Below are 70,851 nucleotides of genomic sequence, written 5' to 3'. Positions count from 1 at the left end.
GCTAAGTTGAGCTAAAAATGTTTCAAACTCGTCCTTAATTTCATGCTTTCTATTTTAATTATTTAAAGTTTTCTTATGACAAAAAATATAAACATCCTTACCAATCCGTCATGTCTTATTAGTACTTTATAATCTTCTTTCCAAGTTATACTAGTTCCTTGGAGGGGGAAATGTGACATGAAAAGCAATTTACGAATATACAGATTAGGTTAGTCTAATTTATTTTTTAGATTTGATTTATTGTTTTAATTTTTTTATTTAATTTAGGTTTTTAATTTTAAAAATAGATTTAATTTGATATTATCATTTAAATTGAATTAACAATTTTAAAAATTTATATTTTATAGCGGTTTAAACTTGTCTCTAAATTAATTTAAATTGTCACAAAATATACATTTTTTTAATATTATCAACTTAATTTGGATGATAATATCAAATTAAATCTAAAAAAAAAATTACAGAAAAAAATAATAATTTAACTTAAACATTAAGCCATTTGAGCTTCAAAACTAAATGACACATGTCATTATTTCGTCTCTAAAAAAAAGTGAAAGATTATTTGGATTGCCAGCACATTGCTGGTACTGCATGATGGGCTAAATCCAAATTATCACAGATTCTTTGTTATTTAAAAAATGTTAATAACACAGTTTATATTAATTAATTGTATAAAAAAGTCACGTATTTAGTACATAAATCACGTTTTAAATACAAAAAAAATGGTAAAAAGTATCTTCAAAAGAGTGTTATTAATATTATTATTTTTTTGCAAAATCCAAGTGTAATATAAAATGTTTTAAATACTAATATCTAATCAAAATTAAAATTTCATTTGTAAACTCATGTTAAATTTTTAATGATATTGATAAAAAAAATTTGATTGTAATATGCTCTTGTAAATATACATTTAACATAATATTCTATCAACTAGCCAAAAAAATTCGTCTTAATTATTTCAAATTATTTATTTTTTATCTTAATATATATAATTAATCTTCTTATTAATGCCTATCACTTTCAATGCTTTCTTTTATTTTTATCTCTAAATTAAACTTCAATACTAAATTCTTTCAAATACATGACGCACTGTATATAATTTTTATTCTCAGCTTATAGATAATAGATAAATAAGAAAATAGACCAATCAAAACAAATATCTTTCTTCTTTGTCCTACGCGTGTTCTTTGGGCCTAAGACTTTCCAACAGGCATTCTTTGGGCCACGCAACAAATTACACCTCGAACCATCGTCAATCCGTGCTGTCAATTGCCGCGTTATGTATAATTTTGAATTTATAAATTATTTTAACTATTACAAATTTTAATAAATATTTTAGATTTGTGATAAAGAATTTTTTTTATATAAAAGGTTTTTTTTAGTTATTTATAATTTCTTTAAAATAATATTAAAACTCAATTTAAAATAAAGATAAAAATAGATGGAAATGGTTAAAAAGTTGCTAGTTGATATATATATATACTAATAAGTAAAAACAAGTTTCGAGTTCTAAAGCAGGGCTTTAGGTTCCTTATTCTAAGAACAACCTTGAAGTTTAATCTAGTGTTTAAGTTTGTGTGTGCAGTTAAAAGTGTTGGTATCACGGGCAACTTTCTTTTAGTGTTATTAAATTTAAGTAAAATTTAGAAATGAAAATATAACAAGTATAGTTATTACTAGCAATTTAATTTTTACGAACGCACATAATTAATAATTTTGTACATATAGTTATTTATTCTTATATTATAAATTTAAATAGTCATATTAAAGAGTAATAAATAATAGAAATGATTGTTAAACAAGTGGTCTAAGAGGAGGGGTGAATTAAGTTTCATCAACTAATTTTTAATATTTTTCTCAATGTAGAAGAAGAAACAACAATCAATCTAATAATATTCTTTAAATAAGACAAAATGAGACAAGGGAAGAAAGAAATACAAACTCAACTGGTTCGACAACTTTCCATACAAGTTCAGTCCTCAAGTAACTCACTCCATCCACTCTGTGTAAAGTTCTGGGTTTAGGGGTTAGGTTTTGGGTAAGGGTTTAGGGTTGAGGTTTATTATGTAAGTCTAGTGTTTAGGGGTTAGGGTAAGGGTTTAGGGGTTAGGGTTAGGGTGATGGTTTAGGGTTGAGGTTTAAGTTTAGTGTTTAGGGGTTAGGTTTAGGGTTAGGGTGAGGGTTAGGGACTTGTGACAATTTTCATTACTAATTTTATGTATTTTATTAATTTAAATTTTTCTATTTTTCTATTTTTTATTATCAATTTTTATTACCAATGTATAGTTTATGTGGCGCATGAAACTATAATAATAAAAAGAAATTATGAAGAACAAATAAAACAAATAATAAAAATATTATCTGATGCAATTAGAACTGATTTCAAAGAAAAAACAATAGTAAATGGAAATAGAACAAAGTGTATTACAATAAACGAAATGCGTAAAAAAGTTCCTCGATGGTCATACAAATTTATTGACGAGTTGGAACAACTGGAGCGAAAAATGAAGCAGAGAATTATCAAATTCGTTCTACAAAAGCCAAACGTGTAGTCAACAATTATGAAATTCATTCTAGAAAAGCCAAACGTCTAGAAAAATAAAGTACACTAACGAAAATTAAGTACTTTTACTAACTAAAGTCAAACGTCCAGATACTCCACATTGACAAAGTTCATAGTTCATCATTGTAGATAGTTCTCCTTTAGTATCAATTTGAATACCCTTAACTAAAGCATTGGACTCCCCACTTTCACTCTACCTATGTTTAGGGTTGGCGTGTTATGGTTTAGGGTTTAGGTGTATTGTGTAGGGTTAGGGTTTCGTGTTTTGGGGTTTAGGGTTCACCATGAAGGCTAAGGGGTAAGGTTTATTGCTTAGTGGTTGGGGTTTAGTCTTTAGGGTATATGGTTAGGGTTTGTGGTTTAGGTTCTAGTTATTTGGGTTTACTGCTTAGGGTTTTGGGTTAGTGATAACAGTTAGCGCTTAGGGAAATGAATTCATTGAACCCTACAAATAAGTAATGTATACAAACCAAAATAAGTAATGTACACAAATCAAAATAAGTAATGTTATAAACTAACAAATTCATTCAACCCGACAAATTCAATACATTTAAGAGAACTTAAAAAAATACAAGTCAATTCAGTAACATACATAAATCAATGATTTGAACAACTCCCATGCTCAGATTGCATTGGACAGCGACGTCTGTTATGCCCTTCGGCTCCACATCTACTACATTTTTGTCGGTGCTCAGATGGTTCGACCCAATCCATCTCATTCCTTATCCTTGTTGATTTTGGCCGACCTTTCGCACGAATTGTAGTTGGGTCAGGGATAAGTGTCCATGCGTCATTAGAAGGAGGAATAGCCGCTTCATTCCCAAGAGGCCACCATTGTGCGGAGTAAGCTTTTAAGATGTGTTCATTTGTGTAAACAACATCTATATATTGGTAGTAGTTCATGCTCACGTAACCACAAGCTGCAATAATGTGTGAACATGGATAGTGAAGCGCAGAATACCTTCCGCATTGACAATAATGACCATTCAAGTTAACAGCCCACTTTTGTCCACCACGTTGCGTAATAGGATTGAAGGTCTCCTCAACTTCAAACCTTGTGGAGTGGATATCATACACACGAACGATGTGCGAACAAGCTTGTTCTTGATTTTTTCTAAGTTCTTTAACAAGCTTTGAACAATATATTTGTCCTTCATTTAACTGTCTTTGGGCTTGGCGACCACGCTCAACAAAGTATTTTCGACACCTACTGTACGTTGATTTGACCAACGCTGTTATGGGAATGTTGCGACAATCCTTCAAAACCTTATTGATACATTCTGAGAGGTTGGTTGTCATGTGGCCATACCGACGTCCTTCTCTATCATAAGCCATCGTCCATTTTTCTTTTGAAATGCGATCAATCCATGTTGCTATGGCTGGACTCAGTTCACGAAATTTTTCTAGATTTTGATCAAAAATGTGCTTGCAAGGAGTATAGGCTGCATCAAATTAGTTATGAATAAGAATTTTAAGTATATATCAAAGTTAAATAAACTTGACCATGAAATATGAAATCTTACCCAATTTCTTTAACATTTCTTTTTGTTTGGCATTATTGAATTTCCGATTGAAGTTGCTTGCTATGTGTCGCACGCAGTAGACATGATAACCGTGGGGAGGTTGCCAACCAAGTGCTTCGTTAGCGACAGCGAACTTTATACTCGCGTGTCGATCAGATATTAGACAAATACCATTTTTATCTGTGACGTGTTCACGCAAGTGTGCCAAAAACCATGACCACGCTGTCAATGTCTCACCTTCCACCACCGCGAATGCTAGAGGAAGGACACCACCATTTCCATCTTGTGATGTGGCCATCAAGAGGGTCCCACGGTATTTGCCGTACAAATGTGTGCCGTCAACTTGTATGATTGGCTTACAGTACTTGAAAGCCTCTTTACATTGCCCAAAAGTCCAAAAAACTCTATGAAATTGACGATGTTCGCGACTAACCGTATTCCCAACGATAAAATCGTCATGTAGTATTTGAAAATGTGATCCAGGGGAATGATTTTGCATGTGTGTTAGCCACGACCCAAGTTTCGCATATGACTCATCCCAATCGTCATATTCAATTGCAATGGCTTTTTGTTTGGCCAACCAAGCTTTTTTGTATGACACCTTGTAGGCAAATTCACTGTTAATCCTCTCTTGAATCAAAGAAATTTTTATTGATGGATCTTCTCTGATCATGCCTGTCAATAACATAACAAAATTTAAATGACAATTAACAAAAAATTTACATAATATGAACATAAAATACGTACCTACTACACAAGTGGCGATTAAATCAGAATCAAGTTTCTCGTGATCTTGTGTGATGGTCATATTCAAACATGTGTGTGGTCCACCCCATTGTGTGACTTTCCACGTATCTGTTTTTTTAGATAAAATTGCCCTCATGTAGAAAGGGCAAGGACACTCTGCACTTTTATTCAAGCAACAAACCACATACTTGTTCGATTTGCTTTCAACAACTTTGAAACTTTGATGCACCTTCATAACATATTGTTTGACTGCATTTTTGACCGCATCTTTACTATCAAATTCCATGCCAACATATAATTCTTGGCCAATATTAAAGGTCGAAGGCAACTCCAAACCGCAAATCTCCTCCTCATCAGGATAACTCCAGTTGATATTGTTATAATGCATAGCATCATTCCAAAATGGATTTTCAATTCGTTGTGCACCTAACAGTTCAAAATAAAAATTCAAATCATACTTATTTAGCATTAAATGGAATTTCCATCAAATAATAAATGTAGTCTAATTTTTTTGTACAGCAAATTATACCTTCTGCTGGGTGAACAATCCTTACTGGTTGAGGAATGTTGGTGACTTCATCGTCGGTATCAGATACACCGTCAACACTGTCATCTTCGTCTAAAGATTCTTCAACGTATGAGTTAGACACAAGATAATCATCATCGTCGTCATCATCGTCTTCGTCAATATGTAAATTGCTCATATTTGTTGTCGGTTGTGTCTCGTCATTAGATAAATAATTTCCACATGATGTAAGCGAATTTGCAGAATGAAACATTGAACCACCAGCCACATCCTTTTCTATGTACAATTCAAGAACTGACATTTGTTCTTGTTGTTTAAAACTTTTCAACATCGTTTCAACGTCTTTGTCATCACAAATTTGCAAGGCAATATATTTTCCTGACACTAAAAATCTACAACTAATACCAGAAATAATTTCATTATTTTGTAACTTTACCTTGTCTCCAATTTTTTTCTTCAAAGCATTGAAACTAATTTCACGTTTAATCTGAATGGCTTTTTTACTGCCTTCAAATATTACACCATCATTATCTTCATATACCCTTCCATTGAAATACAACACTGTTATAACTGAATTCATCGTCTACCTACAAAAATAATATTTTAACACGTCAAATAATTTATAAAATGGGTATGACAAAAAAAATTTGCTTGAACTTCAAAATAAAACTTTATTTTACAAAAATAAATTCACTTCAAATCAATTTCACATTAAGACACTTTAAATAATTAAGATGTAGTAATTTTAATGTAGTAATTTTAAACTAATCAAGATGTAATCAAAATTATTATCTTTAAATAAATTAAACGTCGACACACTTAAATAAGACAAACAATTTTATAAAAGTTTAAATCCTAACTAATAAAATGTAATCACACAAAAGATTCCTTTATTGGAACTTCACATTCAATTTTTGTTTTAAAAAAAATTAATTAACAATTTCAAGATAGTCATTTTAAAGACAAAATAAAATACATCATACTTCATATTAGTGAAAATGGCTTTTGCATGATTCAAATTACACGAGCCTCTAATTTCTTGCAGAAATGATGATTTCACACTTTCAACGAATGTGTTCACTTTAATTATGAGGAAAAAAAGAGAGGAACGAAGCAGATAAATTAAAGTAAAAAATAAATATGATAATTAATGTTAAAAATAAAAAAATATGGACAAAAAAGGATGTTCGACGGTTATAATAATTGAGCTGTGAAAAATTAAGATTAAAATTTTAAGTATGTTTGAAAATTGGGAAAAACGGGGAAGAGAAGAAACAAAATAGCGGACATACAAGGTTTATATTTATTTAAATGTTTCCAATTTATAAGGAGGAAAAATAGAGAGGTAATTAATTTAAAACAATCAATAATAACGTGAACTTATAATTTCATATTTTTTTACAACCATCTTTAATTATTAAAATCTAATATAATTAACTTAATATATTTTTCTCCTTTAAAATTTTCAACTTGGACGAACATAAATATATATAAGAAAAGGATTTAATAAAAGTCTGAATTTACTGATCTCCCATATTTTTCTAAAAGTCCTTGCCAAAGATTATACTAATTAGGACTTACAGGGTGCTAAGAAATAAATTATAATATTAAACAATTTTTATTAAGAAATAAATTATTACAACTTCATATTAAGAAATAAATTACACTCAAAATACTTACTTTAAATAAATATGATGCTATAAATATTTTTAATTTTAAACACAGTTAAAAGTATAATATTAAACAATTTTTATTTTACATACACAAATTTTTAATATTGATAAAAAAAATTTCATTTTCCATACACAATTTTTAACATACATAATATTTATCAATTTACTTAAGCTCATAAACAAAGTTTCAACACACACGAATAGGCATATAACATATAAAACTAATTTATACAAAAATTAATTCAACAAAATACTGAGCAAATTTAAATGAGGCTAACAGTGCTTGGACTTTCAACAAAATGCTTGCTAACAGTGCTTGGTTGGGACTTTCAAACCTTGAAGATTGATAATTTAAATGGTGGTAAGTTTTGAAAACTTGTGAAGAAGGCACTGAAACTCGAAGCTATGGTGGTAAGTTTTATAAACACTGAGCAGATTTTATAAACACTGAGCAGGTGCAAATCGCCATTGGAATGGGCGATTTCCTTGTGTGCAAATCGCCATACCAAATGGCAACTCTCCCCTAAGCCCAAAAAGTCAAAAAACCCAGTCCTGCACGTCCTGCAAACTCCTGCAACCCTAGGCTCGTACCCTGTCTGAAATCGCCAGTCAAAGCTGCGATTTCAGCACAGGCTCGAAATCGCCAGCTTCACCGGCGGGACGCTCCTCAACCTGAAATCGCCAACAGCAGCAGCGGCTTGCCATCCACGTGTCCTGTGCCCACGATGTCGCCAATGAAGGTTGCGTTTTGCATGCAAAACCCATGCAAATCACGTACAAAACAGCACCATGGCGGAAATTCTTTCAAAACGGCCCCATTTGGGGAATAAGTTTGCAAAAGGACACTAAATGGGGAAATTTGCCACCTTATTTGGTCTCGATTAGTTGTTGCAAAAGCAAAAGCAGTAGAACAGGAGTAAACTTCTATTAATGTTGATAATAGGACATTATGAGGTATATTTTCTCAGTTATAGGTCGTTGTTTCTACATATTAATGAGTTGAAGTTATTGTCTAAAACTGCAGGCCCATGATAGCAGTATGGAAGACGTAGAAAGTAAGAAGGTGACAAGGGGAGGAATATGATTAATATTGTTGATGGCAGAAAGAGTTAACGACTTAATGGCTGGAGGCTCTGGACAGTGGTGGATCTAAAAGATTTTTTTAATTGGGGAAAATAGTTGAATTATTTTCATAGTCGAAAAATATTATAAAATTTTATAAAATGCACAATTTTGTCATAAAAAGAACCAAAATGTGTAAGCTTAACGCGGGTAAAATAAGTATTAATTTAATTTATTTTTCTTTTATCTTATATAACTTTTTTTTTAAATATTTAAAAGGCAATATTTATTTTTGGCAAAATTGTATTTTTGGTCCCTCAGTTTATCTCCAGTTTTGGATTTGGTCCCCTAGTAATTTAATTCACGAATTAGGTCCTTCTATTTTGTAAAATCGTGCAATGTTGGTCCCCCGTGCCACAATTCGACGTTGACCGTTAACAAGTGATGTTGACTGTCACGTGCCATGTTCTGATTGGTCAATGAAAACAACAATGCATTTCATCTTTCATGGAGTTGACATTCAATCAGAACATGACACATGACAGCCATCATCCAATAAGAACGTGACACGTGACAGTCAACATCACTTGCTAACGGTCAACGTCCAATTGTGGCCTAGGGGTCAATTTTGCACGATTTTTTAAAATAGGAGGACCTGATTCGTAAATTAAATTCTTAGGGGATCAAATCTAAAACTAGAGATAAACTAGGAGACCAAAAATGTAATTATACCTTTATTTTTTTATGGGAGTAAAAATACTAATTATTTAATACACTCAAGTAAATAAAAAAAATACTTTGTGAGCACAATTGTTCATAGATGCCAATGTAGAGCTAGGGCTGTTAAAAAAACCAATTATATAAAATCAAGCATAATCCACCTTGCCCAAACTACCTTAAATTCATTTTAATGGATTGATTTTATATCTAAATCCAAATTTTTGGATTGTAAATCCAATCCCTTTAATTGAATATGGATTGAATATTTGATTGGACTTTTAAATCTAAAACTCATATCCACCACATGTGTTCTTCTAATGATATAACATTCCTCCAAAAACAGTTTCAATTGCACAGTCAAAAATAACCATGACTTAGTTGGCCTAAATTAGTCTAAACCAAGGTCAACTGAAAATAATCCTAATCAAGGTTAGTAAAAAACAATTACAATCAATGTTGGTAAAAAAACAACCCTAATGAAGGTTGACCAAAAATGATCAAGTTGAGGTCAATCTAAAATAGCTCCAAACAAGATTGACCAAAAATGATCAAGTTGAGGTCAATCTACAAATATTTTTTCATCTAGTGATAATGAGAATGGTAAATTTATAATCATTTTGCTTATTCAAAAACAAAATATAATAAATTTATATTTAATATAACATATTAGTACGAGTGAAACTGGATTTGAATTTTTTAAAACCAATAACTGGTATGATACTTATATTTAATGATAGGTTAAAATATATTTTCAATCCCTAATAAATATCTAAATTTTATATTTACTCCTTCATAAATTATTTTTTTTATTAAGTTTCTAATAAAATAATATTTTTTTTTAGTTTTTGATACTTTTTTAAGGCTTAAATATGTTGAAATTTTTTTTATATATATTCAAATTTTATCATTGCTTCTTAATAAATTTTTTGTTTGTTTTTGTTTCCTGATGTATGAAAACTTTTTGTTTACATCATTGTTATTAGCGGGTCCATTAATTGTTGATTTGTCCGTTAGTTTGATACATCAGCCGACTAATTATGATGTTGGATTAAATGAGCGACCTTGATGATGTGCGTGTTGAAATGGCTCCCATGATTAATAAATTAAAAATTATATATAACTTTTTTTTTTGCTGCAGTGTGCTCCCACAATAGTATCTCGGTGTTCAATATGTTCTCCTTCAATTGCAACAGAATCAGATATGAAAATAACTTACGCCGAATCTGAAATTGAAAAATAATACAACCCCCTTCATCTTCCTCCTCCCAAACTTGTCAACAAAAACCAACATCTCAAAATGCAACAAAAAAGCAAAATCGAAACGCCTGCCTCCAGATCTCTTCGATTCTGATGGAGAAGAACAAGACCCACTTTAGTCCCAACACTAATTCGAGCTAAAGCCACATTCACTTTTTTCGGCAGTGCCCATTGAAATTTCAGTCATCGGCTTCCCTTATTACAGCCTTCAAACATATCGACGTCGCCGCAAAAGCCAAACGGTGTATTGGCCAATTTCTATTTGCAGATCTGTTTCGAGCATCTGCGTAGGAGACAAGCGGAATAGAAGAAAGGAAAATAATGAATGGTGATTCGGAAAGAGAACAAAAAAATATATAAAAATACTTTTTAATTTGTTAATTAATGACGGTCATGTCATTAGACATAGCAATGTTTATGTGTCCCATCTAATTCAATATGACACAACATATTAATAGTTCACGGATCCTACCAGATACATAAATAAAAAAATTTCAAATACCAAAGTAAAAATAAGAAAAAATTTATTAGAAAATAATACTAAAATTTGAATATATATATATATATATATAAAAGGGAGTATGGTATATTTAAGTTTTTTTTATATTTATAATAAATTAATGAATTTATGTTTATTTTCTGATAATTATTTTTCATTTATTATTAGTTTTTTAAAAGAATTAATAACAATGAAAAATTGTATCTAAGAAAAAAATACAAATTTGTTAATTTATTAGGAATAAAAAAAGTACTAGGAACCAAACTCAAATTTTATGTTTTATCAAAGAGAAAAACAAAAAAAATCTTATAAAAAAACAAACCTAAAATTCAAATATTTATTAAAAATTATAAACATATTTTAGCCTTAATGTATACTATCATGTTGTTGGTACTATTGAAATTAGATTAAATAAAATTTTATATTTGAATTTTAAAAATAAATAAAAAATATAATTAAAAAAGAGGTTACATAATATCGGATTTTGAATAAAAATTAATCATTAATAAAATTTATAAAATATTTTACATCAGATAAAAAATATTATTTAACGATATATGATTATCATTATATATTGTTAAATCTTAAAGCCTCATGTTCATTGAACAGTGTTAGTCGAGCTTGGGACTTAGGGGTTCAGGTATCATGTCCGCAAGATTGTACAAGTCTTGACTCTTGTCGAAAATCTGGTATGGTCCTTGATCGCTTCTTCTCATAAATTATTGGTGAATGGTGATGCTTACTTCCAATTAGCATTGGACATGCAATATTCTCCGTGCTCTTTATGTTTGGAACTTTATTATCTGCACCACTGTAGGCGAGTTGAAAGGTGGTTATCGTGGTTTATAGGGTGGCACGCGGCAAACTCTCTCTCTGGTATTAGTAGTAGATATTTCGAGACAAGGCCCTTGTGTGATCAGGTGATACCCTTTTGTATATACTTATTCAGAATATGATATATCTCAAAATATTATTAATTGTGATACAAATTAAATGGATTTGGAAGCTTAGAATGCCCTAGAATATCATGTTTTTTTGGTGTGGTTTTTTTTTTTTTTTTTTATCGCTCCCCGATGCTTTACCAACTCAACGAACTTTATGTGGTTCTCAAGGCACATTTCATACCATGCATCGTGGTTAATTTTGCTGCACATATAATATAGATGAATCTAATTGGCTGCATTACCTCCGGAGACGATATTATATATATTATACAAATATGATAGATGATAGTATATAATATTAATATAATAAGTGTTGGATTATAAGTGTGAGGTGAAGTCACACATCAAATAAAAGTGTAAAGATTGAACACCATATAAGTGAGGAGAAGACCCATAAATTTGAGTCTTAAGATTTTGGGTTAGAGTTGGATTATATATTCTCTTCTAGACTGAGTTTTGTTGTTGTTGATCCGTTCTTCTTCTTTTTTGTTGATTTTTTTATATAAAAAAACATATAAATATTTAGGATTCTTCTACAAGAACTAAATCTCTAATATGAAAATCTTGAAAGTGTCTCTAGTAACTAGATCTTGGAAGAACAAATCTTCAATTTAAAATTTCTCTCCAAGATCACCCATTAAAAATGACCTCAAAAGTCTCAATTATTATGGTAAAGTTTTTTTCCCTCTGAATTATCATTATGGTAATATGGTCCTCCTAGCATGAACATAATAATCTTAATATCTATTAATTATGTTTTTTGGATAATGAAAACTTGTAATGAGATTTGAAAACAATAGTAGATTTTTTTTTTTTACAAACCATAGAATTTTTTGTTACAATAATTGCACTGAAATTTGACCTTAGAATTTCATACATATTATCCCAAACTCTCCATCACTAGGTCAACTCTAATGATTCATTTATTGAGAAATAGAACTACTATGAACAATAATTTTTTCTCTCTAAATATTTAACTTAATTTTATAATCAAGACTTGAATTTAAAATTACTGGTTAAGTTTAAATAATCATGCACAATTTGATTTATGTACTCATGAAAGTTAACAATTCTAATATATATATCAACTGTGATTATGTCTGACAAAACTAGCTAGTCTGAAAATTTGAAAGTTGAAAAACTAATTTATTAAATTATAATTGTTTGATAAAACTAACTATTTTTTAAAGGATAAAACTAGTTTTTGAAGTAGTAAAAAAATATAAAACGACATAAAAATAATAAAATCATGATTTATTTTAAACAGTAATATAGGAAATTTGATGAATATATTAAGAAAATTGTTAACATCAACATTTCTTGATTATCAAAAAATGATATTCGATGAAGTATTGAGAAATAATTTTTTACTAGACTATTTTGACTAAGTGTGAAAATATAATCTTTTGAATAATTGTACAATGGTAGAAGAAATGAATATTTAGAAAACATCAAGACGAAAGCCATCGATGGTGAAGATGGAGACTTAAAGTTATTTGGAAAGTTATGAGTAGTTTGGAATTATTGTCTATAAATACTACTTTGTACCATTGTAGTATGAGTTGAAACATGTAACACTATCATATTCTCTAAAATTCACATGACACTCATAATTATATACAACATTTATAGATTGACAAGTTAGGACAATGTTTTCAATTAACATTTTAATTTTAGTTCTTATTTTCCTCTAAACCCTTTACTTTTTTTAACCTTAATTTATTCTTGAAATTTTACTTTTTCCAAACCCTACTTATTATTATTATTGAAATTACTATCAAAATTATTATTGAAATTTCTATTAGAACTATTATCAAAATACTATTAGAATTATCATTGGAATTAATATTATCGAAACTCATCACTCTTTTATTTGTAATTTGTTCCAATGATTAATCTTTAATATTGATAGAAGTTTAACATATAAGATCCATTTTGAAGGACCTACTAAGAGGATAAAAGGCCTCCAAAAGAAGAATTCTCTTCTTTCTTGAATATACCTATGAGATTATGTTTGTTAACGAAAATAAACATAAATTTCACAATTAACAAAAATAAAATATAAAAAATTCTAAACTAACTTTTAAAAAATATTATTTTAAGTATTGTTTAAAAAATACTAAAAATTATTAAAAAAACTTATTTATGAAATAATCAAACAAGTTTCTTAGTTAACTAAAATGTCTTACGTTAATAGCATCATACAACTTTTAGGTTATATCTAAATTAATTGATTAAGTATGATACATGAATTATTATAAAAATTATTTATTTATTTTAAATTTCGAAAAATAAAAAAAATACAAGTTTTACGTCACCACTCAATTTTTTCTACAAGCACGTCTCCACACAAGTTGAAATCAATTGTTCGTATGAATTATTGACTGAGACTTAATTGTCCAAATTTTGAGTACGAATAAGTGACAAATCAACGTGTATAGTACTTGTCTCATTGGTTAAATAATTATTTAAGGGACCAAATAAAGGAAGGGGATGGACGAAAATCGGCCTACTCGTTGTTTAACGATTTGATCGAATTCGTTTCGTACGGTCTGGCATTTCAGATATTGATTATTCCGAGACATTAATTGTTATTAACATAAAAAAGGAGGTTCTCATTTAAAAAGAAAAAAATATATCAAATCAAACTTTTCAAAGTTTGGAGGGATTTGACTTTTTTACGTTATTTTTTAAATTATTCTTGTGTTGTTCATTGTATTAATATTTAATTGTAATTTAATTTTAAAAATCACGAAATAGATATTAATTTTAATGAATAACACAAAAATAACTTGAAAAGAGACAATAAAAAAATCAAGTTGGTTTGGAGAGAAAAAAAAAGTTTTTGAGAAATACTTAATGTTACTAGTTTTAAACTACTGATACTTTGGTAATGTGAAGTAATAAAAATGGTTAAGAATTTATAGTTAACTTTAATCTTTTTCATGAATGTGGATTAAATTCGTAAGTCTATTAAAATTTTACTTGGTAGGCAATAAAGATATCTCTTGTTTTTTTTATCGGTAAAAATTAAATTCGATATAAAAAATTTATCACATTCATATATCTTATAACTAATTAAGCTGAATTTCCTTAACTATTTCTTGTTATTTAGAAACTAGTTAAATAGTTACTATGAGATAAAATTGTTTATACTTTAGGTATTTATAGTAGTCTCTTACATTAGTCTTTATTAGCCGCCTTAGTATGTCATTGTTGTTATATCCAGACTCCAGTAGTAATATGATATTGAGATTTTAGAGTGTCTCTCCATTCTAATATTATTTCTCGTAATATAAAAAGACTACTGATAAATTAAATGTATATGTTACAGTTTGGTATATATAACAAGTTTTATGTTTACTATAACATTTTTATTTACCAAAACAACGAATGTTGTAAAAAATCAAAATAAACTCATTAAATGGGCAACGAATAAGTGTATGTTTTTATTAAAGTCTGTATTTTTTTTAAGAAAAATAGTTACAAAGAAATAATATGATATTAATGTTCATCAGTGATTTTATCTCTCATTTATACATTCTATGAATTTCAAGATGAAACTCTTGCATTGTCGTGATTAAATTTTTAAATATTATGGTTTAGATTGTCTCTTGATCAAGTGTGAGTCCCACACACTCATTGTGTTTTTCTCCTTTTTACTAAAAAAATTTAAAAGAGAAGTTTTATCCCAGATATTATTGAGAATTGAGAAAAAAAATCCCATGTTTTGTGGGAATTTCAAGTCAGAAGATGTATTTCAATTCAACAAAAAAAAGACTAATTCTGTTAGCAAATGTTTTTCAAGGTAATATAGCACTGCTAGGAAAATGTTAGGTATTAATTGTCTTTATTTTAAATAGTATTGTTTGGTTATTTAATTTAATTAAAATTAAATGATTAATATAAATGTTATGAATTTATACTTATATATAATTATTATATTACTATTTTTTTTTACAATGGACACAACAACAAGATTATAATCTATGATTTTGTACAAATTATACCTAAACATCAACACTAGATCGACCGTAAATGTTCATTATATTACCATATGTATAAAGGTAACAAATTAATATATATCATATAAATGACTAGGAATTTAGTTACTTCAAATGTAAATCTTAATAACATTGTTTTGTTCAATAATTATACATATACACACACACACACATATATATATATATATATATAAAGTTGTAAGCATATAAATTTGTATAAAATTTTAAAATTAATTGACACTTCACAGAATAAATTTAATTTAATATATAGCATACTTTTTAAAAATATAAGTAAATTTCAACTATAAATTATATAATTACAGTTTTTTTATTTATTTAAAATTTACTGTCCATGATTGTTAATATTTATAATTAATAATGATTAGATTAATATAACTTAATATATGAAAAAATATTTAATGAAATTATCAAGAATCATTTTCTAGAATAATTTTATCACCATCCATCATAAATATATTATATTATTAATTAGTACTTTATTTTTATTAATAATTTAGTTTATTGATGTCATCCCAAAAGTACTCTTTAATTGATTTATATTCTATTTTTAATATATTTTTTAATTTTACTATCAAGTTTTAATGAAAAACACGTTAGTATTTTTTATTTATTTTTAAATATAATTATTAGAATTAAATACTACATATAAATAAATATATTAAGTTTGCTAATGTTTGAGTATGGAGAGAAAATATATGTATAATTTTTTTTCATTATCAATCAATAAAAATTAATATATAATAAATTCATTAGTTTTTACTATAACTATTTTTAAAATTATTTGAATTAATTAATAGTAATACCAGAAATAAATATATGAATCCCATAAAATAAGTACAAAATTCATTATATATTTTTAGTATTTGTCTCGTTAAAAATAAACACGCCCTTAAATGTATCGAGTAAGTTCACAGGATTATGCTGAATCTGTGGTCAAAACCCAAAAAGGAATCGCCGACATAGGATTTATTCCTGATGTTTATTGTCGGGAACAAGAGAGAGGGAGAGAGACAGAGATTTCTTACGTACATCGATCATCAATGGCACGATCACGTGGTTTCAGCATGATTAATATAAACAGATGCTACTTTGTCACGTGATTTCAATGTGATTAATATAAGTAACGCTACTTTGTCACGTGGGGTTGTCTGATTTATGTGAGAGCAAAATATGCTACTTAATTTGGTAAAGCTAATTCTTTTGTTGGCAATACATAACCAGTCATTTCATGCAGTCATCTCATATTTTTTTTTAGATGTATTATTTCTATATTTTTGATACTTTTTTGTAATATTATTTTTTATTTAACTGTTGTGTTTTCTGTTGCAGCACTTCCTGTCGGCAAAGGGCTATAAGGTCAATGTCTTTTTTCCTTTTAAAAGCATGTATAAGGTCGCCCTTATTTTAGTGTGATGTGACATCAGTAAATTAGCGCGTAGAGAGGAAGGTGTTATGTGACGTCTTATGTTTGAGTGTTCCATTTAATTTAGCGTGTTTGAGTACGGAGTTTTAACTAAAAAGAGGATGATTTCATTTTTAATTTATCAAATAAGATTATCTTTTGAATTAATCTTTAAATGAGAATAAATCGTAATTTTTTTTAATAATTTTTGGGTATGATGTTATAACAAAATTTACGATTTGGATTTTTTTTAGTGAAATCGTAAAAAATCCAATAATTTTAATTTTTTTTATATAAAGGCATACATTTTTTATGATTTTAAAATTTTGATTATTTTTTATTTTCAAATTAATTTTAAAAGACTTTAAAATTATTTTAATTTTAATTTTATTGTTTAATTATTTTTAAATTTAAAATAATTATAATTAATATTTTTTATAATTTACAACTTTAAAGTTGTTCAAATAACAATGATAATAAAATCATTTTTTATTATAATTTATGACTTTAAATTCATTTTAATATAATTTTATATTCCATTGTTTATTTTTTTTTTAAATTAAAAATAACTATAACTAATATTTTTTTATAACTTATAACTTTAAATTCAGTTCAAATAATAATTATAATTTACAACTTTAAATTTTTCATGTCATCCTATGATAAGTGTATGGTATAAGTTTATTTTTTTCCTATTTTATTTAATATTTTCTATATTTTATTTTATAAATTATTATCAGTTAAATTTAGAAATGAAAAGGAATCTAAATATTATAAATTAATATTTTACAAATAATTCCTTATTCATTTTATATAATTATTATTGGTTAATAAAATATTAACTAATGGTTAAGAAAATATTAGTTAAAATAATAATTAGGGGTTAAGAATAAAAAAAATATATCGTTGGGTTATAAAATAATTTCCCATTTTAATTATATTATTTGAACGACTATAAAGTTATAAATAATAAAAAATATTAATTATAATTATTTTTAATTTTAAAATAATTAAAAAATGAAATATAAAATTATAATTAAAACAAATTTAAAGTCCTAAATTATAAAAAATGTTAATTATAATAAAAAAATTAATCACAACTTTAAAGTCATGAAAAATTTACGATTTTATATAAATAATTAAAAAAACTAAAATCATTACTATAAAAAAAATAAATCAAAGTCATGAATTTTTTTATCATTTCATACTCAAAAGTCGTAAAAAATTATGACTTACCCATTTGAGGATTAATTCAAAAAATACCTCCATTTGATAAATTTTGAATGAAACTACCCCTTTCCATTGAAATCCTGTTTGAGTACCCAATGTTTAAACATATGTAATGGGTTTGATAAAAATCATATAAGGATTTGAGTTTATTTATCTCTCTTAAAAATATTTAAGTTTCTAACAAATGATTAAATTTTATTTTAAATTTTTAATATTTTTTTGTTATTGTTGAATCCTTAATATATATATATATATATATATATATATATATATATATATATATATATTAAATTTTTTTATTTTGAGTCTATATCATCACTTATGTTATAAAGTAACATTATTGATATCATTGATGATGTTTGAAAAATTAGTTTGTATTAGACACGTAGAAATAAATTCAATCATTTATTATAAATCTTCAACATATTTAAACCTAAAAAAATATATCAATAAATTTTATATTACTTCTACATTTATATAAAAGTATGTATGGTATTTTAAAGCATCATCAATTAAAACATTAAAGAAAATAGTTAATACAAGTAGTTTGAGATATGTGTTCCTAAACCAAATTGAAACTTAAATATCTCATTGTTAAAAAAAAATAAAAAATAGTGAATAAATACAAGATAAGAAATATATAAAAAGAAATTATATATACTTTAATCAGTTTTTAACTCACGACTTTAGGTTTTATCAGAACATGTTATAGTTTCTCGACGGATATGATATGCATTATGCATGGATAAAACTGCGTGACTGCGTGCTGGTAATTTGTTGTTGATATGTAGTAGATACGAATACGTCATTTTATGATGTATGACATTGCCATTGGGTATGTCACTTTTTCTGAAAATATCCAAAATGAAAGTGTTTTGCTGTCAAAATCTTTCTGAAATGTTCTTAATGGTAGCTTGTCACCACCGAGAAAGCTGAGTTTTGTATGTTGGTGGCTTAATCGGATGACATACACCGATACACATGCTGGGTAAAATTGCATGATTGTGTGTTGATTGCATACTGTTGGTAGTTGATAGGAATATTAATGCATTTATCCTATTCAAATTCCGTCTGGTGTTTACAAGTGTTATGCTATCAAAATACTTTTTAATTTGTTTGATTTCTCTTATACTTGGGTTTTCTTTTTTATCTATTTAGGTAGCGCTTGTGTCACTTGGAGCATACATTGGAGTTTAGAATGTTCATTCCAATTTCAAGGTATATTTACAATTCAAACATTTTAAAAAATATTAATTTTTAGATCTTTTGTATTGTTAAAAAGTAAGTTTTAATATTTTGGATACTATTAATTCTATAGGCATGCCTTATATTTTCAATTGCAATGGGGAAATGATAGATTGCAATTTTGTAAAGTTGGTACTTTGTATTCCTTCTCATTGTTTGTGTAAAATGATACCGACTGATTGCATATTGTGGAGTGACGATGGTGCATAATATGATTGCAAATTTGGAAAGTTGACACTTTGTATTCCTTCTCATTGTTTGTTTAAAATGACACCGATTGATTGGATATTGTGGAGTGATCACTAGGTGCATAATATGATTTTGGATGATCTTGCTCGTAGAGTTTGGTTTGTTGTATGGATTGTACAACTAAATATGTATGAGTGCATTTTTCTAATCAATTGTATAATTAATTTTGGAGTATGTCATATCTAAGGGTGTACGAAGAGTAAATAGTCTATATAATAGTACTTTCATCAAATAACGAATTACTATGTAATAGTTATATCAATAATAATTTTGATTAGTCAGTAATTAATCTTTTTTACATTGCCAATATGCAATAATTAACCTACTGTTCAATTGTTTTTGAGGTGATTTTAGGGTTTGAGAGTTGTGTGGGATGAGAGATCTTTGTTGATATCTGAGATTGATTTTAACTTAAGTTAAGAAGTAGATATAAGAAGTTACGTATGACTTAATGATCATTATAAGTTGAGCTTTTAAGCTGATTTGTGAAGACAAATGTGTCTCACTATCTACAAGAACACACATTAGTTAAGACATGCATCAGTGTTGGACGCATTGATTTTGAAGTTGTGAGTTTCTCATTATCTTTGATGATTTTTAATCAAAAGGTGTAGCACCATCACCTAGGATAGAGGAAAAGAACCCAAAAGAGTAGTAAGGGGGTGTTAACTCATTGACAAGGGCACCAAATTGTCAGAAGTAGTAAAGTTAAAATGAAAGTGTCGAGTCCACATAAACTTTGTTTGTACTTAGATTGATGTAAACCTAATTTTTTAAGCAATAGACAAAATAGAAGAGATTAGAAATTGTAAGTGAAATAAAGAGAAAAGTATAAGATAAAAAAAGACAAGAACGATAAACAACTTTTGAATGCGAAAGATGAATTCAGAATGTAAATGTGTTGGGGCTTATCATACCAAATTACTTGTGAGGTAATGTTAACAATTTTTCTCTATCTACTATTATCCCAGTTTTTATCCATATCTACTTTGATACTCCATCCCTGATTCCTCAAGTGAAAGAGCCTAATTTATCTATTTTTTCTTCTAAATTCCTTTGCAAAGATAAAAGAGTAAATTGCATTAAAAATAAAGATGCATGAATAGGTTAAACAAACTCATTAATTCTATTTTTAGACATGATTTCATTTAGATGTCATTCCCCAGTTCTTTAAAAAATAAACACCTTTCAATGTCCACGTCCTAAATAGATGTACAAGTATGGGTGATCAGACCACAATCAATAATACTAAACACAGAAAAAAAAATTAAAAACTAAAGTTGCATTAAATAGATGGTAGGGAATAATTATATTACAAGAGTTTGGCCGCTAGACTCCTAACAATGGGGGGTTTAGCCTCTCATTGTCATGAGAGATTTTACACTTTAGGGGTTGATGGGGATGGAAGAAGAAGGGAGATGGATAAGGAGGGAAGAAATGGCGTTAGAGAGGGTTTCTCTTATTTGAGATGCTCAGACTTTAGGTGTATTTAGTAGAGAGCTCTGAGACTCAGTGTGTGTTTCTCCTTTGCTTTCTACTCCTTTTATAGGCCTTAGTTAGCTTAAAATTCATGCGACATCGCGCTAAGCGTGACATCTGAGCTTAACGAGTATGATAGTGATCACGTGCTTAACACGAGATTCACGCTAAGCACGCCTTCAGGTTTCTTCGTGGGCCTTTTTCGCGCTAAGCTTGGGCTGGCCGTTGAGTGAGGCTTCGTGTTGGGCCTCTCTTGCATGCTAAGCGAGATATTCTAGCTTCAACTTTTTCTTTAAGGCTTTTTCTTCATTTTTCTGTATCAATTTTCCTCCAAATTAAACATTTGTAATTTCTCTTCTTTTGAATCTTATTGGTCAAGAATTAAAATGACATTAAAATCCACATTATTCTATTAAATACAACAATAAAGTAAAGGAATTCTAACCATTCTTGTCTAATTTGACTATCAATTAAACCTAAATTTCGCAGTTATCAGGGGGATTGCTACTTTTTGAAGTTTATAGGGAACACAAGTGTTGTGTGAGTCCAATAGTAGTTGCTAGTTGCCACTAAGGGTGTGAAACCTGCAAATACTTTTTGAAAGAATACTTAGATAGAGTCTACAAAAGCTTAGAAATATTGATTAGGATGCCTGGAGAGGCTTTGAGAAAGAATAAACTTGGAAGGAAGCATGAATAAGCTTTTAAAATGAATACTTAGGTGATGTTTGAAGAAATTTTTTGAAAGAATATTTGGTTGAAGCATGCAAAGGCTTAAAGAATATTGGTTGTAAGAGAATCTGGAGGCTTTGGGAAAGAAAGAATAACACGGTTGGGTGTTTCGTCTTAGTGGAGAATGGCTAAGTGTAGGTATTGGACATAGCCTAGGTTGTAGTGGACTAGTATAATGCCCTGGTGTGTTGTTTCCTTCCTTAGTGCTTCTTGTTTATCTTTGTTTTTGTATGCTTAAAGTTTGTTTATGATCAAAAGGTTTCCATAAAACAATTTTATTATTTAGAAGCAACATTTATTCTAAGCAAGAAAAGTGAAAATCAAAATCTGTTGTATAACAAAATCTTAGATTTTACGAGTAGGTTTGAAGCAGTAAAATACAATAATACTTGAAAGTTTTTACTAAAAAATTTTCTTCTATCCAAGTACTTGTTAAGGAAAATGTGGCAAATGACTTGGAATTAATCTAATATTTTAGTTCATTATCCTATTGAAGATGTAGCAAAATATTTTCCCTTTTTACTCTTCAATTGCTTAAGGTGAGGGTGCAAATTTTATTGCAGGTAACCCCTCATTCTATGGACTGTGACATTAAATAAGACTTCATTTGCAGTTTTTTCAATCTTCATATTAAAAAGGTTGGGGTTTAGGCTTGGGTGTTTCGGCATTAGGAAGGGTTAGGTTAAGATTTCTATTTTAGCCTTTCTTTTTCTAGGGCGTAGTTTGATTATGGGGTAATGCGGGTTTTATGTTTTCTCCAAATTAAGTAACATATGCGATTGCTTGTCTGGTTTAGGTATAACCTTCTTGGTGACCTTTCTCCACATGGAGAAATCAAAGGCATAATATAAGTGAGGGGTGAAATCCATGTTTTTTTTTTTGGCTTAGATTAAGATAGATGGTCCTTTTTTGAAGCAATTAATGATGTTGGTGAAAGACATTATGTTATGTGGCCCGGTAAAACTTTGGTTGAAAAGGAAAGGTAAAAGCCTTGACAGAGATATACAATTAGTAATTGATGCTAATTAATGACTTACAAATGGCCAATGTTGTAATGGTTAGAAGGTATGAGTTCAAATATACGTAGAGCATGGTATGGGTGGACGAAACCAGAAAAAAAACTGTTTAGGGGGACGAAAATTTAACACATATGATAAGTAAAATCAGTAATAATTTATAGCCAAAATTAATTTTTCTCGTAAGTTAGTGTTAGAAATGGCTTAGATACGAGCCTCATTTTTTTAATTGATTTTTTACTGCATATATTTTAAAATTCTATTGTTTTGTGTATTTGAAAACATTTTTTTTTAAAAAAATAAGTGCGGTTTTGTACAGGTTAAAACGAATTATATATCATCCTAAAAAGAGGAGAAGAGCAAGATTGAACTTAAGAAAGGGGGGCAAATGTATAATGTTCAGATAGATATTACAAATGCTATGTGCATTGGGGGGGACTATACCTATCCATGGATGAGAACAATATTGTTGTTGAAAAGGAAAAACTTAATTGTGTATTGGACGAAGTGACAAATAATAATGAACTTGTCCAAAAGGAAAATGTAAATTTTGACCAGTAAAAATTAAAATGGTGTACAGCAGGTCACAGACAAGAATACTAAATTAAGCAAGTGAAAAGAAGTGAAAAGGTGAATGATGGTTTTTTCGAAAAGGAAAATGTGATGGGTGTTGATGATGTAATGTGAAGCTTGAAAGAATGGTGAAGCATATATAGGCATATAAAAGGATGCAGGGTGACTAATGGTGTTTGATGATGAAAGGAATCAAACTGACTATGAAGGTGTAGATCAATTATAATAATATGATCACTTGTGTTGGATATGCATTTTAATGATAATGAATAAAAGAGGTATCCGGGATTAGGTAATGGTTTTGAAATACATAATTATGGAAGAGAATTCCATGTAGTAAACCTTTCACTTAATTTTATAGTTTTGAATGCTAATAATATTTTTTTAACACTCTTTTTCTAACACTCGTTCGTAACCGGTTACATATATTTATAGGAAATTATATATTTTAGTGAATGCCACTCATAAATTATGAGATAAAAAACATTAAATGAAAAATGAAACCCATCAAAATTATTATTTTTAATAAATTTCAATCAATAATAAAATAAGTATTAAAAAATATATTAAAATATTGTTGATATTTCTCTTTCAGCAATTAATAAATTAAAACTAATAAGAGAATGTGTTAACTAGAGATTATGTTCCTAATATTCTATCTTCATTCTTTCCCATGACTAATGACTAATAGATGCAAACCAAGGAAAGATAAAATGAAAAGAAAATAAAAGAATAATTAAATTTTAAAATAAAGATTTAAACTTTTCGTTCCTAGCTTTCACTTTTCTTTAATTTAAATTTAAAATTTTCTCTCCTTCCGGTTTCCTGCCTCTGCCAAATATAGGGTTAGTGATCGATGGAAAAAAGTTTTAACAAATATATAAGGGACATATAAAAGATAAGACAGAAAGAGATAATTAAGAAGGTCGTGGACTCGTGGCAATGGGATGAAAGAGAAGAATCGTGGACATTTAAGCTGACACCCAGATCAAATCTGTATAATGAGTTCGGAGAAAGACTATATGGATGATAAACTATATTTATTAAGCAAGCCTTTAATATTTTATTAACTTTAAAATAATTAATTATTTTTTTATCCATAAAAACCAATAATAATATCAAGACATTTATGATGACTAACACATTCTATATAATCTACTCGGCTAGACTTCCTTCATGATAAAAATATTAACCAATATTTCACAAGTTTATAAGAGCTTTGGTAGTCTGAAATATGTGCGCCTTTAGTCTGTTAGTATTTTGGAGGTCAATTACGTCGCTATGTAAATTTAATTCCATCATTGATTTTTGTTTATAAAAAATTCTCAATTTTTTATTATTTAAAATCTTAACAAATTAAATTGATCAAACCTTATTTTACGTACTAAAAACTAACCACTAAATTAAAATATCAAATTTACTAAAAAATATCATATCTTTTCTCCTGTAAATTCTAATTTTTTTAACGGAATAAATTCTAATCTTATATCTAAAAAAATCCTTCAAATTTTATAGCTATCATTATTACTTTTTACTTAATTTCCAACTTCTTTATTTTTTAAATTATTTCACATGACAAGTTTGTTATAAAATATCATAATATTTAAATAGAAAATAACAATTTGAGAATTTTAGGTATAAAAATTTGAAGTTATAACAATTTATTGATTATAAAACTAAAAAGACAACTTGAATGATTAAAATCACGTAGCAAAAATGAAATTAAACCTAAAAGTCTTATAAAATAATACTATAGTGGCTACTTGTTCAATTACTATTATTCTTCGTAGTTGCTTATTACTGTTCTATAAAAATTGCATAGTATTGGAAACTAACATCATTATTGTTCATTATATAAAATGACATAATTTAATTAACAACAAGAAATAAATCATGAATGTATAATCAATATTTAAATGTGTAAAGGACGGGGAGTTTTACCAAATGGGTCTTTAGATTTTTTCATATAAAATCATTTTTAAATTATTTTTAAGATTTGATAAGTTATAATAGATGTTATGATTTGTAAGTTATAGGTCATAACATCTTTTATAATTTATTATTATTATTAATTGAAATTATAAAATTATTTATGATTTCAATATAATTTTTTTTATTTTACGATTTTAAAATCGTAAGTTTATATATATATATATATATATATATATATATATATATACTTCGAATTCTTAATATTTTTAATTTTCTTTTGTTTTTAATTTTTAAAAATTGTAAATAATTTTATTTATTTAATTATTAAATAAATATTTTAAATTTTACTTCTTATTATTTTTATTTAATATTTGATATATTTTTATGGTTTTATTTAATATGTTATATATTTTTTAATATTTTTTATTTAAAATATTATATATATTAATATTATTTTATTTAATATATTTTGTATATTTAAAATTTAGATAATCTTTTAATAAAAAGGGATACTAAAATTTTAAAACACTTTAATTTAAAAATCCGAGACATCTAAATAAAAATTAAATATTTTTTTAACAAAAAAATAATAATAATGAGGTGATGTCTTACAACAAATTTTAAAATAGTCCACCTCAATGCCACAAGATGAGAGACTTTAAGGATTTGAGAATTTTTAAATTAGAATGTTTCAAAATTTTAGTATCTCCTTTTAATTATAGTATCTCTTTTTATTAAAAGATCATCTAAATTTTAAATTAAAAAATATATTAAATAAAATAATATTAAAAATATAAAATATTTTAAATAAAAATATTATAAAATATATAACATATTAAATAAAAAATATACAAGATATTAAATAAAACTAATAACAAGTAAAATTAAAAATATTTATTTAATAATTAAATAAATAAAAGTATTTACAATTTTTTAAAAATTGAAAACAAAAGAAAATTAAGTACAAGCAATTAAAACACGTAAAACTTCAAAGTCATAAACTATAAAATAAACTTATGACTCTGAAGTTGTAAAATAAATAAAAAACTAATGACTTCAAAGTGGTAAATAAAAAAAATTTACATTAAAATTGTTATTCAATTAAAACATAATAATAATAATAATAAGTCCTAACAGATGTTAGGACTTATAACTTAAAAATCATAACGCTTGTTACAGCTTATTCCATCTTTGGAAATAATTTGAAAACGACGTCCACATGGAAAAATTGAAGAAAAAAACCCCATTTGTTAAAACTCCCTAAAATACAGCTATAAAACAAAAGTAGTAAGTTGGGGCTATCAAATTAAATGAGTTAGGCTGTGTTTGGATTTTTATTGTGAGCTTTCTAAAAGTAGGTTTAAGAGTAAATTCAGCTTGAGATGATCACGTTTTGATTATTCCTGATAAAAAAATATGTTTAAGAGTAAAAAATTTTCTTGAAATTCATTTTGGAAGAAGTAAGATTTGAGTTACTTTTTCAAACTTAATTTGCAAATTTTTATCTAAATATGTATTTATTCTCTCATGATCAATGTTCAACATCTAGTGAAGGAAGTACTGATAAAATGTTGATCTTAATGAGACTTAATTCAACCCTTTTAAACAAAGTTTTAGATTTAAGTTTTGTGGTTAAAAAAAAATATGATTAAAAAGAGATACCTTATTAAAGGTAGATAATCAGATTTTTTCATGAAAATAACTATAAACAAAATTGATGGATACTTCACACTAATAATATATATAATTAACACAAAAAATAAATATTTAATGAAAGTGATGCATACATTTAGTGTTGGGCTGTGCTTAATTTGGACTGCCTAAGAGGATACATGTCGATATATGAAAATAAAAATAACAATAATACAAAAATAATTATAATTTTAAATTGTAGTTCACAATCGTAATTGCGACCACAATATAAAAGTATTTCAATTTATTACAATTGCATGTAGTTAATTTTTATTTTTTTTTACTGAACGCAATCGTAATTTAAAATCAGAGTAACAATGTAAAATTTGATTGGTTGCGCTTACACTCTCAACGCACGTACGTTTATTCCACTTTGTACTTCGCGGCTACAAGTCAAGAACTGATTTCGTATATGTTGCAGTTGTGGTTGCATGCGTTTATCCTCTCTTTTTTCTGATGCTATGCTTGGCCGCGTGGTCTCTGATATAGCCATATACTTAATTGTATAGCGCTATTCCAAAGTTTCTGGATTCACAATGCATATAAATATGTGTGCAACCACCAATATCTCATTAAGAAATCTAAACTAACCCATTACGTACTGTTCTTAATCCCATTCATGATCGACCCATTTTTCTTATCCCAAAATTAACTAGCTAGAAGTTTCTTCACGCAAGGACTAGTTTTACCTTGAGTTTCTTTGGTACGTATATAGAATTAAATTAGAATAAATCAAGTCCTTATTATAGCTAGCTACCAAAGTATCACTCTCTTTCCTTTTACATTTACTTTTCTATGCTGTGTCTTCTTTTAACCGGATTCCCCTAGATTACTAAGGGTAGCATTTGAAAGCTACCAAGTTGGTTGAAATTTCATAACCATCTTCACACAAGCACAGTTTAAACTTTGATCCTGACATAACTTTTTTATTATTATCTTATATGTCTATATATGAAGCCTTTCAGGCTCATAGTTGAACTTTTAAATAGATAGAAGTATATATATTACTTTACATCAAATATAGGTGACACTCCAGATTTTGTGAGTCTCTTTATCACAGAAATTAGGGCAACAGTGGTTGCTACTAGCACTAAATACTGGCAACATTTTCAGCCCGAGTTTTGCATGAAAGCTTAATCTTCTGTTTGAACCTAGAGAATCCATTGAGCATAAATTAATGCATGCGTAAATATGTTTTAAGAGAAATGATCATTTATTTATATATTTTTTTAAAAAAAATCACATAAGTTTCATAAAATAAGTTGAAGCAATTGGATACTAATTAAGCTTAATTTTCTGATTTTCTTGTCATTAAAATTTGTGGTACACATACCTAATAATTGATTATTTTTCTTGAAGCTAGCTAGTGTAACCTTTTCATACACATATAGCTCCCAAATGGCTTATGAACCACCATTCCTCGAGACCTACAAGACCCTTGTGCAACAACACTTAGGGGATTCAAGGAATGAGTTCATAGTAGAGAGATGTGATATACCTTTGATCGACCTTGGCCGGTTAAGTCTTGAGAGAGAAGAATGCATGAGGGAAATTGCAGAAGCTGCAAGAGAATGGGGTTTCTTTCAAGTTGTTAATCATGGAATTTCACATGAGCTTCTGAAGAGCCTGCAAATTGAGCAAAAGAAAGTGTTCTATCAACCCTTTCTGAACAAGTCATCAACACAAGGCAAAGCTTACAGGTGGGGGAATCCATTTGCTACCAATCTGAGACAGCTGTCATGGTCAGAAGCCTTTCATTTCTATCTGACAGACATCTCAAGGATGGACCAGCATGAAACTCTGAGGTACATGATGCATCTCCAATTTTTTCTTTCTTTTTGGCACTATATATGTTCAAAAAGTAAAAACATTGGGATATATATGCAACAACTAGATTTTCTTCAAGGAACCAAAAATTGCAAACAAAATATATATATAAAAAGACAACTTAACGGGATGTCACCTCTTAATTTTCAATTTGTTTATATATCATCCAATTATTATATTTACTTTATTTACCATTCGATCCCTAGCTTATACGTACTGAATTCACAGCTTTCTTGTTTTGGTGTACTATGACGGATATAGATGTTTTTAACTTATTATGACTATCAAACAGCACTAGTACAATAGTGGGTGCCTCTGTAACCTAACTCGTGATCATACATCTTCATTTTCTTCACAAGCTTTTAAAGCTAGACAATTCATGTCACGTCACCCTTTTTCTTCTAACATTTCATTTACACTTAAAAAATACAGTATCAAATTACTTAAAAAACAGAAAAGAAAGTAGTGTGTGTGTAAGACTCTTTTCCAATAGATATAAAAGTAATGTAACAAGAAGTAATGTGAGATAATTATAGACTAATTAGTCTTTTTTAGCCAATTTGGTTGAAAAGAAATGGACATAATTATAGAACTAAGTTCAAGATATATACAATTTTTCATTTCCAGCTAAAAGATAATAAATTAGTGTAACAAATGTACATGATCCTCGTTCAGTAACTGTTAGAGAAATTTTAAAATGAGCCGTATTATGGCTTTGCTACAAAATGAATCGTTCTATAATACAAATACACGATTTATTTTTTTTAAAAAAAGAGGGATAGAAAATTAAGACAGATAAGCATCATTTTTCGTATTCAAACTTTTCATCGTTACCCCTCCAAATTAAATACTTTCACGGCATGTATGCATGCTTTTCTTTTGGTACACAAAAATTTATTAATAAACACCGAAATGGCATGCATGCTTTCAAATGACTTCGTTGTGTTACTATACTTTGTGTGTTTTGCCTCAAATTATATAACTAATAAGTACTTCTTTTTAAAATTCAGATCAAGCCTTGAAGTTTTTGCAATAACAATGTTTTCCCTTGCCCAAAGCTTGGCGGAAATACTAGTTTGCAAATTGAATACGAAATCCAACTATTTCCGAGAGCATTGCTTGCCAAAAAGTTCTTTCATTCGACTGAATAGATACCCTCAATGCCCCATATCATCAAAGGTGCATGGCTTGTTGCCTCACAGTGACACTAGTTTTCTTACCATTGTACATCAAGACCAGGTTGGGGGATTGCAATTGCTGAAAGATGGAAAATGGGTTGGTGTCAAGCCTAATCCACATGCCCTGGTGGTTAATATTGGTGACTTATTTCAGGTGAAATCTCATAATTAATTTTAGAAAAATGTTCTTTTTGTACAATAACTTTTTGTTATTCATCCTCTTATAAATAAAGTAAATATATTTGGAAATTTTTTAAATATAAAAATGTATTATTTTTGTTTGATAAATAGAAAGATTAACAAAAAAATGTTAAAAGAGAACTTAAATTTTTCTTCTTCAGAACAGATGCTAAATTTCATTTCCTAATTTAGTTAAAATTCTAGGTAGCATATTGGAAAATGATTATTTTCAAGGACAATGATTACATAGAGGACGTGTGTCTTAATATAATGCCCAATATGTATGCGTGCTTTTCATTTTCAATTAGCACTCCATAATGGATAAAACCCACCAAATTTTCATCAAATCTCAATGGACAAAAAAGGCTTGAAATTAAATATGATCACGGGAGTCAAACTCATTTGATTAAGCGGATATATATTCTAAATTCTATGATATTATGTTTAATTTTTATGAATAAAAAAAAGTGAGATAAATACAAATGATTGGATAGCTTATAAAATGCACATGTCATAAGATATTAACAATGACATAATTAATTCACGTTGAAGAAAAAAGCACAATTTCTAGCAAGCATTAAGTTGCTTTAGGTTTTTGCCATTTAATTATTTTTTTTTGGACTCCAATCAAAAAGCAATCACCGGTTCCGGAAAATGGCTTGACAAAAATGTATTGTTAAATTAATACTCTCAATAATTTGATTTTTCTATCTTATATTGGTTGACCAAAACAAGTCTTCTCGAATTCTTTCTAAATTAATTAACTTTGATACGTGCTTCCTATAATGTGCAGGCATTGAGTAATGGTGTTTATAAAAGCATAAAACACAGAGTGGTTGCTGCTGAGAAAGTAGAGAGGTTTTCTATGGCATTTTTCTATTCCCCCTCTGAGGAGGCAATTATACAAAGCCAAATCAAGCCACCTATCTACAGAAAATTCACTTTGAGGGAGTATAGACAACAAACAGAGAAAGATGTCAAGCAAACCGGGGATAAAGTGGGGCTCTCTAGATTTCTTCTGTAGAAGTATATACGTACTTTTATGTAGAGTTTATGTTTATAAGTTGTTAACGTCTGTTTAATCAAGTGTTGATGAATATTTCCTTAAATAAAAGTTTTTAGTTTGAGCTTATGAATAAGATGTAATATGAGATAGTTATTTCATTTAATGTCAACAACAATCAATTTAAATAAGTTTGGCTTTGATCTTTCTTTTAAATCCTGAGAGTCTCTATCAATGGACATAGTTCAAGCACGACAGGATGTACCAACAGGCTCGATGCTTTCCCCCACTGGTTTCTTATAATGTCTTTATTTGTTTGTTTAATCTGGCTCTGTAAGACCTTTGTATTCAATAAGAGCTCCCCTTGTACTTCGTTTTTTTTTTTTAAATGAAGTTTTGCTTATAAAAAACATTGACAGTCTCTCAAACAAAAGAAAATATCAACATTATTAATTAATATCTTTTATACAAATTATTGTTTTTATAAATTTATTTATATATAAAATAAAAATTAAGGATCTGATTGATGGCTAGGATATGTTACATAAGACAACTATTCTATGTTGTTTGTATGATGCATAACTTAGTTGACATTATATTAAAAATAAAAAAATATATCTAAAGTTTCTTTTTGAAAAGATATATGTAATAATTTAAATAAAATAGAACATTTGTCATTTCAACATAATTTATACCATATTGATTCTATTATTATTTGGTCCATGTTAAATAAGGCATCAATTGAATACAATATTATTATCTATTTTGTTATATGATACACACCAAATATTTGACAGATTTAAAATTTATTTTGTTCGTGTCATGTTTTCATACTCTATCCCATCCTATTATATTTTGACTATCAAACAATTAAGTAGGTGTTAATTATCGATTTTATAGGTAAAAAAATAAAAAAAAAAGGTGACATTAGATAATAATCATTAAACAAGTCAATAATGTCAAAAACATACTAATATGAAACGTCAAATAAATATTTTATAAGTTAAAAACTGATAGCCATGTAATAATCAATTCATCCTTAAATAATAAATTCTATTTTCTTTTGTGAATCATATAATTTTTTGTCACAACTTTTTCTTTTAATGTAATCATGTGTCTTATTTTTGTGCAAATAATTAATTTTGTCCTTGAATTTTATTGGCACTTCACTTTAATCCCTAAATAGAAGGAAAAAGAATTCTTAAAATTATATTCCACCGTTTAGGTTGTTCTTGGGGGATGCATGTATCCTAATATTATTAATAGTGTTGATATGGAACATTAAGTGCCAAGTAGGCCCACAAAAAAAAAATTAAGTACCAAGTAGTGTCCTAATTGTCCTGGCATGTGGCATTCACGTCAACAAGAATTAAAATGAAGTATTTTTCACTTTCTTTCTCTCTTGGATCCCGCCTTTGTTCATTCCTCATCTTTCTTCCTCTTCCTGATTTCTCTCTTTCTCTCCCTTCCATTCTTTCTTTCTATTTAAGTGTCAAGTATGGCATCAACATCAACAAAGGACTATAATGAAATTTTTGAGTTATTATTTTCTTCTCTCTTTTCTCTCACTTTTCATTCTTCCCTTCTCTTTTTTTTCCACCTCTTCCATTCTTCCTTTTTATTTTTTTTACTTCTCTCCCTCTTCCATTTTCCTTTCTTTTTCTTTCTCTTCTCTCCTTCTTCCCATCCATTCTTTCTCCTTCTCTTCTTTGCCTTTTTTTTTTTGCAATTGAGTAGTCGAAGATTATGAAATTGCTAGGAAAAACTAATCATTAATATTTTTATCTATTCTATTGTTTGAATTTATGCTTGCAAACAAGATTACTGAACATATTACAACTTATATATTATATATCATCTTATTCAATCTTCTTTTATGGAATGGTATTTGGTATTATTATATTTATTTTATAATTCAAATTAGGGGTTCTATTTAGTTGATCATCTAGTCAAATCTTTTAAGGAAATACTTTAATTGGTATAAACCATTTTTTTATAAATTATTATTATATTTATTTTTAATTTAAATTAAGGAATTTTTTAATAAAATTTTAAATTAAGGAAATCATTTAGTTAGATTTATGCACTATTAGTGCAAAAAATTTATGTTTGAATTTATGCAAAAAATAGTGATTTCTTAATATTTAGGTTCGGCTAAAAATAGTGATACAAAGGTAAAAAAAAATAGAAGAGAGGCAAAGAAGAGAAGGAGAAAAACAATAGAATTGTCTTTTTTGTTACTATTTTTTTTTTACCTTTGTATCACTATTTTCCAAAGCGGAACCTAAATATTGTACTAAAGCCCATAAAAAAATTAGGTTGATAATGAGTTAAACTCATCATGTTTATCATAAGTAACAAATAGTTGTTTTGTCGTATGAACTCAAAAACCTGTAACCAAGAGAAAAATAAATAAATAAATAAATAGTATGTCCAGTAAAACCAAAGGAAAAAGAGAAAAATATATAGTCAACAAAGCAACCAAAAGATAAGTAGAAAAAAAAAGAGAAAATATAAGAAAAATTCATTGCAGCTGTATAGAAACCCTTGTCACCACAATTGTTTAAGTTGCACATGCAAGTATTGGGAGGAAGAGGAAGAGTAAAAAACATACACTTTCATGAAGAGACTCCAATATAAATCAGCGCGCATGGATCACAAAAGAAATTAAGCTTAAAGTTAATGTTGATGTTTTGTCTAGACAATATATATAACATAGGAAAAACATTTTAAGCATATCTCGATAATGATAGATATCTTGATTCACTTTTAAGTTTATTAACTCAGAATTTTATAAAAAGAATAAAGGTACGAAATAATAAAATCAAAAATAATTTTCAAATTAAAATTAGGTAATGAGAATTGTTTCGATAATCCTATAACTTACTAATTATATCGTATTTCTTTTAGCCAAAATTAACTTTTTTTTTTATTGCATAAACAAACTGGTGTTATTCCCAAGTTTTTAATTTGAAATAAATTCATTTATAAAATTGAGTGTAAAAGCAAGTTTGAGCTTATTTATTTTACTACACAAATAAATATTGAGCATTTAATTAGAAGTTCATCTCAAATAATTCACGAATGGATAAGTAAACCTAGTTTCGTATTATTAACCATTCTAACAAAAGAAAAATCTCAAAGCCAAAAAAAATCTCACTTGTTTCCAAGGAGAGCATGGATCGAGTTGAATAATGGTGGGATCTTCTGAGTGACAACCTGAAGTTTCCTCGTTTTATCTCTGATTTGAGGTTGTTAATTGACCTGAGTCTGCAACTCTTTCTACATCTTTGAAGACCTACATACATGTATGCAATGTAACATAAATGAAAATGGAAAAACTCGATTCCTCAAACACGAAGAAGGCAAATATTTAAATAGATTTGACAAAATAAAATAGATGGTACACAAAAGTTGTTTTACCCTCTTAAGCATGAACTGAACGCCAGAGTTTCCATGGCCATGCTTTAATTTTCAACATAAGCCACGAGCTTTGAGTTCATCTTCATCCTTCCCTAAACTTATTCTTTCCTATATATATGGCACTCATATATACGTAACTTGTTGCACTAGACTTGAAGCATCCTTTCATTGTAAGAGGCAAAAGTAAATAGTAAATTTCTTTGACCAAACCTAGTAATACACATTCAGAGTATTAAAAACAAGGTTGGTGTATACTTGAAAACCCTAGCTAGATTTAAATTGTGTTACACTTCGACTGTTTAAAGCAGATGATATGTTCATCCTCATTAATGCAAATGAAAATCATTATTTGAAAGCAACGTTTCGAGCTCATGGCAAGGCTATAGTGGTACCAATAACAGCACTCAGAATCACATTAATAGTGTTTCCATGTGCACCCTGGTAATACAGAGAGAGAGATGAATATAAGGACATAAAGATAAAGTTTATGATATGATAAAAAGAAAAGGATAAAAAAAAATAGTGTTGGTTAGGTGTTTAAGATAATACAATTTATTCTATATTCAAAAATCAGTTAAGATTTAAACTTAAATCATTTGATTAAAAAAAATCATTATCAATTATGTTATATTAGTCGTTTTCTATCAATATAATAATAATAATTAAAATGATCAATGCATGGCAATATTTAATGAGTAATATTTTGTTGAACACATGTATCTCTATTAATATTTTAAAGAGATAGTGAAATAAAATAGAGAAAAATTAAATATAATAGATGATATAGTAAGAAGAAAGGGATAAAAAGAGACAAATAGTATTAATAATAAGGTCTTTTTGTTATTTATTATTGTATATTAATATTATAATTATAATAATCAAAGAGATATAATTGAGTTGATTAAATAAGATGTGTGAGTATTGTAAATTTTCTTATATCATATTTAATTTATACGAATAAAAACAATATTATAGCTTGAAGGACATAGATACAAGTGAATGGAAATGATATATATAATTGATTCGTGTGCAATTTAAATCAGATTTCATTCAAAATATAAAGGACTCCGGACAAATCCTATTTGGAATACAGAAATCTCGCATTCTGTAATATATTTGTATCATATTTTTTGTAATAGTAAAATCAGACAAATCTTGAAAATTACTGTACACTATTATTGGTCTCGGGCAAGAATACTTGAAAATTTGAAAGTAATGATGATAAATTCTCAAAGTACGAATCAGAGTAGCAGCAAAGGGTTAAATTCTCAAATATATACATGTTTGCTTATTATAAAAAAAAGAATCAACCTTGCATTTCTGCGTCTCTGTATATATAGAGGCAAACACAGTAAGTATTTATTATAAGGACTTAAAAGAGATAATTACTTGGTAAAGTGGAGGACATGTTCAAATAATTAATTAAATAACACAAGTAGCCCCAGGTTGTCTAAAAGACCAATATAATGCATCTATTCTGTACTCCATGATTCCGATCAGCAATCAATGAACTTGGGAGCAACTAAATCAACAAGAGGCTCCAAGATGTATATTAAAAATGTTTTAAAGAGTATATTTCTTTTATACACATACCATTACTAGGAAAACCCACCTGTGGGTTAATGTTAGAGCTTGGAGCTGTGGGTTCAAATCCACCTGGAACACTTTGTCAATTTCTAAACCCACCTGTACCTAATACCTTGGAAAACTATATATTTATGTAATAAGAGGATGTCTATTATATTAAGAGAACAATTTTATGAAAATAAAATATTTATGCATCTTAAACATAATTACTAATTAACATTTTAATTACTTAGGAGCGTGTTGCACCGTGGATTGTACACCATGACACTTATGATCAGCAATCGATGATTTTGTGAACCATTAAATAATTAACAAGAGGCTCCAAGATGTATGCCACGAACCAGGTAATGTGGCTTCAGCAACAATACTACGAACTTGAAATATATGAGTGTATTTTTAGATTAAAATTTACTAAAGTATAACACGAGACTTGTTTCTTTAAAATTGAGTTTTCAAACAAAATTTGAATACGTAAACACACTTGTGAAGGTAATTAAACAAATTATTGAACTATTTTTATTCTTTAAAAATACATTCAACACTCGAAAATACTTTTTGAATGATATGATTAATCAAACACGCCATGAAAAGGTTACTTGTGCTTCATCTGTTGGAAACGAATTGTGTAATTGGTTTGATCGATGTACGTAGCTGCACTAATATTTAACCCAATCAGACATCCAGCAACCAATAAAAGATACCATGGCTGACAATCAGACAGCCAACCCGAAAATATAATACCCAAAAGGAGTACCATCTATTGTGTATATTAATAATAGCCCTCTATTTACTCTACTTGGAAAGAGCAAACGTGATTCGTGCAATTCTGAAGGGTATGGTAGTTTAATGGAAAGGTGTATATTGGATTGGTTGGTGCTGCTGTAATAAAAGTGATTTTTTGGATGGAGTCTTGAATGTTGGTGCCATTTATATCAGTCACTAGCTAGGTTTGAGGTTAGTTTTGATCATAATAGTCTCGAATCATGTTATTATTTCTACAATAAACATGAGAAATTAGTAAACATGTATTGAATTAAATACAACCACCTATTACTACAACCACTCCATGCCAATATCTAAATTACAAGTGGAATAGTAATGAGTGAAGTTATAGAGTACCCTGCTCGGCAACGTAGGTGGCTCTATATTAATCTCAATGATAAATGGTTCTTAGAGCCAAGTACCCTTCTAAGAAAATAAGCTACAAATAGGAAGGAGATCCAAAATGTGAGTATCCACAGCGGAGTCAAATTCTACGTTAAGTTTTCATGATAACCAATTCTGAAGGAGATATGAAATGTCTACGACTAACAATTTCTCACTCCTTAGGTTGTATTCTAGCCTGTGTATAATATATATTTTTATACATATACTACCTTTGACTCTCTATATAGAATTTATTTAAACAATTCACAAGAATTAAGAAAATTGACTAATATAATTTTTAATATTAAATTTATTAATAAATTATATTATTTTTTCAAAAATCACCCTTAAAATTATTGAAACTCATCTTTTTTTCCACTTAATTAGTTTTTATCTAATTAAATAATAATTAATGTGTATTCCTCATCTTCTCTAATCCTTACAAAAAAATTGAATCCTTACAAAAAAGAAATTGAATTTACTTAATTTAATTATAGAATATACCATTCTTTACTATACAAATTAAATGTTAATTAAAGGTTTTTGGTAAAAAAAAACAATTAGTGTGAGAGACAATGTAAAGAAAGTCTTATGAAAACAACAAACAAAATTTTCAAAATTAAGAGTCTTACATATAAGAAGAAAGATAATACCAAATTAATTAATTATACTAGTTGTTCTGGTATTAGTGTTTAACTATGCTGTTGTGGGTTCAAATTCCACTTTAATTTCTAAACTCATTTAGACGGCATGTTAATGTCACAGCATGTTAATGTCACATCAGTCGCCAATTATCTCCACCTAAATATCTAAACTATTTAATACAATATTGACGAAGGAACTCGGTTATAAAAGAAATGAAAGTTTAGGAATTAAATTGTTGCAATTGAAACTTGGAGGATCAAACTTGTATATTCAAAATACTTGGAAAACCAAAAGTACATTTAATAATTCATTTTTTGACAGAATGAATAATTCATTTATATCTTAAATTTTTGCCTTTCATATGACACTTCTTCTTGATTCATTTTTAAGTTTATAAATTTAGTCTTTGATTAAAAATCTCATGTAAAAAATGAATTATTGGAAAGAAAAATAGAATAAAGAAACTTCAAAAATTAAAATTAGATAATGATAATTGTTTAGATAAAACTATAATTTACTACCAATATCAAATTTTTGTATCATCTAAATTAACATTTTTATTATTGCATAGACAAACTGGAGCTATTTAAAATTTTTTAATGTCAAACATATAAAGTTTAAAATTGGCTTATTTAGTTGAATGTAAAATCAAGTCTTATTAATTTATTTTATTTAACAAACAAATATTAAGAATTTAACAACTTTAGCTCAAATAATTCACAATGGATAGACTCATTCACACCTTTACTAGATAATATCTATGCATTCACATTGTTGTGCATTCAATACTATTAAAGATGAAATTATATCTATCAACTGGAGATGAGAGAAAATCTTCAAAACTATATTATTGCATATAGCCAATTAGTACAACTAAACATAGATAATAAAACTTCTAAAAATGATCAGAAAAGGTGATTGTTGATGGCCAATGTCTAATAACCCCTAGTGCAATCGTGGTTATCCATAACTGAAAGTCGTAATATGTGACAATCATAAGGACATACATGTTATATATTGCATTTGTGTTTGGTTAATAATGAATCTATTGAATGATAAGAATGAGTTGGTATTTTGCTTATGATTACCTCAGGGAAAAGGAAGGAGCTAAATTAATCAACTCTTCCATTATGTCGTGTGATTCATATTGACAACATACTTGTACTGGTTGTTTCTGTATAATTTTTTAAAGTGTTGATTTTTAGATTGTGGTTAATGAAATTTATGTCCATCCCGATAAGTCTTTTTGATTGTTAAACTTTAAAGTTATCTCTTAAGTTTTGTTAAATTCATCATCACTTTAGAAACTTCAAAAGTGATAAATTTAACATCACTTAAAGTGGATAATCTTTCAAGTTTAACAACAAAAGAGTTATCTAGATGGACAAAAATTCCATTATCCAAAAGTCAAAAGCAAACACCTTTGAAGCTTATGATTGTGACCTCCAAGAACATCATCAATATGAACCACACGCATGGCACAATAGCAAACGAATACAAGTTGCAAGTTGGATCCAACTCCCTTGTTTTTCCAATTCATTAGATTCACTATCAACCAAACACAACAATGATGTGTATCACATGCATATATGCCCTTATGCTTGTTACATATCATGACCTTCAATGACAAATATCTATGTTGAGCTTCCTAGATAAAAAGCTTATTAACTCAACCAATGTAAGGCAGTTTTCCATTAAAGAAAAAGAATCATTCTTATATACAAATGATGATAATGTCATAAAAATTAATAGTCAAACTTAAAAGATAATGAAAAATTATGTGTCAAACTTACAAAATGATGGCATTATGGTGATTTTGGATGTAGAAAGTCAATTTTTACATAAATATTTACAAATATTACTATCTTGCAAGTTTGACACGTAAGCTTTCATTATCTTTTGAATTTAACTACTAGTTTCAATGAGATTACCATCACTCTTATATTAGAGTAAACTTTTGATGTTGGTAATTGTCATACATTGATTGAAATAGTAAACTTTTTACCTGGGAGGCTTAATTAGTAATTGAATGCCTAGGTCATGATATAAGAGGGCATGTATATTATATAGTTGTTGCTTTTAATTGATAGTGAATCTAATGAACTGGGGGAACAAAGGAGTAAGATTTAACTTAGAACATAGATTCTCTTGCTAGAGTTTCAAATTGAACACTCTTCCATTGGGTCGTGTGGTTCATATTGATGACGTCCTTCGAATGATCATCACCTTAAGCTTCAAAGGTGTTGGCTTTTCGTTTGTGTGTAATTGAATGTATGTCTTCCATTCTGATAAACCTTTAATTTCTTGATGTTGGTGTTCCAATAATTCATGGTCTCCTTGTTTGTTTGCTTGGACAAGTGAGATGCTATGATTGACCATCTACATGGACAATATACACAACCGGAGAAATCATTTATCTGTTTTCTATTTTTCTTAATTGTGAAAAAAACACTATAGAGATATTAGTAGTAATAAAAAATTTTAACTTAAAGATGCAAAAGTGCCTGTTAGAAAAAATGACATGAGAAAACATGGTTTTATATTATTAACCATTTTAACAAAAGAAAAATCTCAGAGGCAAAAGAAAGCTCACTTGTTTCGAAGAAGAGCTTTGGCAGGAACTGTGCGCCAGTTTCCATGGCCATGCTTTTTAGCATAAGCCACAAGCTTGGAGTTCTTCTTCATCCCTTCCCTAAACTTACCCTTTCCTATGGCATCAGAGCTACAGCATCCATTCAATATAAGTGGCAAAAGAAAATGGTAAATTACTTTGACCCAATTCACATTAGTATGGTTGATCCTTAATTATGGAAAGGCACAGGGCTACTAATCCCCACATCTGTTAAATTGTTAATATAAATGTCTAGTCCTCCTCCACATGCCTAATGCCATAAAGTGCTTTTCAAATGGACCATCTAATTCTAGATACCCAGATGGCTCTTATTTAATATAGTAGCTAGTATTAGTATGTGTACATTAAAGACAACCAGCTACAGCGGTAGAAATAAATTACTCTAGAACAGACACAGGAGATAGCACCCACAACAACTTAAATCATATTTTGCCCACATTTCCTGTAAACGTATATATATAAGTAATTGAAAATGAAGGCATGGCATTACTAATGGCCTTGTGGGCGGTGCAGGTGTGTGACGGTTCAGGGTTTCATTTTTAGAGGGATATTAACTTTTTTTAAAAGTTTAAATAAATTTTTTATTTCTATAAATTAATATTTTTTTTATTTTTGTTCTTGTAGATTTATTTTTTTCATTTTAATCCTAGTAAAATATTTTTATTTTATTTTTTATCCTTAAAATATTTTACATAACATTTTTTCATATTTAAAACACTTTTTTACAGTTTAAAGCGTCGTCTAAAGCTTCTTAAAGACAAAAAACAAAATAAATACATTTTGCAAAAGATTAATATAAAAAAATAAATTTGCAGGAACGAAAATAAAAAATACTAAATTACAAAAACAAAAAATATATTTAAGCTTTTTATATAACTTACATAAATATTAAAAAAATATTATAAAAAATAAAATAACTTTCAATTGTTTAATTGAGAAATAATAGCAGTAATTAGTCAATTAATAATGATGTTTTCACTTATCAACAATTTATTCATAATTTTGAGAAAAATAATCAACAATTTATGTACAATATTGAGTGTAAAAGAAAAAAGTATGACATATTATTTTCTTCCATTGCCATTAGCATTAAAATAATTACGTAAACAAAAAATTATAATATTTAAGATTCAAACTTTAACGATGAATCAAAATGAAACTGTATGATATTGAGTTATTTAAAAATATTTAATTGCTTTGCTAATGCATGTACGACTTATAAAATAATATTAATTATTTTTATTACTATTACATATACTAAAAAAAGCTAATTTATCAAATTTGAAATTGTTAAAATCCTATTTTAAATTGTGACACAAGGTATATTAAATAATCTTGCTTTGATTTCAATTAAGTATGATTATTTAAAAATCTTGATTATAAAAAAATTAAATTATTAATGATTTTGCCAAAAAAATATAAGAAAGATAAAATTCAAATGATTATAAGGGCATAATTTTTTCAGTTCGTCTAGGACAAAAAAAATCTCAAGAATAATCCTACATGACAGTACTTAATGAATAATAACAATAGTTAACAAGTATCTAACTGAAAATGAAGGCATGGCAGTATCTAATGTCCAATTTCAATGGCAATCTTGCCGTAATGCGTTTATCTCTGTGCTATGTCTGATATAGAGAAGAAATTAAGAGAAGAAAATGAGATAAAAATGTGAAAGTTTGATTTTTTTTTTAAATATATCTTTTATTAGAAATAATTTTTGTTTGAGTTGGATAAAATTATTATAAATGACAAAGTTCTATCTCTAAATATTTAACACAATTGCATGTATATTTAACCCATTAAATATCATTACCATATAGTATTAACACATAACTCAAAGGATGTGTGTGAGCGTGGGAGGCACTGCACATATACAGCATACTTCGTAAGTAAAAATTATTATAATTAAGGACGAAATAAGAGATAATTTCTCAGTAAATTGTAGGACACGTTAAACGGTTGAATAACACAGTAGCTCCAGGTTAGGGCTAAAAGACCAATCCAGCAATCAATAGAAGGTGGCCAATGCTGATCAGGGCAATCAGACAGTCAGACAGTCAGACAGCTAACAATCAGCGCTATCACTTCATCCAGATTTCATATATATGTTATATAATATTGCATGCACAACCCCAACAAACATGTACAGAATTAAATAACACACCACCTACTCCAATCCGTAATTGAACAACTGAAATTTAATATAGAGTGATGTATGAGTCGTCCCCTTCTCTGCCCAAGAGCAGTAGTAGATTAGTTTAATAAGGAGTAGTGGCATTCAATGTATGGCCAGCAACGCAATCCCGTTTTCTCCACTTTGAAAATGTTACTCAAGTTGAAGGAGTTTTAAACCACTACTAAAAAAAAGCCTTTTATCACCGGTTTTCAAATTCCGAGATTAATGATACCACTCATGGCAGAGCAAATTATAAGAAAATAATAAGAATAGTACTTAAAATATTTTCTATACAGTTAGTGCTTAAAAACTACATGCATGTGACAAAGAAAGCAAGATCTAGAGGACAAAGAAAGTCACACAAAATATTCTCTATACAGTTAGTGCTTAAAAACAATAATTAAATATCACAATGTTACAAGAAATTAACAAAAAAAAATGCCTGGTGTAATTATGTAAAATGAATAAAATGTGCCTACATCTATGAAGTATGAAGTTCCATATGCTATCTTCTAGGTAGGACTGTTCCAAATTTAAATATTTACATAATTATAATCATACTTAATAAATAACTAGATTATAAGTGTTTATTATAACTATAATCATAATTAGTTTTTAAAAAATATGAATATAATTTGATATAACTAGTTATTATTTTTAAAATATAGGTATATAACTAATTATGAATATACTAGTTATATAACTGATTATATAATAAGTTGTATCTAAAATTAATTACGTAAGTAGTTCTTGATGAATAAAAATAATTTATTTGAAATACTTATTTCTAAAAAATTAGTTATAATTTCATAACTATAACTATTTTTTAAATAAAATAAGTTATTTAAAATACCATAATTATAAAATTAGTAGTTTTATACTTACTTTTATATAACTAGTTATAGTTATTTTTTTTTAAACTTTATTTTGAGCATCCCTACGTCTAGGCCTGTAGATTAAAATAATAGAAATTAACACAACAAACTCATTGCCAAACTTCACCCAACTAGGAGGACATATTGGGACCTCCAACTGATAAGCCATGTAGCTGTTAATTATAATATCAGTAAAATGAGAATAATGTAATAATAGAAATATAAAAAGGATCGAGAAGCATTTACCTTATATATAATCTAGAGCAAGACTTGGAGACATTTCATACCTTGCCTGAAAAGAATCGGAGACACTTCACTAACATAAAGCTTGCCTCAAAGGAATACAGGAGTCCTACATAAAAGCAAATGTAGTTATGGAGTCTTGGGCTTATCTCTTAAATCCAAAATGCACATCCTTTTTAAAGGTATACTTTGAATTCCATGAAAGGAATCCGATGTGATTTGTGTTTCAAATATACTAAGTTAAACCACTGTATTCAGGTAGGTATATTTCTAATTCAGTGTCTTGAGTAATCAACACTCCTACAAACACAATTATCCATACTTAAAAGGGATTCTAAGAACACAACAAAGATTACACTCTAAAAAAATAATAACAAACACGAGAATTTAAGGTTGTTCCACACCTCTTGTATATGTTCATAGAATCATCTAAAAAAGTATTTCAATATTACAAAAATGATTACAAGATTGTAACTCACATCAAATAGTGTATCACTCTACAAACCTGAATATCACATTCAATGATTACAAGAAATTATAACACTCTCACACAAAGACACTTTTCTCTCAATAAAATGACTTTGTTTTACAATTTCTCTTCTCACACTCTCTCTCTCTTCATATGTTGTCTCTCCACTAAATCTCTTCTCTATTTATAGTAAAAAATATTGTCACTAAATAAGTTCTCTTGAAAATTGAAACAAAAACAACTTTCAACGCATTCATTCAACTAAGGTTCATCTAATAAAATATAATCTTTCACTTTGTATTTAAACCACCTAAATCTTAGGGATAAAAATCCAATTCTCAATATGTAGACACCTTATTTTTTGGCTTGAAACTCTACACCGTAAAAGGTATACTTCTCAACACAATTTACAGAGTATGAGGTTGTTAGTACAAATTGGTTTGAATGGGTATTTTTAAAAACAAAATACTTTTTAATTAATTTTATAATCTTATTTTATTTTATTTTTTAATTTAATCTAAGCATTTTTAAGATAAACAAAATCACATATATAGATTACACATAGGTATAGTTTTTTCTAGTGGTATTAATTTTAATTTTATAAATATATAATTTAGTTATTTATAGTAAATCACAACATTTTATATCTTAATTTTTGATAATGTTATATTATTTTATTAGTTAAAATATTTTATAATATTATATATTAATTTAATTATCATTTATTTGACCTCAATTTAACCACCAATAAACTTTGAAGCAATACTTTTATCCCTTCAAATATTAATCCAATTTTAAAAAACATTGATATAGATAAAATTTATAAATGGATGAACGTGTAAAAACTATTTAAATTGTCATTGCATGTGTTATTTTCCCTCTTTACTATTGCATAGACAAACTAAAGTTATTCACAAGTTTTTAATATCAATTATAGAGTTTGAAATTGGCTCTATATAGCCAAGTGTAAAATCATGTCTGAGCTTATTTATTGTATAATTCAAACAAATATTGAGCATTTAATAATAAGTTCAGCTTAAATGATTCACAGATAAATTGTCTCACTTACAAATTCATTAGATACTAGCATCTATGCATTGAAATTTTTGTACAATCAACACTTTTTAAGGTAAAATTATATCAACATAATATAGAGGTAGGAGAAAACTATTGAAAATAATCCAAATCTCACATCGATCAAAAGTAATCCTATATTAGAATATATAAGTGAGGGACAACCCTCACCCCTTGAGTTAGCTTTTGGAGTTAAGTTAGGCCTCTCACATTATTGATTCCAGGATGGGTTTCCAATCATAATCTGTGACAATCATGAAGATGTATATATTACAAATTGTCTTGCCATATTTGATTGATAGTGAATTTATAGAATGATACAAGATTGAGTTGATTGCTTATTATAACCTTAGGGTTAGGGAAAGAGCTAGATTCAACCTATAACATGGGTTTTTCGTCTTCGATTTTAAGATGAACACTCTCCATTATCTACAAACTAAAAGCTAACACCTTTTAAAGCTTATGGTGATGACCAATCCAAATTGAAAAGAGAAACAACAATGAGAAAAAAATCCTTATTGCACATTGGATCCAGCTCTTTCATTCCCCCATTTCATTAGATTTATTATCAACCAAACACAACAACATTGTGTATAACATGTATGTCATCATGTTTGTTACATGTAATGATCTTCAATCATTAATATCCACATTGAGTTTTTTAGGTGAAAAACTTATTATTTAAACTAATGTAGGACAATTCACTTACATCGAAAATTCACTTTCATATAAAAGTGATGGTAGTATCGTAGAAACTAATAGTCAAATTCAAAAGATAATAAAAGATTATGTGTCAAACTTGTAAAATGACCACACATTATGGTGATTGTGAATGTAGGTTACTTTTTACATTGGTTATAGCTTTAAACATGTAGAAAGTCACTTTTATATCTATAACCACTACAATATCACCATCCTACAAGTCTAGCATATAATCTTTCAATATCTTTTGAGTTTGACTATTACTTTCTATGACATTACCATTACTCTTGTATGAGAGTAAACTTTCGATATTGGTTAATTTTCCTACATTAGTTGAGACAATAAGTTTTCTACCTAAGAAACTCAATGTGGATATAAGTAATTGAAGGTCATAATATGTAACAAGCATGAGGACATATATGATATACACATTGTTGTTTTGTTTTGTTGATAATGAATCTAATGAACTGGGGGAATGAAAGAGCTGAATTCAACTTCCATGGGTTTAGCTGCAAATCTAGCACTTTCTTGTTGTACTAAGTGCTTCATAGTGATAACATCCTTCGACTGGTGTACATACAACCTGTTGGCTTTTGGTTTGTGGGTAGTTGAATGTATTCTCTTTCTCATAAGCTTTTTCTTGATGTTGGTGTTCCAACAATTCTTGATCTCATTATTTGTTGTATTGGACAAGCTGTGAGATGTTGTGATTGATCATCTGCATAGGCAATATATATAACGAGAGATAAAGTAAGAGGCAAAGCAAGTTGGTTTCATTTCCTAAAGGTGTAAAAGTGACAGCTGGAAAAATGACATGAAATAACGTGGTTTCATATATATTATAGTAAACCATTCTAATTCTAGTTCTAATAACAGAAAAATCTCCAAGCTGAAAGAAAGCTCACTTGTTTCCAAGAGCATGGAGTATTTTAATGGTATGATATATCTTCTGCTAAACTAAAGTTTCCTCATTTTATCTCTGGTTTGAGGTCGTTAATCCACCTCAGTCTGCAGCTCCGGTCCTTCTACATCTTTGAAGATATATACATCCAGGTATGTAACAAATTAAAATGGGAAAACTCAATTTACTCGAACACAAAGATTTGAGAAAATAAAATAGATAGTACACAAAAGTTGTTTTACCTGCTTTTTGGCTGGAACTGAACACCAGTTTCCATGGACATGCTTTTCAACATTAGCCACAAGCTCTGAGTTCTTCTTCATCCCTTCCTATATGGCACCCATGTATTGTTGCATCCATTCATTATAAGAGGCAAAAGTAAACTAGGGGTAAATTACTTTGGCTGGTGCTATCCGTTTGATCCTTATGAAATGAAATAGGACTGTTAATACAAATGTCTACCCTAGTCCTCCTTTTGTAATGACTAGATCCCCTGTTGGTAACGGTCATTTAAAACACGTGCGTACACGGAAGACAACCAGAACTTCATATTGGAGAAGTAAATTTCTGTAGTACAAACACGGGAGTGAAGATAGCAATTAATGAACGAGTACCGCGACAACTTGAGTCATATTTCCCCATGTACGTCCAAGTGGTTAATTGAAAATTAATGCATGCCCCTGTTTAATGAGTAATTTCAACTGTGTGCATGCATATGTTCATGAGTCCAACTCATTCAGTTGAAGAAGATGCTTAAATTTTACAAATTCTTTAATACATGTTTTTAATTTTTAATTTTTATGGATAAAAATAGAAAACAAAAGAAATAAATATAACAATTAAAGACAGAGAGGGTTTTTTTTATACCAAGGGTATTTTACTTTTTAAATATTCTAAAATATACTTGTTAATCATTTTAGCAAGGTTTATAATTCAACTGGTTAAATTGGTCAAGTGACCGATCCAAATACTCCCAAAAAAAACCCCAACATCTCAGAATTGGTGGAAATTAGTCAAAAACTTACCAAATCGGTATAAAATTAATATTGAACCAACATAGAGAATTTGGATTGAACTGGTCTTTTTAATTTTCTTAAAAAATTTATTATTTAATCTAAAATATTTTTAAGATAAATTAAAATATATTCTTAAATATTTTACATAAGTATAAATTATTATTAATTTTATCTTATGAAATATACAATTTAATTATTTATATTAATTTTTTAGATCCTAATTTTTAGTTATATTATTTTATTACTTAAAATATTATAGAATATTAAAAATATAAAATCAGTTCAATCACATTAAATCTTGAATCAATATTTTTATCGGTTTAATCATGGATTTCATTTTAAAAACATCCCATTTTACATGTACAGATCATGTCAGTTTTGGAAAAGTCGAGTCTACCATTTTTTTTAATATTTTCTGACTATTAAAAAGTGACAATTTTTTCTGATAGTGAAAAACCATTAGAAACTTGCTTTGCACAAAACCGAAGTTTATTTATACTTTGTTGGTAAAAAAAATTTAAATATGTAATACCTTAGTAAAAGTGAAATGGTTCATTTTAATAAATAAAAAGGCGATAAAATAGATTGAAAGTGAAAAATACATATTTTTCGTAAAGAGTATATCTATATATTATAACCATAAGTGAAATGAAACGATGATAACCGACTCGTGCAATTTATATCAGATTTCATTCAAATTTTTAAGGACTAGATCAGTACGAATACTATTTGGAATCATACAGCAAATTAATATATATACCTTCTGTAATATATTTGTGTCATATTTTTGGTAATACAGGAAGATCTGATAAATCTTGAAAATTACACGGGCAAGGATCTTAAAGTACGAATCAAAGTAGCAGCAAAGGAGTAATTCAAAATTCATTCCTTACTACTAATATTTATTATAAGGATTAAACAAGAGGCAATTACTTAGTAAATTCGAGAACATGTTCAAATACTTGAACGCTTGAATATATAACATACGCTTATGTTCAAAAGCTTTTGTTCTCTACGACTACAAGCTTGGGTTAAAAAGAGCCAACAAGAATTACAACAAGCTAGCGGCAACAAGTAAGTAATTCTTAACAACTTTTCTGTGATTTGAGGAACTTTCCCGTCTGCGTTTATTCGGGTGCATGTAGACCGTGCAAGGTTATTGATTTGAGTTTGGGGAAAGAGCTTTTATTTACTCAATTCACTGATTGTGGTTTCATGTATTTTTACTGAACTATGTGGGAATACATATGTATCAAACCCTATATGCTTATCTTTGGTCATGGCTTATGCTGAAGGTAAGATCTTCTTTTTAGTAATACATTTATTAACGAACAACATTATAATGTCATGTTAACAATTTACCGGTCAACATTTTTTTTATTAATGATCGACACAACATCCTGAAATTAATGGTTGAACTAAAAAAAATATTTTGAAAAATAAAAAAACTAAATATTTTTATTTTTTTAAAATGAGAATCAAACTTGCAAATTAACTAAAAGAAGGGGATCAAAATTTTATTTTAGAAAGACAAAAAAAAAAAAAAAAAAAGTAGCCCCAAAGGATAGGGCTGAAAGACATATCAATGATTCCAACAATCAGCAGCCAATAAAACTAACTTCAAGTAACGTGTCCAGCAACAATACCACGAGCCTGAAAGATTGAAAAGTTTACCTGTGTTTAGGCTGTGTTTGTTGGAAGAGAAAGACAATAAAAAAGAAGACAATTAAATAATAAAATAGAACTCATATTTTTATATTTTACTTTAATTTCAATTCATTTTTATTATTATTTTGTTTCACTTTACCGACCGAACCTTTAAAAATTACTTTGCTAGTTTATCTACGTTCTTTCAAATTTCAATTACTAAAATTTTAAATATTAAGATTCTCTATTGAAAAATAGATATATTAAACAATCTTGGAGGGGGGAGGGGGTCTTGTCCCCTCAAGAGCCAGTGCCCAGTGTTGGCTAAGGTCTGAGGGCAATCAGAAATTGAAATTTAATAAGAAAAGCCAATGCACTTCTATCCGTAAATGAATAACTCAAATTTAATAATGAGAAAAGTAAATTGAAAGTCCCTTGGTAAGAGAGTCTCCTGCGCAATACTGCACAATAGCAGCAGCAGAGTTAACAGTAGCCAGCACACTTATTTTGAACTTAATATTACTCTATCAAAGATATATAAGACTGATTAGTTTGTTAAAAAAATTACAGATTTAATTTTTTCTGTTAATAAAAACTAACATTAATATATGTTGTTGAAAGAAATATTACTCGATCAAGCTGAAGATATTTTGAACTCACACTTTGGACATATTTGAGTTTCTGTTCATTATGCGATTACACAAATCCTTAAATCAATCCAACGGATGAATGGAAAAAATTCTCTTGATCATTTTGGATACGCGGTTTTGAGCTCCATGGATGGATACTTAGACATACACCTAACTGTGATTCATCGGTAAGAACAATTTTCCTCCTTTATTATCTCATCCCCTTTCAATTGGCTGAGATACAGTATAGATTCTCGGACCTGCATTACAGATCACACAACTGCAAACCATACTGCTTGTCATCATTATCAATTATGAGAGTTTTTACGCGTTCCAATACTTTTTCCATGTTCAAATTTAACGCAGAAGCTAACATGAGCTGCTTCATCTGGTCGTGGATTATCACGTCAAAATAATTGGAAGTTAAAAATTTAGATAGAAAATATATTTGAACACCATATATTTGATAAGAAAAATAGTTTTTTTATTAATTAATTTATAAAAAACCATCTTCATTTACTTCTCCAAAAGATATTTTAACTTGAGAGAAGTTAATTAATTCATTTTTCTATATTATTTTCTTCTTCTAAAAACACCAATACAGAAATTTATATTAAAAAACAGACCCTTAGTCTCGAAACATTCCAAAAGGTATTTTTAACTTGTGAGAGAAGTTAATTCATTTTTCTATATTATTTTCTTCTCCTAAAATACCAATGCAGAAAAATTTATATTCAAACAGGTACTTAGGTCAAACATGTCGGTGGAGCCTTGGATATACAACAGTCAACAGGAATATGGATATCCAGTTGCTATATACTATGAGCGGAAAGCATAAGAAAGATTAATAATGGAGCACTGATCCTGTAAGAGGAGGTCCATTATAGATGCGGAGGCTCATCCAAGTACATACATAAAATAAAAGGGTTCGTGTTAGAAGCTCCAAGCTTTGCATAAACAATCAGCATAGGCAATAGATTCTCTGTAAATATGTGTAATAATATAAATATAGGCACAAACCATTGACGATTTAATGAAATGATATAAACCGTTTGCGTGCGCAGTATAAAAAAAAAACATTGACGATTCAACAACGTTAATTACATTAAAAGAGATGGAGAATGTCAATAAATGTTTGTAATAAAAAATAATAATAAATATTAACCAATGTCCGTCCTAAAAGTACTAGTAAGAAACTAAATGTACAATTTTTTTTAGTGAGATACATAAAAATGCATTCTCTTACAATTTTACGATTATTTTTTTAAAAAAATCCTTAATAAGTATCTTAAGTGGTTAGCAAGACCCTAAAAAAATACTAGACTAATTTAATAAAATGCGTTCGGGCGTGCATGCTATGACGCGGGTCAATGTTGATTTGGTGAGGGTTTGAGGCCCTTGCTGTTCGGTGTGTTTTATTTGCTGGGGTATTTTTATTCTGGTGATCGAGTTATTATATGCAGCTGCATCATTATCTGGCTTGAAGTTATTTTGCTGGTCCCTCAACGGATTGGAGCTTTGCAGTGTGGCAGATCTTGTTTATGAAGAATCCTGCATCAATAGTGCTCTCGCTATATATATCATTGAGGTGTTATCTGTGCATTACGTGCTACATTCATTGATAGAAAGTTATTTTCTTTCTACTCTGGAAAACCTAAAAGGACCACCACTAAAACTATAGAGAGAAAAAAAAGGATTAGATAAAATTGAGATATTTCACTCATTGAAGAGTATAGGTAAAGATAAATATACTTATACTCCTCTAAGTGATGTTGATTAATAAATAATAATTATTCAAGTATCAACATCATATTATTTTAACACAAGTAAAATAAAACTAAAATTTGCTAAATACATATTTAACTTCATCTTGTATAATCTTTCAACCATTTTATTTTAAGCCTAAAATTCATCCTATCATGCAGTCTGATGCTATTATGCTTGCAATCACGGTTCTCATTTATTTTGCCTTAGTGTACATGTTCTCTCTTGTGTTTAGTTGAGGAATATGGTTTAGTGCGTGGCGTGGTAATGGGCTTTTTCAGATATACATGGAGTTTCATATATTATAAAACCAATTAATGTGTATGTTATCTAATATGGCAGGTTCTGCTTTAACTTGCATTCAGATATGGAGGTAACTTTTCCTTTTCATGGCAGTATTTTAGGAGTGATATAATATTGACACATTAAATTGCAGTGCATCGAAGACGGTAATATTTTTTTCACCCATATCAAATCAGAACGGTGGTGGAGCCGTGGAGCTCAGTTCAATGTGACTTAATTTGAGGGGGGCATTGGCCCCAAAATTTTAACATAAAAATGTATATATTTAGCAAAAATATTAATATATAATAATAAAGTGTTGATAATATTATTTAAATTTAATTTATTCTCAACTATTAATGATTTAAAATTATAGAAAGAATATAAAAAATACTAATTTACAAATTACTAGTTATTAAAAAATAAATGAAATATTTTTTTAGTCATTATATAATTATTATTTTTATTGTAGATAATTTTAAATTAATAATATTTTTTTTTATATCATTATCCCTTTTACTAAATATTTAATAACACTTTTTAATTATATGTTAACTATTTTATTAATTAATTATCTTTTCATAATATAATTTTTTATATATTAAAAATCCATTTTTATATAAGTTTTATAACATCATTTTATTATAAAATCTATAGAATATAACTTAAAAAACCTGCAGATTTTTCTTGTGGATTTTTTATGCAAATTTTGTCAATGTACTTTCGTGATATTCTTGCAATTTTTCTAGATATTTTTCCTGCCTAATTTGTTATAATTTTAGCAAAAATATTGTATTTTTTAATTCAATTGAAAATTGATATAAATTTTTTATGGATTTTCGTGCAAATACAGTTTTGTATAAAAAAACCTAATGTATCTCTAAGTTTTTTCACGGAATATTTGGAGATAAATTTTAAATTCTTTTTATTCAATAGCATATAGACTAGAGAGTCTAAAAGTTGCAATTCACGTGTTATTAATTAAGCAAAAAATATTTTAATATGTATCACGAAATATAATAAATAAAAATAAATTAATTAATATTTTTTTAAAAACATATCATTAAATGCATAAAATCATCCATAAGAGATTATATTATCAAAATTATTAAATTAAATTTTTCTCTTTTTCAAAGACCAGAAACCATGCAATATATTTTTCTAACCCCCAATTCTTGTGATTTTTATACGTGTTCAAATCATTTTAATTGACTTTTTATCATTTTTTTTTCATTGAATGTTACATCAATCTTTTTTCTTATAAATATTAATAGTTTTCTAGTTTTAGAATGAATAAAATAAATGATAAAATGAAAAAATTAACACACTCATCTTAATTTGCTGTGTACATCCAAAATGACAGAGCTGGATCAATTTAATTGGGTTTGCCTAATACATAAAATATCGTTAAAGAAGATACTTTTGTTTATCTTTTGTTTGTTGTAACATTTTACATGTTGGACAAATTCAAAATTTAGAAAAAAATTTAATATCTATTTTATATTTTATATATGATGACGTGTAAGAAGTAACTAGGATTATTTAAAAGAAGAAGTAAATCAACAATAATTATCATTATTATGATGATCGCGTGTAAATATCACTATCTTTGTTTCCTTATCACCATTACCTCTATCTTTGTGATCATTATCACTATTATCATAATCTTCACTACTATTACAACCACAAAAAGTTTAAGTAAATCTTTTAATCTCATTCTTCTATTTTAACATAAGAATTAAAATTAATTATTTTCATTCTAAAAACATTATTTGTAGACACCAAAATCTTAATTGATAAACTGTATGATATATATAAAAAAAAAAAAATAGTACTAGATTTGGTACTATCAGACTCATTTATTTTAGCAAAATTATCTATAGACATTATTATTTTAATTTTAACATTTGTTTCAAAAAATTGATCGAATGAAATAAAACAGAATCTCACATCTAATATGTGATAGGTTACTTATTTTCATCCACTTTTGCTCTTCCATATTTCCATTCACCCCATTTCTTTCCTTCAAATCAAAGGTTTAAGTTTAAAATGGGGCACATGAGACTAGCTTCTTGGCATCAACAGAAGAGATGACATCTATGAAGGTTAGTAACATTCATGGCATATCTGTTCCTCTTTGTTGTCCGTTCATGTCATTGATGGCATATCTGTTCCTCTTTGTTGTCCGTTCATGTCATTGATGACTTGTTGAGTCCCATGGGTCACAACATTCACGTTTAAAATGAAGTTGGGTAACCAGAACATACATATTCATAATTCATGGCATATTTGTTCGGCTATGTTCTCTACTCTTTGACATGATAGACTTAAGGTTCAAGTATGTCAAGTAAAGGCTTTAGATCCAAAAAAAATGTTTCAAAATTTCTTTTTGTACTAATATACTTCAAAAAGAATTACTGAAAAATTATATTTGAAAATAAATTTTAATTAAAATATTATAAGTAACTATTAATCTTTTTATTGGTATCATAAGTAACAATTAATGAGCAACAACTCTTCACCAATATTATAGTTTTGTTTAGAAAAAAAAGAGATTCAATAGTTAATAGCTGAAGAAACTCAAAAGCTTTTCTTTTATTTTTATTCTCTTCCTATTGAATTCTAATTTTGTTTTTTTTTCTCATTGTCTCTCATATTTCTTTATCTTTTCACTTGTTTTCTTCAATTTACTTAATTATTGTTTCATTTTGACACATTAGTCAATAGTTTTTTAATACCTATTTGTTTATTCTCATTTCTTACGTGCATGTGTCTCTATTTGGAGGGTAGATGAAACAGTTGACATTCTTTCCTTTTGAGTGTGTCAATATCAGATAAAAGCCAAAAATAGAACTTACTGTAATCTTATTTACTTAAATTTTCTTAAATTTTCTTTTGTTGATAATTATTATATACTTACATGTTCTTTTATCAAACTATAATTGTCTTTTCTATTGAAAAATGTTAATTTAATAATCTAAAATCTTATACATACAGTAATAGTCTCATTATTGTATTGACAAATAACAAATTTTATATATATTATTAAGCTTGGTGAATTACGAAATTGGTCTCAAAATAAGTTTATATCAAACTATAATTGTCTTTTCTATTGAAAAATGTTAATTTAATAATCTAAAATCTTATACATACAGTAATAGTCTCATTATTGTATTGACAAATAACAAATTTTATATATATTATTAAGCTTGGTGAATTACGAAATTGGTCTCAAAATAAGTTTATTTTTTATTGTTTTATTAATGAATAATGATTAATCTCAAAATAATTTATGCAGGTTTAACAAAAAGGTTGAAATTTAAAAATTAAGTTTAAGCATTTACCAAAGAAGGGAAAGAGACTTAAACTTCAAGATATTACGATCAAATTCATTTCCTTAACAATCAGAATTAGATTTTATTGTTTTAGCTCATTCTTATTTTATATATTCATCTTTATAGTGTTTTATATATTATAATTTTTAAATTTATACAAAAATATATATAATAAATATTTCAACTAAAAAATATGAATTATGTTATTCAAAACTTCAGACAAAGAGAAGAGTCAAGACTTCTCAAGTTAAATGAAATTAATTATGATAATTTAATCAATAATTTTACATCACAAAAAATCCAAAAATTTATTTTTAAATAAAATAATGATAATTTTAATAAATTATTTTATAAGTAAATAAAATACATCATTTTTAAATTTATTTTAGATCTTTTAAATCTTTGAGTTGCATATGCTTTGACAATATATACATACTTTAAAATTTGTACCTTTTTGTTTGCTTGGCAAGGCCAAAACGTGAAAGAACACAGCATAGCAGAGGCTCTATCATCAAGTATCAGCAGAAGCCATGCATGCAACTTCCTGCCCAACTTGAAACAAAGTCAAAGAAGCATATCGTATAATGATGGTCTTGTACGCTTGTAAGATCCTCTCTGATTTTACTTTATATCAAAGCACACACAATTAATATTGCAGGTATACACATCATTGAAAGCAATTTCGTAAAAATGAAGCAAGACAAACTTGGTAGGTATATATGAATGGTTGCCTTCAAGGATTGTGAAGATAAAATAATTAAAACTTAAATTTTAAGTCCATCAACAACAAAAAAATATTTAATATTAGTATTTATAATGAAAAAAGATCACATTATGATATTATGATAAAGAAATGTGACATTTATTAAAAAAGGGTACAATTACATATTTAACGTAAACAAATTTCTCTTAAAATTTGTGTCTCACAGTACACTGTTGGATTGGGCCAGTCGACTTCCTTGTATCAGCCGTTAAAATCTTGGTTGTCAACTATGAATGGTCGCATACACATATACAGTACTTCATAATTAATCTCTCAATGCGTATGTATGACGCAACTTTAAAATGCTTTTGTTTTAGAGCATATATCTTTTATACTAATGAAAATATTGTTGACACGCCAGTGAATGATTAAAAGCTTAGTCAACTGCGTTAGAAAAAGAAACAATCAAGATTGCACTGAATAAATCAAGGGTCCAAATCACATTAATTCAAGCATGTGTCTTATTCACTTGTAAGTGAATCACAAAAAAGCTTTGTCCTCAGAAAAATAAAAACAATCACACAATAAGTCAAGGGTCCAGATCACACTGATTCAAATGTGTGCGCTGCTCAAACGCTAATAACCAATCAAAAAAATTTCTTGTGCATAAAAAAAAGTAACAGTCGAGATTACACAAAAATTAATGGAGGGTCTAGATCACGTTGATTCAAACACACTCCCTGCTCACACATCAATGAATAATTAAAAGTTGTGCGTAAAAAATTGAATTTAAAAAAAAATCAAAATTCATCGCAAAAACAAATTTTCATCATTTATAAATTCAAAATACATATTTTTGTTGTTTATGTTTCCCAAATACTTAACAAAAATACACTCTGGTTGTATATGATATTCAAGAAAAATATATTTTCGATGTATTAAGGAGTGTGTCCTCCGTACATAATAGAAACATATTTTTATTATATATGCAAAACCAAAATGTGTTTTCTTTATATATGGAAGACACATCCTAACATAATGAAAATGCATTTTCAATGTGTATATTGTACAACAAAAACACATTTATGTTAAGAATATTTTCAAGGAAAAAAAAATACTGGGTTGAAAATAGAGATTATTAAGGTGGGAATAGCAACTCCTTGCAGTTTAGGGCTTAAAAATATTCTTGTAACAAATATACTATTCATTTTTTTAAGGAAATTTATGAATTATTTAGAAATATTGATATAAGTTATTAGCTAATACGTAATGTAGTCTTAAAATATATGTTTTTTTATTTATGCAAGTCATCTTTCTGTTTCTTAGGTCGATGGAAGCCATCTTAATTAAACTTTTTTCTATGTAACAAGTCATCATTAATTTAAAATTAATAAAATGTTTATATATGAAGAAAAAATTTACTTATTAAAATAAGATAAACAAAATAAGTAAAATTTATTATATTTTTAACTTTTTCTAAATAGATAAATACAAACAAAATATGTAAAATTAGGGTGTGCAATTTTCGAACAAATATGTGATGCCGGAAATTTTCAAGTTGCCGACAACATTTTAAGTGATTGGAATGCTCATCGTTGCATCAGCAGGCTTACTTCCATTTTTGGTCCTTTGAGCTGTTGTGCATTTTACCGACCAATGAATGAAAGAAGCTTTTTCTTGTTTCTTTTGATCCTATCTATTTATCCATCATTTTATTGCTTACAAACATTTTTCACGTTCATTTATTAGTAACATCTTAAGTATTTGTTTATTATTATACATATAAGATTCAGATTCGACTTCCATCTAGATTATATTGTCTATAATGATAGAGAAAAAAAAAACTTTCTAAGATTTTATCCAATTGAAATTTTCAATATGACTGGTGTAAACTTAAGAATTAAATTATTGAAATTGAATAAGTAAACAATTTAATTGGATTTGTTGATGGTACCAAAAAAATGGAAGTAAGTGCGATTTTTATTTTTATACATATAATAATTAATATTTAAAGTACTTATTACATTTATTTAAATTTGAATTGAATTGATATAAAAAGTTTGAATTGAATTCATTAATTATTATTTTTCATTTACGATTCACATTTTATTCGAATATAACTAATTAATGTGAAAATAAAATTATTTCGTCATCATTATTTAGTGCGTATAGAAAAATAACATTGTTTCGTTATCATTATGCATATATAGTTGTACGTATGAGATACAATTCTATACAAACTTGTGTGATTCATTTGGCAATTACTAACTTCACGCCTGTACAAATGTACGTAACTAGTTACTTACATACGATATATTGCTTAAATTTTTTTTTTTCAACGCAAGCATTGGGCATAGTATTAAAAGTGAAGATGACAATAGTTTTTGGCTGACAGTATAACGCTGATGCACCCTCCTCCAAATTCATAATTTTAATCCTCTTTTTTTTTTTTTTAATTGAAACATTGTATTTCTAATTTTCAAAAATATGTAATTTTAGTTCTCCCTTCATGGATCAGTTGATTATATATTTTTTAATTCTTTTTAATAAATTAAACTTGTTAACAATTAAATATTTTTAAAAAATCATTTGTCGTCTGTATAAGAAATAAATAATTATCTATAACATTTACAAAGTACAAAAATTAATATTTAAAATTGGTCATAAAAATTAAAATTACTAACTTTTAAAAAGTAGGAGACGAAATATCTTATTTAAAAAATAGAGAGATTAAAAGTACAAATTTATGAAAATAATAAGATAAAAATTACATTTTAATCTAAAAAAAGAAAAACAACATAATGTAAATTTTATGAATTAAAAATATCTTAAAAAAAACATTATGTGGATGAATCTAGAAATAATGTAATAAAGGAGGGATGAATAAAAAATAAATACATTTTAATATAACATATAATTATATTGATTAATATTTTCATATATTACATGAATGTTTTTTTATATTTAAGATTATTTAAAAAATATAAATTAATTAGTGTGTGTGTTTAAAATTAAAATTTATATACTACATGAATTTTGTGTTTATATATTTTTTTTTTGCTTTATAGAATGTATACATATATCAGAATATATAAGAAATAGAAAATTAAAAGTTGATATACTGTAGAATCGGTTAAAAACACATATGTTTATATATGTAGCAAAACTAACCTATTTTAAAAAAATATATTTCAAATTTTAGTTGCAATAAAAGTTTGACTATATAAATTATATTCAGTAATTTATTTTTACTATTAAATCATATAGAAAAAATGTCTTACACAATGCATCTTCCACCGTGTTAGTTTAAAATACTAAAAAAATTGAAATTTGTAAAAACAAACTTTTATGTCAAATTTTAAATTTAAATCATACAAATTCCTTTATAGTTCTTAATTCAAATTATTGATTTAGATGATGGGGTGATATATAATAGCAAGAGACATACATTATAAGAAAGGCAACAGTTATGATAGCAATGAGCTTGCGATATTAAAAATTACAATAATGATGAAAGAGGTGGGGATGATAACTATAAAAATAATAATAATAATTATGTGACAATTCACAATGTGAGCAGTAATAATAATGAGTGTGATAATAACAATGATAATAATATTAATCAGTAGTATTTGTTTTGTATCTCTTGATAGAGACCTGAGAGTTTAGATTATTTGTTTCTATAATTAAAAATGTTTTAAAATTAAATTAAACATTTTAAGCAAATATATTTTATTGTCAGATTTATATTTAAAAATAAATGACCGCCAAATTTAATATTTAAAAATTTTAATAAAATAAGACTAAGAATGATTCATTGAATGAGTGTTGGCTAGACTGACATAAGTAGTGTACGTTGATGTTGTAGGTGACATCATTTATTCAACCTTATTTCACAATTTTCTAGTAGTGAAAAAAAATCTTGAATGTATATATCATTTCATTCATGGGGGCACTGGCAGTCAAGTCACTATCACAAGTTTGAAAGAAATTTATCCAGAAAACAAAATTTTAAAAAATTAAAATGGCTTAGTAATGGGAACTGCCGAACTGAAAAACAAAAACCATAGAAAGTTTGGGTGGCAGTTGCTGTCTAGCTACCATAGCTCGTTCCCTACCTTTTTCGTCTTGTCTTTGTTTGTCACGAAGAAATTGATCTGAAACAATCCCATGGCCATCCAATGTGACGGTCCTATCCTAGATTAAGATTACATTTGATTCACGTTGTGGCATTTAATTATCACGTGGGTGATCCCTACCAACTCATGCCTCTCTTCAATTTTAAACCCATAACATGGACAATTGTCGTTTTGGGGTGAGATTATATACTTTTATCATTTTTCTTGGCGTGTATAATAACGAGAATGCATGAGATTTTAAAAAAAATTATTGTAAGAATGAGATTTAAACTGAGAATCTTATGTAAATTACTTCAACTTTTCGTTACTAGAGACTAACTCTGATAAGTTATATTTTCTTCTAAAATACAAAGACTTTTATTCACAATGCTCACTAAAAATCTAGCTACATGTAGAAAGCATTAATTTTAATTACAAATTTGATTTTGGAATTAAGAGTTTATCTAACTAACACTGGGATTATTTGATCACATCCTGATATTCTTAAACAATGTTTAGTTTGAAAAGAAAAAATTGATGAGGGTGAATTAAACATCACATAAGAGGAGATTGTGATGGAATTCAAAGCACGGAATTTCGTTGGACCCCAATCCTTAACTATACTGGGGTCTGGTAGTGATGGACCATTGACCCAATTTTCAATAATTGTTCATTTCTTGCAACCTATTTATAAGTATATACGTGGGGATCAGTATATGCTAGTACTATTTTTCTTTTACATGTATATATCCTCCTTTTTGAGACAATGTTGTTCGAACTTTGAAGTATAGCGAGAAATTAAATATAGACATCTCTCAGATAAAATAAACATGTGTAAAATTTGTTAAAGTGGTTAAATAAAAAAAATCAAGAAATTTATATGAGATCTCAAGAAGTTGCATCATCTCAATTTTTTATTATTATAATAGACTACTAGTGCAAAAGAATATATATATATATATATATATATATATATATATATATATATATGGATATAACTTATTTTAAAAGATGTAATTGTTGTTGGAAGTTAAAATAAAATATTGTAATGAATTATAATAGTTGAGGATAAAATACTAAAAAAATAATATCAAACGAGATTATTCTTTTTTATAATAATTATAGATAATATATTTTATATAAATTTATTTAAATGAATAAGTGAAATCTTTTAATTCATAGAGAAAAAATAGATGAAATATTTTAATAAAAAACCATACTGTCCGTATGACAGGTGAATACTTTAAATTTTATGGAAATTGCATTTTCGTTCCCGTTGTTTGGTGTATTGCAATTTCGTCCCATGTGTAAAAAGTTTTCATACTTAATTAGTATAGTGCTGACGCTGCAAAACAACCTAAAATGACCTAAACGGGGAGAAAATTTTTACTCTTCGTAATTCTTAAAATAGATATACTCCTTTCCTTAAAATAATACTGCTCCCATTTTCAAAAAAAAAATAATGCTCACTTTTGTATGATATTTTTTAATTTTGTAACCGAAAAAATGATTTTTTTTAATTTAAAATGTTTAAATTAAAAATTAAAAAATACTATCAAATAAAGAAAGCTAAATGTAAGAAAATAAGTGTTATGCATGAGTACAAAAAATTTAATTAGTCAACATTAACTCTTTTATTATTGACAAATGTTAATTTTTAATTGTTATTTGTTTTAATGAGTGATTCAAACTCACTATCTTTTTCCTATTAAAAATTTTTTTAAAAAAAAAGCAACAGCTAACACCTTAGGTTACATTTGAAAGTTAACTGTATGGCGTGGTTGCTTGAAATGGTATGATGAAACATTTTCCCATATGTATACTTGAGCGAACACAGCCTGCATAGGTGTGATTGTGTCATCATCCTCCACTACTTTTTTTGTAATCTGCTAACTTGTACTCCACGTTATACTATTCTCTAGTATATACTGATCTTCTTGGTATATATGATTCTGCACTTAAACATCGTATTACATAATAAACCCTTCTAGAATTTAATTAACACGGTTGAATTTGAGGTCCAGAGATCAAGCAATTGGATTATTAATTGGAATATGGTATCTCATCCGATGAGCGTAGGTAACCCCAGAGGCATGTATCTCAGTTTTAATTGGTCCCCAGATTCAGTTTGTATTCGCTTCAATGTTAAAAATCTAAGTGCATTGTGGGGATGAATTGCGGTACGGTCCATCAATAACATTACTCATTAATTAGGGCATCACTTGTTAGATAAGCCACGTGAGTAACGTACTTTAATTTCTAACACATATTTTACTATTAATTAAAACATTAAAAAATGTATAACCCATAAAAATTTAGTAATATATACGCGCTTTCCAGTTTTTTTTTTTTTGTTACTATATGCTTTCCACTTTAGAATAAACTTATCTTAATTTTTGAAATTACAAGCCTCTCTCATTTTAATCTTTAATTTTTCAAAAATTTCACTTTGTTTCTTAATTTAATAGAAAATCATCTAATTTAACTTTTTTTTTATTTTCTTTAGCAGTCATTTTACAGTAAAATAATATTAAACCAAATAATATTTTATAAAAATGAACAGTAAAGTCAAGGTTTTATGATTAAAATTAGGAATTTCGCTAAGTACAAATGTTTAATACAACATGATTAACCTTTTACATAGTTCTCAAGTATTATGTTTCACTTGCCAAATTTAAAGTCTTCTTGATATAAACACTTTTGATAAATTAATTGGAATTTTGGTTTTTTTAAGTACAAGTAAGAAGATGAGGTACTCCCACATTAAACAGAAATGAGCAATAAGTTGTACAATATATAAGAAAAGAAGAATCACAAATTTAATATCTTAAGGTTTTGAGTTAAAATATAATGATAATTCGATCAGATGACTGAATGGAACAAATATAATGGAATTGACAGTGAATCTAAGCATGGGATCCTTGGATCAAATTTTTTTCTGATGGTAGATCCATATATTAAAAATTAAAGTCTTTTTAGTAACATGAAAGTCGAGCAACATAACTTATGGCCATGAAATGATGGTGTGACGATGCAAGTATCTAACATATGTTGATATTGGTGACAAAGTTAGCTCTAAGGGTTTGATGGCAAAGAGCATGGTGGCTCTCCTGATTAAACTACAAGCTAGGTCCACTATTGAATACTTGTAGATTAAAAAAGCATTGTTAATGTGTTGTCCAGGAGATGGATAACGGAATAAAAAAAAGGTTCATGCATTGAATCAATTGCTTGGTTTGTTGTTCTGATTTGAGATTTCAAGAGGAAGAACTATTATTCACAATACACATGACTATCTTTTTGGGAATTTTTTTTGTTATTGTATATTTATCATTTTATAAGCTTCATATTTGACTTGATTTTGATCATTATATGCAATCTTGTGTATTTGGAGATTCTTTTGTATCATTCATTAATAATAATAAAACTATTTTTTTGTTCTAAATAATCCGTAATTTTTATTCATGTTTTAAGGGAGTTTTTACGTTAATTTTTTTTAGCTCGTTAACTTTTGATTTATAATTTTTTTGTTAATAATTTTTAATATTTATTGATTTATCTCTCTTTTGATTTTATTTTTTCAGTCTATCCCTATATTATTTTCACCCATGGCGTACCTCTAACTTTTTCCTTAAAAATATAGCTTAGAATGAAGACATAATAGATTTCTAAGAGTGTGTGTATATATATATATATATATATATAAACTTTTGTAACTTCCGAGTTTGAAAGTACAATTCAAAGTATTTGGAGAGCTCACTCTATCTCAAATGGATTACGAACCTCCATTTCTAGAGTTCTACAAGCCCCTCCTTCTACAAGGCTCGCACCGCGTTGATGTTGCCATCAGTGGCGGTGCCATAAGAAATGACAAGTCCGAGTGGTGTGAACTTCCTCTGATTGATCTTGGCCGATTAAGTCTCGGCGGCGGCGGCGAGAAGGAGGAGTGCATGAGAGAAATCAGTGAAGCCGCCAGAACGTGGGGTTTTTTCCAGGTTGTGAATCATGGTGTTTCACAAGAGCTTCTGCAAAGTTTACGGCATCAGCAAGTTGAAGTGTTCCGAACCCCTTTTGCAAGAAAGTCCCAAGAGAGTTTCTTCAACTTACCTGCCAGAAGTTACAGGTGGGGCAACCCATCTGCCACAAACTTGGGGCAAATTTCATGGTCAGAAGCCTTCCACATGTTTCTTCCAGATATAGCTAGAATGGACCAGCACCAAAGCCTGAGGTAGACACTGCATCGTTATCATCTCTTCTCAAATTAATTCTAGGTGGGAAAGCAATTGCATGAAGTCTTTCATTAAGAGAGATCATTACATGATTTAGGATATGATAGCTAATCTGTCACTAACAAATAATTAAGTGTTATTAATTTTTTTCGTAAATTAAATATTTTAATTTCTTTCGTAAATTGAATATTTTAATTATATATCATCTCTTCTCAAATTAAATTTGAATGGCATAACACAAATTTCGTCAGCAGGCAAAATACTTCAACGACGATCATTCTCTAAACCCGTCTTTATATTGTTATTTACCAACAACGACAGGTGCTAGGGACACCGACGTTGACATACTGCCAAACAACGTTGGGCCTTTCTAACCCGACGTTGAAATGGAACAAAACAACGACGTATCTTGGGCTATCCGTCATTGAAATGGATCACAACAACGACGGGTTCTTCATAATGTGCGTCGTTGAATCCTTATTTATAACGTCTGTTGTAGTCACTGACGTTGTATTGTTGCATTACAAAGGCGGGTGCTAGGTTGATCGATGTCGTTGTTGTCGACATACAACGACACCTGGAACAAAGACGGTGTTGGACCCGTCGTAGATACTGGTTTTCCACCGATGTAAAAGCTTCTTTTTGTGGTAGTGAGAAACGTCTAATAATTTCTCAATTTGTAGGGTCACAATATGCTACAAAACTTGCAAAGAATAAATAAGAGGCTAAATTAAATATATATATATATATATATATATATATATATATATATAGGATTTGGTTTAAAGTTTTAACAGTACTTAATTCTTCTGATATTTTAGCTCAAAGAAAAATAATGCCAAGGAATAACTTTAAGTCATTTAGTCTTTTGAACATAACATGTAAAAAGTGTGTTTGTGACCCAACTGATATTTATATTCATGCTAGGTTTCTCTTCTTTCTTTTCATATCCAACAACATGCACGACACAAAGAATGAATTGTTGTAGAATTAATGTAGATCTATAAATATTATGAAGTTTTTTTTTTCTTTGCTTGGAGAAAATAATGATGGCTAGCTTATATAAAGTGATTGCATGTACTTAAGGCAACAATTGAAGGTGACCAAAGAAGTTTCTGTATGTATTCCTTACGTCTCCTTTTCTATGATCTGCACGTTGAATTTGGAGTGGTACGTGAATTATTTTTATGCCCTTTGAGGACCATTAAAGTGATTGTACAGTTTATCTTAAGTTAATTATTTATTTCTCTAATGTATATAATTTCCAGATCAACTATTGAAGCTTTTGCATCTGTAGTAGCCCCCCTGGCAGAAAACTTAATGCAAATTCTAGCTCAGAAACTGAACATCAAATTCAACTATTTCCAAGAGAATTGTTCAGCAAACACTAGCTTTCTTCGGCTGAACAGATATCCACCATGTCCAATATTCTATTCAAGGGTGTTTGGCCTCTTATCTCACACTGACTCTAGTTTCCTCACTATAGTGAACCAAGACCAGATTGGGGGTTTGCAAATAATGAAAGATGGAAATTGGGTTGGTGTCAAACCTAACCCCCAAGCTCTGGTTGTTAATATTGGTGATTTATTCCAGGTAATGATCTCAGCAGTCTTGCTTTATTCTTATAGGATAATATAGCTTATATGTTTGCTATGCCTCTTTCAAATAGCTTGTGGGAAAAGATAAGTGATTAAATATTAAAATAAAGATTAATTTCATAACTGACTTGAAAGAAACAAAATTTGTAAAGATATTTCAAAACCCTAATTATGATATAAAAAAAATTGTGATAGCGATAGTAATGTAATTAATTGGTACGGGTAAAGAGTACTTTCGAAAGGGTTATTATTTTCCAAGGTATGTAAGGTATATAATAATACGAAAACTATTATTTCTCCATTTAATTTCTTTCATCGCCTTTCACATAACTTCAGTTTAACCCATTAGTTCAGGGTTGAATTTAGGTCCAGCCCACGTATTAGGGAATCTAACCGTTATTAAGGATATTTTTTGGTAGAGTATATATATATGAAGGATTGGACGAATTTAGGAACTAGTTAAATGATATAATTAATAACTATCGGTGTCAAAATATAAAGAATCATTATAGAATAGGCATTTCAATATTTGCTAATGAGTCTTAATTTTTGCGTATACCACTTGCGTTTTAATATAGGGTCAGTGTAAAATGTCACGTCACCTAATATCTAAGGAGTGAGGGAGAACAAATGAATGAAACTCTTTCAATGCGTATAAAGGGGAATGAAAAAGTAAATAAAAATACTTTTATATCTAAAATCAGATAACTTTTAGTATCTCTTTTAATTTTGGAGAATATTTTTAATATGTATACACGAAAAGGATTTTTTTTATATATAAAAAAAAGTGAAAGATGAAAAAATAGTTATACAGCATCATCAATTCTTTAATGTCTAGATAATAGAACTGAAAAATATAGTGATGCAAAATTTACATCACTCTAACTCATATGATCCTTTAAAGGCACGGATCATCGTTCTATTAACAAGAAAATATGTGGAAGGAAAAGAATATATGCACGAAAATCATTAATGACCTCCCTAGGATTGTAGCAAGTAAAAATCTGAAGTGATATATTCCCAGCCATTTCAACTTGCATAGGAAATAATATTTTTTTTCAAGATAACTCATGTCTGTGGATCCTGTACACAAATACATCTACATAAGTCATAAAGAAATTTTAGTATGCGGACAACTTTTTTCTTAATAATTTCAAACGCTGGCTTTGCATCACTTTGAATTGCTTACTCACCAACGGAAATCTTCCAGCAGACCCTAATGGACCAAAATGGGTCAAACCTACATCAATGATATAAGCACGAAAAAAAGGATAAAAACTTGGTCGGGGGATGGGGGAGGGTGTTATGTGAAGAAATTAAAGATGACTCCATGACAGGATCTTTACAACATGATCAAACCCACTTGCTAGAGTAAAAAAAAGTAATCTAATGCCTAACTGCCTCAACAAACTAAAATAGCAAAATTAGTCTAATAATAATATACTGAATTGTTTAAATTTATAAACATCAACTAATTTAATTTTTATTTCTTAGAATGTTAATTTTACTAATTAAAAAATCGAATCTATAATTTTTATAATCATTTAATTCATCTTATATATCTCGATCTTATTTTATTCTAGATTGATTAGTCATATGAATTGCAAGACTGATTGAGCACATATGAATTGTGCAGGCACTAAGCAATGACATTTACATAAGTGCTAAGCACCGGGTGGTGGCAGCTGAGAAGGTAGAGAGGTTCTCTGTGGCATATTTCTATAACCCTTCCAAAGATGCATTGATAGAGAGCCACATCATGCCACCAATGTACAGGAAGTTTACTTTTGGAGAGTACAGAGGGCAGATAGAGAAAGATGTTAAGGAAACAGGTGATAAAGTGGGGCTCTCTAGGTTTCTCTTGTAGAAACATAGCAACTATGACACCCCCAAAAAAAAAATATTGAGCAAAAGTATTAATTATTATAATTCAAACGTTGCTGTGTGAGTCAGTCACATCTCCGGAATCAGGACCACATAGCAGCCTAGAAAGTTGTCCACTCCCGATCACAATTCGACAGAATAAGTTGATGTTTCTTCCCAGGTTTAATAATCACATTTTGAGTTTATAATTCTGTACTTTTTGTTCCAAGGCTGAGGTTAGTGATGAGCACCAGATACTAGTTCGTGATAAGAATGAAATATATGTGTACGATAAAAGGTTTAAATACTTTTTAAAAAAATATATCTATCTATCTATCTATCTATCTATATATATATATATATATATATATATATATATATATATGACTTTTTTAGTTTTTAATTTTTATAAAAAAAGTTGTTTAGTTTTTATTTTTGTATTTAATAAAAATGGTGTGATTTTAATTTTTTTATTAAGGATTAAAATTATTTTATTTTAAATACTATATAAATACATTTTTATAGGAATTAAAATTAAAAAAAATGTCATATTCTCAAGTATTAAAATATAATTAAACATATTTAAACATGTGAAATATGTTGAAGGATTCATATAGTTATTTAGACTCAAATCTTTATGTTAAATTAATGCAAATTAAGGAGTGCCCTTGAAATATTAGCTAATAAATAACTAGAAATTATTTAATTTAGAAAATTATAATATTAAAATGAAAAATGTATTAATAATCAACTATTTAAGTGTACTACTATATTATAAGTTTATACTTTGCAATATTTGAAAAAAAAAATTGTACTCGTTGGTTTATTTAGATAAAAGCTTTTATTTATTTATATTAGGTCTTACGATAAAATAAATTCTTTAAAGAAACTTTTAAATTAGGCCAAATTTTTAAATAGATTAAATTGGACTTTAAATTCGAAAATCAGATGAAACTCAAATCTTATAAATTAAAATTTATCTGATGACTCAAGTTTGATTCTTCTACCTCTAAGAATAACCAAATGATATTTTCTTCATCATGATAATAAGAATAAATACTTTTTTCAAAATCAAAATTATATATTGAGCCCTAGCTAACACTTTAACCTTGGCCACGTGAATTGACTATCATGAAAAAAATGTTTGACTTTAAAAGATATAAGTAATTAATTAAACACCATATGTGCCCAGAAAGCACTTATCAAAAGAATCACCACCCAATCGATCACTTCCCAAAGCTTGAGAGATGAATCCAAAACAGAGTGCATATGAAATGAAAAGATTGCTAAACAAATCAAAAACTGAAACTTGAGTCACAAGTAATTCTTTTTTTTTCCAACAACCTAGCTATATTTTAATTGGTCCCTAGATATCTATTTTCCTATCAATAAAAAGACATATCCTATCTTCTATGATATGTGGGATCCTTCCACTAACTAATTAAAAGTACTCATGTTTCAGCTATGGACCTAGGGCATGCATGATTAAATGGAGATCTTTTTTAGGAAAAAATTATTTATTTTGGGGGAAAATCTTCAAAAGTTAAAATGACTAAGAAGACACGCGCACAAACGCACTTATATGTTGTACTTCTAGCAACCTCGTGACGTCCTTCTTCTCGACCCCCACCCAATAAAACCCTCTTAATTCTATCTTTATCAAACAAATACAAAGCAACGGAACCTCAATTGGTGATGTCTTGTTGTCGATCGTCACTCCATACAAAATTAAGTCACATTCTCTGGTTATGATTTTACTGGAAATTTGGTTGGTTGGGCCTTAATTGATTACGATTGGATAATGGGCAAAAACACCAAAAGGGGATACTTTTACAAATTATTTATCAAAAATGGGTTCTTTTACAATTATTTCCGGGAGGTCTGTTTTTTTATTGCAAAGCGCCCCCCAGACAAGCGTCTCCACTGTGCACGAAACACGTGGCACAGCAGGTAGCGCCCCTGACGCGGGCGCCTTTGGTAGCACCCAGGGGTCAGGCACTACTGGTGGCGCTCCTGCTGTAGGCGCTACGGCTAGCGCAGGGCAGCCAGGCGTCTGCCCCCCGCCTCTTCTTCTCACACCCCCCAGTCTCTTCCCACACCCCTCCCTCCCAAAATTTTATATTTTTTATATTGTTTATCAAAAATTTAAATTTTGTTTCATCTTTGTTATTAGTATTATTTGTTATTTTTTTATATTCCCACACCCCCCACCCCAAAATTTCAATAAGATTATTTTTTATACACTTTAAATTGTATATTTTTTAATTTGTTTATCAAAAATTTAAATTTTTTTCATTTTTATTATTAGTATTATTTGTTATTTTTTTATATTTTATTATTCTCTCTTTTTGAAGTATATATAAGTACATTTTCACCTAAAATACATTTTGAATTCCTAAAATGTTTTAAAATGTTTTTTGATTTGGTCAATTCTTTTTTGATTTGGCCATTAAATTACGATAGAGATCACTTTTGGTTTATGTGTCATTAACATTATGGTGATTATTTTATTATTTAA

General features: G+C 28.0%; 2 protein-coding genes, 2 long non-coding RNA genes and 1 other non-coding gene across 13 annotated transcripts; 2 read left to right on the top strand and 3 right to left on the bottom strand.

Annotated features, from left to right (window-relative positions):
• Positions 1-27,473: 27,473 nt before the first annotated feature.
• On the bottom strand, positions 27,474-41,530 carry LOC102661862 (uncharacterized). 9 transcript variants are annotated; one of them, XR_005887992.1, is made up of 6 exons: positions 34,697-35,228; positions 34,434-34,571; positions 28,784-30,169; positions 28,584-28,711; positions 28,419-28,512; positions 27,479-27,610 (listed from the first exon to the last, which is right to left on the bottom strand). It is a non-coding gene; the product is annotated as an uncharacterized lncRNA (long non-coding RNA). The 9 variants fall into 9 exon arrangements; XR_005887989.1 differs by lacking the exon at positions 28,419-28,512 and having other exon boundaries at positions 27,474-27,610; positions 34,697-35,226; XR_005887990.1 differs by having other exon boundaries at positions 28,419-28,711; positions 28,807-28,929; positions 34,697-35,219.
• Positions 28,484-31,963, top strand: LOC100786176 (gibberellin 2-beta-dioxygenase 8). The gene is made up of 3 exons (XM_003541831.4): positions 28,484-28,890; positions 29,923-30,244; positions 31,064-31,963. Exons 1-3 carry the CDS (start codon positions 28,484-28,486, stop codon positions 31,292-31,294), a joined length of 960 nt encoding a protein of 319 aa, XP_003541879.1. The 3' UTR covers positions 31,295-31,963.
• Positions 41,531-45,660: 4,130 nt separating the features above from the next.
• Positions 45,661-47,645, bottom strand: LOC121173344 (uncharacterized). The gene is made up of 3 exons (XR_005887986.1): positions 47,392-47,645; positions 47,154-47,279; positions 45,661-46,966 (listed from the first exon to the last, which is right to left on the bottom strand). It is a non-coding gene; the product is annotated as an uncharacterized lncRNA (long non-coding RNA).
• On the bottom strand, positions 46,296-46,518 carry MIR4348B (microRNA MIR4348b). The gene has a single exon (NR_126761.1). It is a non-coding gene; the product is annotated as a microRNA MIR4348b (primary transcript).
• Positions 47,646-63,741: 16,096 nt separating the features above from the next.
• LOC100805270 (gibberellin 2-beta-dioxygenase 8) lies at positions 63,742-68,545 on the top strand. Its single transcript, XM_003543247.5, has 3 exons — positions 63,742-64,871; positions 66,141-66,465; positions 68,107-68,545. Exons 1-3 carry the CDS (start codon positions 64,414-64,416, stop codon positions 68,335-68,337), a joined length of 1,014 nt encoding a protein of 337 aa, XP_003543295.1. The 5' UTR covers positions 63,742-64,413; the 3' UTR covers positions 68,338-68,545.
• The last annotated feature ends 2,306 nt before the right edge of the window (positions 68,546-70,851 follow it).

This window comes from Glycine max, chromosome 13 (assembly GCF_000004515.6).
Source record: "Glycine max cultivar Williams 82 chromosome 13, Glycine_max_v4.0, whole genome shotgun sequence".
Lineage (NCBI taxonomy): Eukaryota > Viridiplantae > Streptophyta > Magnoliopsida > Fabales > Fabaceae > Glycine > Glycine max.
Note: the sequence above shows the minus strand (reverse complement) of the source record. Positions and strands in the feature narration are given on the sequence as shown.

Bases quoted from the DNA above. Each gene is read 5' to 3' on its own strand.
- LOC100786176 (XM_003541831.4), top strand. From the start codon at position 28,484: ATGGCTTATGAACCACCATTCCTCGAGACCTACAAGACCCTTGTGCAA. The intron at 28,891-29,922 runs GTACATGATGCA...TTTAAAATTCAG, and splicing joins GACCAGCATGAAACTCTGAG to ATCAAGCCTTGAAGTTTTTG. The intron at 30,245-31,063 runs GTGAAATCTCAT...TATAATGTGCAG, and splicing joins ATATTGGTGACTTATTTCAG to GCATTGAGTAATGGTGTTTA.
- LOC100805270 (XM_003543247.5), top strand. From the start codon at position 64,414: ATGGATTACGAACCTCCATTTCTAGAGTTCTACAAGCCCCTCCTTCTA. The intron at 64,872-66,140 runs GTAGACACTGCA...TATAATTTCCAG, and splicing joins GACCAGCACCAAAGCCTGAG to ATCAACTATTGAAGCTTTTG. The intron at 66,466-68,106 runs GTAATGATCTCA...TGAATTGTGCAG, and splicing joins ATATTGGTGATTTATTCCAG to GCACTAAGCAATGACATTTA.